The sequence below is a fragment of the Hydra viridissima genome, unplaced genomic scaffold (assembly GCF_058129835.1).
Source record: "Hydra viridissima isolate aposymbiotic clone 2 unplaced genomic scaffold, HvirCarnegie_v1 scaffold_2, whole genome shotgun sequence".
NCBI lineage: Eukaryota > Metazoa > Cnidaria > Hydrozoa > Anthoathecata > Hydridae > Hydra > Hydra viridissima.
This window is the reverse complement of record NW_028324301.1, coordinates 18,069,191-18,128,877: the sequence shown is the minus strand read 5'-3', so window position 1 is coordinate 18,128,877 and position 59,687 is coordinate 18,069,191. Positions and strand designations below refer to the sequence as shown.

General features: G+C 28.8%; 6 protein-coding genes and 1 long non-coding RNA gene across 14 annotated transcripts; 1 reads left to right on the top strand and 6 right to left on the bottom strand.

Moving 5' to 3' along the window:
- Nucleotides 1-449: 449 nt before the first annotated feature.
- LOC145184938 (cyclin-dependent kinase 1-like) lies at nt 450-9,715 on the bottom strand. 3 transcript variants are annotated; one of them, XM_090079302.1, is made up of 9 exons: nt 9,580-9,654; nt 7,693-7,738; nt 7,376-7,464; nt 4,991-5,150; nt 4,735-4,852; nt 4,472-4,642; nt 4,228-4,391; nt 1,176-1,317; nt 450-909 (listed from the first exon to the last, which is right to left on the bottom strand). In XM_090079302.1, the coding sequence occupies exons 3-9, from the start codon at nt 7,446-7,448 to the stop codon at nt 793-795; spliced, it is 945 nt and encodes a 314-aa protein (XP_089935428.1). In that variant the 5' UTR covers nt 7,449-7,464; nt 7,693-7,738; nt 9,580-9,654; the 3' UTR covers nt 450-792. The 3 variants fall into 3 exon arrangements, with proteins under 3 accessions (XP_089935428.1, XP_089935427.1, XP_089935429.1); XM_090079301.1 differs by lacking the exon at nt 7,693-7,738 and having other exon boundaries at nt 9,580-9,715; XM_090079303.1 differs by lacking the exons at nt 7,693-7,738; nt 9,580-9,654 and adding an exon at nt 9,395-9,418.
- A 6,106-nt stretch (nt 9,716-15,821) lies between these two features.
- LOC149892291 (uncharacterized) lies at nt 15,822-17,344 on the bottom strand. Its single transcript, XM_090080490.1, has 2 exons — nt 16,553-17,344; nt 15,822-16,460 (listed from the first exon to the last, which is right to left on the bottom strand). Exons 1-2 carry the CDS (start codon nt 16,836-16,838, stop codon nt 15,970-15,972), a joined length of 777 nt encoding a protein of 258 aa, XP_089936616.1. The 5' UTR covers nt 16,839-17,344; the 3' UTR covers nt 15,822-15,969.
- A 6,195-nt stretch (nt 17,345-23,539) lies between these two features.
- LOC145184808 (oligosaccharyltransferase complex subunit ostc-like) lies at nt 23,540-24,805 on the bottom strand. Its single transcript, XM_080060579.2, has 4 exons — nt 24,605-24,805; nt 24,351-24,424; nt 23,807-24,024; nt 23,540-23,673 (listed from the first exon to the last, which is right to left on the bottom strand). The coding sequence occupies exons 1-4, from the start codon at nt 24,741-24,743 to the stop codon at nt 23,649-23,651; spliced, it is 456 nt and encodes a 151-aa protein (XP_079916705.2). The 5' UTR covers nt 24,744-24,805; the 3' UTR covers nt 23,540-23,648.
- A 2,469-nt stretch (nt 24,806-27,274) lies between these two features.
- On the bottom strand, nt 27,275-32,570 carry LOC145193682 (uncharacterized). 6 transcript variants are annotated; one of them, XM_080071174.2, is made up of 6 exons: nt 32,426-32,558; nt 29,519-29,639; nt 29,028-29,104; nt 28,777-28,823; nt 28,383-28,609; nt 27,275-28,165 (listed from the first exon to the last, which is right to left on the bottom strand). In XM_080071174.2, exons 3-6 carry the CDS (start codon nt 29,084-29,086, stop codon nt 27,407-27,409), a joined length of 1,092 nt encoding a protein of 363 aa, XP_079927300.2. In that variant the 5' UTR covers nt 29,087-29,104; nt 29,519-29,639; nt 32,426-32,558; the 3' UTR covers nt 27,275-27,406. The 6 variants fall into 6 exon arrangements, with proteins under 6 accessions (XP_079927300.2, XP_089934657.1, XP_079927293.2 ...); XM_090078531.1 differs by lacking the exon at nt 32,426-32,558 and adding an exon at nt 30,961-31,283; XM_080071167.2 differs by lacking the exon at nt 29,519-29,639 and having other exon boundaries at nt 32,426-32,570.
- A 1,473-nt stretch (nt 32,571-34,043) lies between these two features.
- LOC145190671 (piRNA biogenesis protein EXD1-like) lies at nt 34,044-50,207 on the bottom strand. Its single transcript, XM_090078529.1, has 12 exons — nt 50,030-50,207; nt 49,659-49,733; nt 49,391-49,424; nt 47,176-47,369; nt 46,990-47,084; nt 46,474-46,659; nt 42,936-43,016; nt 42,763-42,809; nt 40,659-40,746; nt 39,883-39,945; nt 37,007-37,129; nt 34,044-35,142 (listed from the first exon to the last, which is right to left on the bottom strand). The coding sequence occupies exons 1-12, from the start codon at nt 50,139-50,141 to the stop codon at nt 34,147-34,149; spliced, it is 2,094 nt and encodes a 697-aa protein (XP_089934655.1). The 5' UTR covers nt 50,142-50,207; the 3' UTR covers nt 34,044-34,146.
- Nucleotides 50,208-54,352: 4,145 nt separating this feature from the next.
- On the top strand, nt 54,353-59,339 carry LOC149892290 (uncharacterized). The gene is made up of 4 exons (XR_016450177.1): nt 54,353-54,531; nt 54,683-54,774; nt 54,915-55,023; nt 58,968-59,339. It is a non-coding gene; the product is annotated as an uncharacterized LOC149892290 (long non-coding RNA).
- LOC145189921 (uncharacterized) lies at nt 55,716-57,914 on the bottom strand. Its single transcript, XM_090079991.1, has one exon. It carries the CDS (start codon nt 56,958-56,960, stop codon nt 55,779-55,781), a length of 1,182 nt encoding a protein of 393 aa, XP_089936117.1. The 5' UTR covers nt 56,961-57,914; the 3' UTR covers nt 55,716-55,778.
- Nucleotides 59,340-59,687: the final 348 nt, after the last annotated feature.

The window sequence follows — 59,687 nt, the reverse complement described above, 5'->3', positions numbered from 1 at the left end:
CCCTTTTAATATAAAGCGATTATAAGCATAAGGTATTTGAGGTATCGCAATTTTATTTCTGGAATCTTATTGCTTCGTACATATAAAATAATAAATAATTGTGACTGATGAAGAGGTTTTTTTTTTTTTTTTTTGTTACTATTTGTTAAAGACAACACTGATGCTTAAGAAATTTATCCATGATATAAAAGACAACACTGATGCTTAAGAAATTTATCCATGATTATAAAAGACAACACTGATGCTTAAGAAATTTATCCATGATTATAAAATGACAGCTAAGTTCTACTTACGTTATTTTACGCATAAGTTAAAATTTTTGTGTTAAAAAAATCAACTTACAATATCAAAGGAAGAGAGAAAGAGAGAGAGAGAAAAAGAGAGAGAAGAGAAAGAAGCAGTTTATATCAAAAATACATTCATAATACGAATATAATACAAAAGAAACAAAAACTTTAAACGATTTTCTTCAATTTTTTTAACAACTAAATTTTTGTTAAAAAAATATACCAGTATTCGTATACATATCAGGTTCGTATATTCACAGGGCATGAGCTTTAATTAAAATAATATTGTTAGTTCAACCAAAAAGATATTATTCGAATTTACAAAATATTGCTCTTGCATCAAATATGATCCATCTATTAAAATATAGTTATTGTAAAATACAAAGCAAAATCTCAAAAATTGATTGAGTAAAATACATATATAAAGAAAAACCCGAATTTCTTCGCTTGCCTTTCTTCACTGAATACCAAAACGAAAAAAAAATTAATAATAATAATAATAATATTACAGTATTTCTTCAGGGGGTTGAGGTAGCGTTGTTGGATCGAAATCAAAAAAATACGGGTGCTTCATAGCTTTCCGAGCTGATATCCGATCAGCAGGATTATATATTAGAAATTTCTAAAAATAAGGAGTTAGGAAAAATACGCAAGTAGCTTAGATATATCGGTCAAAGCTATTTTGATGATATTTGGAAGTAAAATAAACTTTAAACTCATTTTTCCCAAAACTGCAAAATTTAAATGATGTACTTTTTCCACCGAGCCCTTTAATTTATTGAAGCATTTTAATCCATAACAGGCACAAATTTGATAATTATCTACTCAGATAACAAACGTAGGTGTAATTCCAAACAATAACATAAAATCTAGAGAAATAAATAATACCTTAAGAAGATCAATACCAGCTGGTTCTAAGCCTGGCAACATTTTTTGTAAATCTTTTGCTTTCCACTTAGGAAATGCAGATTTATACTCTGGTAATTCCTCAACTCCTTCCCATGTTTCATTATCTGGTGTACCAAGTACTCTAAACATTTTAATCTAAGATTAGTTCCATAGGAGAGTGACATCTTTAATAAGAAATATTCTGTAGCATACAAAATGAAAATGCACCATATACACTAATTTAAATTTAAAAGCAAGAGCAATGTGAAACAGTTATCAAATAGGTTTACATATGAATATAAATAATTATTTTATTTACAAGTCCATTGAATAAAACTCTACAACAACGTTCATTAGCCTTTCTCCCTAGATAGCATCTGTCAACAGGTCAATTTTAAATTGATTTTAAATTTGATAAACTCATGTTAGATCTGCTAATTATTAACACTAAGACCAAATCCATTGTCTCAATAGAGTTGAGACAGTATTCAATATGTTCTAATGTAACATGAACCATAAGAGTATCGATGAGGTCAGTAACTTTAAACAGGGTTCTGAGTTTATGAATGTTTAGGTGTCAAGTGAAACTTACCTAGTTGTAATACAATATTCCACAACTCATTCTTTTTAAAGCTGAAAGTTCTGTGATGAGACAGTAAGGGCAAGGATAAGACGATATTGTTGTCTAAATACTATTAACTATTGGTATTTGTCTGCATATAACTTAGCTTCTGCAATAATACATAATTAGTTCATAATATCCACTTGGGAAATGTCATTTATTAAATATCTTATAAACAAACAAGTATATAACTGATTATAACTTTTATGATGCTATTTTTAGTTTATGCTTGACAAAATTTTTTTTGTGACTAAGTAAAAATGTATAAATGAAAATAATTTTATCCTAAATAGTTAAACAATTTCCTTTATAATAGGGTGAGAAACATAAGTGTCATTTGAATTTTGTTGATTAAAGATTGTAGAACAAACCAATTCATTTTTACTAATACTACAAATATTATATTGGCAATTTAAAAATTAAGCAACTTTATTATCTTTTTCTATTAAAATCTAGATGTACAGGTTTAAATTGCTATAGTTGCATAAATTAAAATTACTTTGATTAACTTTTCCCAGAAATATTGTTATTTTGAGATATGAGAAATATTTTTTCTCCAGTTGATTTTTAAAATTTTTAGTCCAAATTTTAACTTAACAGACCTAAAACATAGTAGCAGCCAACTAGTATCCATTAAAATGGCTATCCAGACCATATATTTTTATATTTTTCATCAGACCTTTTTACCCTTAAAAATGTCAGTTAAAATGTCATAATAAGTATGCTTTCTGTAATCTTAGATCATTAATGCTTCACATAATAAAGCATTAACAATTTAACATTATGTGTTTATATTATTTTGAATGTAATAGCCAATTTAAATAACCCAATTTTTGATGTTGCTTCAAATGCCAAGAATTAACATAATTTTTAAAAAAATTACTAAACAAACATTTAAAACAAAAAAAAAAAAAAAAAAAAAAAAAAAAAAATTCAGCACCTTTTAATGAAGCATTAAAATTGAACATACAAATTAACCAGCATCAAAACATGAATGCAGAGCTCAACTCTTTGAGTTCTAAGCCATGTGGAATGCCACTACGGTAACATTTAATTACAAAAATGGATTTGTTTTTGCATTATTTTGCATACTAAATTTTTTAGTATGCAAGGTTATGTAAGAATTTGAAGATCTTATATTCAAATAAACATCTTTCTTTATTTTATAAAATTAATAGGATAATTATTAGGCTGATGTGGTGTCCTTATAAGAAATAACTAATATCATTAATCATGCAACAATCTGACTTGAAATATGACACAGCATATCAGAAACTGGTGCAACTTTTAAGTGAAATTCTCCTTCTCTATTTCCTCAGCATCTACAATACATAACCAGAAGATTATCTTACAGATCAATCTGGTGTAGCCATTATTATTGTTAAAAAGTTATCATCTTACAGATCAATCTGGTGTAACCATTATTATTGTTAAAAAGTTATCATCTTACAGATCAATCTGGTGTAGCCATTATTATTGTTAAAAAGTTATCATCTTACAGATCAATCTGGTGTAACCATTATTATTGTTAAAAAGTTATCATCTTACAGATCAATCTGGTGTAACCATTATTATTGTTAAAAAGTTATCATCTTACAGATCAATCTGGTGTAACCATTATTATTGTTAAAAAGTTTTTCATTTGATCATGTTCTTGATTTTTGATCATGTGCTTGCAATTCTAATGTGGATATTCTTTATGGTATTAAATGTACTTTATGGTATTAAAATATTACTTTTATACTTTAATACCTTAAAGTACCTATAATCCACTTTAAAGATGCAAGCAACCACAATTAGACTTAGACTGTAAGTTAAAAAGTATATAAATAACTTGTTTATACTACGTATCATGAGAAATGTGGCAGTATTAAGGAAAAGGTGTGTATTTTTATATTTGAACAGTTATTCTATGTTAAAATGTTCAGTGTTGCCTTTGATTTACTGATAGTAAATGTGTTGCCTTTATTGGCCCACTAATATTTGTACATAAGACAAATGAAATTTGAACTGCTTCTCAAGGCTGTCTCATGGCCACCAGGAGCCTTAGGGTAGAATAAGTAGGGGGCCCTCTATTTTTTTCTAAATTTTTCAAAATGAAATAAAGCAATTAGCAAATTTATGTGACATTTTTAGACTTCTTTTTTTTAATTAATAATTTAAAATTTAATATAAAAATAAATATCAAGAATATCAGATTCAATCAACATTAAGGAAAGACAGTTCAATCTTTCTTGTAACATGGTAGAGTGAAGCTTATTTTTGATAAGCCTTAGTTTTGAAATTGCTTCATTCACTCTACCATGAAAAACATTTTGCAGACCTAAGCTGCAGCCTACCTTGCCCATGTGTTTAATACTATTGACTTTACTAAAATATTTAGTAACTTAAACAATCTACATGACCACCAATAAATACTAAGAAACTTACTGAAAAATCTTAAATATTTCGTCAATTTCTGAGTCTCCCTGAAAAATTGGTTTTTTGTTTACCATCTCAGCAAATATACAACCTATGCTCCATGTATCAATACCACATGAATATCTTTTCCCACCAAGTAACACCTCAGGACATCTGTACCAAAGTGTTACAACCTTTTATAAGAAAAACATTAAAATTGAATTTTGATTACAATTTAAAATTAAAGAACAGAATAAATTTAGGAATTACTTACCTCATGTGTATAAGCTCTTATTGGAATACCAAAGGCCCTGCCCAAACCAAAATCAGCTAATTTAATTAATCCTTTAGAATCAATCAGAAGATTCTGCGGTTTCAAATCACGATGAATAATACGACGAGCATGACAAAAATCAATACCATTGCATATTTGATAGGTATAACTCTAAAAAAGAAAAAAAAAAAGTTGTCTTTTTTTTCTATCAAAATTTGAAATCAGTTACTTGGAAGAACTTTAACAATCTAACTAATTTTTACTTTGATAAGGGCTCTGTCCATGGAATTTTCAACAGTGTCAATATATTTTTTCAAGTCCATTAATAAAAATTCAAAAACAAGATATAGTTTCCCACTTTGATGCAAAACATCTAACAACCTATAAAAGAACTTTGTTTAAATTTTTTCTTGTGATAAAAAAAAACCAACAAGAAAACTTATGTCATTTAAAAAGTCTTTAATAAAGTAAAAAATTTTTATAATTGCTATAATTATAGTTTAAAAGTTGGCAGCTTACTGTACAATAAACGGATGAAATCTAAGCTCCTTTAGTATAGAAATTTCTCGAACAGCTGTTGAAGGACAACCCTCATCATCACATTCCAAGCGAATTTTTTTTAAGGCTACTAACTCACCAGTAATACGATTTTTTGCTTTGTAAACAACTCCATATGTACCTATTTAAAGAACAGTATTGTATAGCCAATTTTAAACATTAAGCAAAACTATAAATATTTTAATTTTACCTTACCACAACAAACAAAGAACAAAAGAGTAAAATTTTCATAGATGAAATAGAAATGCAAAAACATTTTTTAATTGAAAATCACATTAAAAAAAATCAGAATTCTATATCTGCCAATCAGAATTCTATATTTCTTAAATCTATATAATAGAGTAGACATGTCTTTTTGTGACACCCTGTAATAACCATTAGAATGTTTGCACAAAAACATGGACACGCTTATTTTTGGACAATTTTATGTGGACATTAACGAGGGCAAAATCAATGAATTCTTTAAAAATTCAATTGCTTGAAAATGTGAAAAAAAACTAAGAATATTGTTTATCAAGAAGTCTTTGAATAAAATTTACGGCTTATTTATTCATATGAAGTATTCATACACACACTCATAGGCAATAAATTGGAAGTAAATGTTTAGAATATTTAAAACTATTTTTCTAATGGTAAATAGAATATAAAACGCCATCATAATTAAATTTATATCGATTTTGTTTTCAAAATATCAAAAACTGAGGTGTAATATGTAATACAAAAGCATGAAATATTAACTCTGTCTATATAAAGTCTAAAAAATATAAAGACTTGTTCAACTGACCGTTTGCTAAACTTTTCTAAGAAGGATTTCTTGAAGTTAGAAATTTGAATGTGATGATTGATGACCACTTGAACAGTTGTACCAACTGAGATGTTAAAAGACATATAGAGAGAATCAAATTCATTAATGCTCTCAAGTTCTTCAAAATCATTATGCAAATTAATTCCTAAACCTGACTCTTAGAGTTTATTAAATGCATGCAACACAGTAAATTTAAAGTTAAATCTTTCCATTGGTTCTGATAACTTCCTATAATAAATTGAGACTTTTGGTAAAACATTAACACATGTTTCAATTTCTAATTTTGGTAGTCATTCATTTGTAATCCTTCTTGAATCATTTTCTATCAATTTTTAAGATTCTATTGGTAATTTATAGAAGTGAGTGCAATTCAAGAGGCAGTAACATGCATTAAAATTGTCAACAACATTAGCTAGAGGTAAACTCATAATTTTGGAAAACTTTTACTTGAGACTTGGCATTTTCCCTTTTTGCATCTTGATAGTTCTGAGCTTAAGCTTTAACTTTTTTAAACATTCTTGACAAGTACTTCTCTAATTATCTAAGATTTAAATGTTGTTATTTACGACAAAAGCACCAAGCACATGAAAAGCTTGAACTATGTGACTGCAAACCACTCATGTTAAAATATCTAAGATACAATGATTAAGTGAATCATAAAGGTCAATCAATTTGAAGTATATTGAATATTGCTTTAATGTTCTTATAGGTCAAATAATCTATGGCAATATGCTATAATATGGCAATAGCTATAAGCAAAATTTTCTGTACCTATGAAATTAAATATGCTTTATGTAGTAATTTTTTAGTTTCTTTTTCTCATGTTTAGCATCTTTAAATGATGTAAAGCATACCTTGAATAATCAACCTTCATCATCTTACAGATTGTTAACATTAACAGCATTGATCAATTTTGTACCCATTTCTGATAAAATCTAGTACATTATTTTAACACATAATATTTCTTTCAGATTTATTCTTTAATTTATCTTTACAGATTTTTGAGATTTGGGACAAATGAAGTCATATAGGAAATTGAAGCAATTTTTTGAGATTTAGACAAATCATTCTCCAAGGAAGGTATCATAATGTTAGAAAAGTGTTGGAATGAATGTATCACTTTTTTAACTATATTGATAAACAAAAAAAAAAAAAAAAAAAAAAAAAAAAAATCTTAGTAGGTAGTCTTTAGAATTTTTGACAGATGTTATACTTACTCCTCAAAATTAATAATTTCATGTGCAAGTAGCACATTGCAATTTCAATTATTTACAACATTTACATTAAATACTTAAATTTTTCTTAATTCAGATATGCAGGTTAATTACGATTTTGTTAATTTTTACATATTCAGCAAAAAGAAAGTAAATTCAGTAAATCGTTAATTTATTTGTAGCATTTACATGGGACATAAAGATTCCACTAAGATAATCTTTGTCTAGAACCTTTTTAATTTTAACTGCAAAACTATATTTCAACAAAGTATGAACTATAAACAGGATATAACAAAATTATCATAAACTAAAGTAAATTTTTCTTACCTTCCCCAATTTTTTCTAATTTTTGAAAAGCTTCTAATTTTTGATCAGGAAAACTTGAAGAGATGGCAGACATTTTCCTACTTAGTTATCTAAAAATACAAATAAATAAAATTTTGTTGTTTAAGGCTCAAGCAGTTGCAATCTATAAATAAAAAAAACTTTACAGAAACTGTATTTGGTCTTGTTAAGAGAAAACCTGCACGGAGTGGTTTTTCTTTTGCCAAATATACTATCATTAATTTTAACCAGTACTATAGCATTTAATTTGGAAGACTAAAAATCAATTTTAAACTAAATCTCAATGTAAAATTAATTACCTGGATGCCATATACACTGGCATATAAGTTGAGCTCCTATTTTTAACTGAAAAGAGTAGTTTAATATTTTATAACCAAAGTTGAGATGTACATTACAGATTAACATTTTAATCTTCTTATGTTCTTTTCTTAAACAAAATTTTTTTATGCATTTTAAAGGGCTTAATGTCTCAACTTATACACTAGTATGTATAGTATAACTATAAATTAAAAGTGAAAACAAAAATTCAAACAAAACAAAGTCAAATTTTAATTGAAAGTGATTGTGAAATAAAAATCTGTAATATCCTGTATATAAAATTACTACAAATATGACAAACATTTTGTGATTATAATAGGAAATTAACCTACAAATGTGACCAGACATTATCTTAGAAGAATTTATTTTGAATTATTTTATCTTGGAATAGATTTTCTTGAAAAATTTATCCTTGTTCCTCTTGCGTATGCCAAGATGCCTTTTAGTAAGTTATGACTTATAAATCTGGACTAAATGTCCCCAGCCCCACCCTCCTCAAATCTGATAGATTTACCTTAAAATACCCAAGTCTTTTTGGGTTCATGAGAAAGAGCTCCATCCTGTTGGAACATAATCTGGGTAGAACTGATTCATAATTTAACATGCTTATTGGATGTTTATATACATCTATGTTGATTTTTATACCAGAATTGATATAGACAGGTGGTAATTTTCTTAAGTTTAAATGTCATCCCAAAAGATGGGTACTATCTTATAGCTTAACCTATACCTATCAGCTCAGGGATATTCTTAGGCCTCTTGAATCTTATGTAGCAATTAGTCCTACTATTAGAAGGAGAGTAGAATAATTAACAGGCCTTTCTTCATAAGAGAAAAGTTACTTATTGTCTCAGTGATAGGGTGTCTTTTAAAAATGTCTATGAATAGAAATTTTTAAAATCTAACCCTAGATTTGGCTTTTTTCACTGCATTTAGATTATGCTTATTTATTAACAGTCTTTGGGCATCTTCCTTATGGAGTAAACTACATTGTACTGGATTTAGCATTTGACACCCTTGAAAATTCTTCACTGTTCCTCCAGTCTCAGGCTTTGCTTCAATATCACATAATGTAGTCAAGCTATCACATCATAAACAGTCTTTTTAGCCATCTCAAATTTATATATAATTAGTTAGGCAACATGCCAATTATTACTTAAACACTGTGTAAGGGGCATTACCTAAAATGTTTTTTATATCTATAGTTTTTTGTCTAAAAACCCAAAAGTTTTTTAGACAATTTAGTGTAATCTGGTTTATTAAGTTAATAGGGATTTATTATTCAGATTAACTTAGAAAAAATAGGCTCCTCGACTAAGTCAAAGCACACAATAGTGCATAATATAATAAAGTTGTGAAATGAATAGAATCCAAAAATCAATGTAATTAAGCATCAATATACAAACACATTTTTCAATAGTTGGAGAAATAGAGACGGAGGTATACTATTCACAACATACTAATTTGGATGAATACATATTTGTTGAACACTGAAATGTGCAACTCCCATTCTAGACTTATGAAGGTGGCTTACCAACTGCTTCTGAATCTGTGAATGAAAGAAACAAAAAAAAAACAAAAAAAACAACATGAACTATAGTTAGCAAAATTGCCTCTGATACAAATGTTTTTTGAAATTCCTTGATTATTAAAAAATGTTACGAAGGTAAAGCATGTGGGTACCTATAACTCATGAGCATATTTTAACTGATTCCCTGTCAGGTATTTATGTAATTTCCATTTACTAAATAAGAACAGACTACGATCTCACTAACTAGATTGTCATTAAAATAAATATTTGATTAAATAGAAAAGATAAAAAGTTTAATTGTAAATAAATCAGTCATGAAAAGAAGACATAAATTTACCAGATGATTGAGTCTACCTTTGGTGTTTTACCCCGGCACCATATGTAATGTAGATATTATTTTCGTATTTATAGGTAAAATTTAGAGTTCACCGCTTTTTGCAAATTTAGCCAATCGTTTTAGGATGTTTACAAGTCTAACCAATCATTGATTTGAAGCTTTAAAAAGTTTTTTTTTTAACTCGTTTACCCCCAAAATCAAAAAATTTAAACCGATGGTTTGACGTCATGTACAAACAGCAAATATTGTCTATGTGATAACAAGAATATTGTGAACAGGACAACTCTGTACATTTAACCATTACAGGTAATTCTACCTTAAAATATAGGTGTATCTAAAAATGTTAATAAATAAATTTTAGTTCTTGTGTCATCAAATTATAAGGAAAAAGGTTTATATTATACACTGAAAGCTAATTGTATAATAATTTTTTTTTTTTAAATTTTAAGTCGATTTTCACATTAAACTTAAAATTCACCTTTAAAGTGAAGAATTAAGTTATGAAAACTATATATGGCAATGATGAATAATAGGAAGGGCTTCAGTTTCATTTAAAAAAATCTATTGCTGTGTAGATTATGAGCAGAAACACCAGACCTGCATTTTAAGGTGTAAATTGAGTTTTAGATATTTTCTACACATTTAAAAACATCAATGACAAGTGTAAATTAACAAATAGCATTGAAAACTCAAAACTTCATGAGAAACGGAAAATATAACAACAATATATAATAACTACAAGTAAATTCAATTAATAAATATCCAAAAAAATGTTTTTTAAGTTGGCCCATCAGCATCCTACAATTAATTTAACCCCATGCAACACTTTGATCTAAATATTTAACTCAATCTCAACAATTTGTATTACAAAAAGGTTTAGATTAGATTGACTGATTTTACTCAAATTGCAGTGTTAAATCGTCATTAAATACACGTTTAGTATATATTACACCATACCAGAACGTCATTTATTTTAACATGAAGGTTTTTTCGTGCTTATTGCTCTTACTGTGTTAGGAGTTTACTATAGAAACGATGATTTTTTAATTTTTTATCAGCATGCATAAGTTACTTTAAAGTGTTTAAGATAATGTATACAGATTTTTTTTTTTCACCTTGTAGACATCTGTTTTTTTTTTTTTTTTGCATACAATACTATTAAATTCTCCTCATCCTTCGTCAAAATTGAAAGATGGCTTTTGTTTTCCCCAATTTTAGCACCATCTAAGTTACAATTTATAATTCTAGGTTAGCATTACATCCACCTTGTTTGACCTATTTGTAGCAAATTGGCTAATTTACGATGATAATATTATGATGCTTTTATGGCATCAAGTAGCTTTTCTAATGTTAGTAATTATAATTTCTAATTAATAGAAAGAAATACATAATAATAACGTTTCAATACTACCTTGTGTCAATATAATAAATGTAATATATCGTAATAAGAATAATTTATATTCAAGCTTTTACTGTGATCTATAGCTTTATGCATTAATTAACTAACGTGAAAATTAAGCATTGAATTTTTTTTTGGGATGTTACGGAAATAAATATTTGAATTATATCATACTAATATCGTTGGTATAACTTTGGTAACAAATTAAAACTCCAGCGGTCACCATACTCCCTCTCTGTCTTTTTATTTTGTCATGAAGACAGACGCATATTGTTAGTACTTCAAAAGCGCCTAATATCTTTAAGCCAGTGCTTGTGATGTAAGCTTTGAGCTCAGCTATTGTGTATTGATTTATGACTTTAGTCGTTAAAAACAGTATTCTTTTTTAGTTAATTAAGTAGATAATACATATTATCCTAAAGTTTTCTCAACATGTAGAGTCGTATGGTTTTGTGCAATGCTTAAATGGTATCTCCTTTCTTGCTCTTCTCATACTAATAATACGAAATGTAAAAAATCTGTGACGACTCACGTTTACATAGTTTTTAAAGAGAGAGGAATACTTCGAATATCATTTTCAAGATATCAATATATTTTATAATCAATCCATTAGTATACTCTGTTATAATAGAAATCAAAATCTATAAATTTTTGGCATTTGCCCAAATGTGTTATGTGGTCCTTACGCTTCTAATAATTATATACATCGATACATGAAAGTCAAAAGGCCCCATGTGACGTTTTTACAATTTTTCAGGAGAGTAAAAAAACTCTGTCTCTCTGTTAGTCAAGTATTTTAACTTTCTGTTTCATTATTATCTTTTTCATCACTTTCGTTTAGGATATCATCGTCAGGAATAATTCCAGACAGATTGGTTTCTAGCCTTCTAATGGTTGATTGAATTAAAGCTTTGTATTTTTCAAAAAATTCCTGTAGAATTCCTGTAGTACTTATTTTTCACTATAAATTTTTTAAACCATTACACTTCGGTGTGAACCTTTTCGAAGGTTCATTGTAAACATTTCTGATATCCTTTACTGGTGAAATCGAACAATGTAAGGATCTTAATGTCTTTTGATTAATTTGTTGGAATGGTGTCCATAAATCATCATCATAATTGAATTTATATTTAATAAGTTTATCTTTATTGAACTTAATGAGTTTTCTTTTGGCTGTTGGATTTTGATAAGGGTTCCTTCTCTGTGGCATCAACTCATCTTAAATTATCTTTGAATTTTTGAAATTGAGGTAGATCACTCTGAAGGAACCTAAACAATTAAATTCTTGACACTTTTTTCAATTACTGCATGCATGCTGCCAACTAGGAGAATTGAGTGACCCTTCTAAACTTGTACATAACTGAAGACGATAAAACCTTGTTCCTTGTACGAAAAGCAATCTGCTCCTGTGTTTTGGAAAATGCACCATAAATTACTTGTAAGATTTGAGCTCGGATTTGTATATAAAAGAATGCTTTACGCTTTTTGCCATTCATTAAAAACCTGATATGCTGACAATATTTTGACCTGATTTGGCTACAATCCACTACTCCAAGAAGTTTCTTGAATGGTATGAACAAAATGGCGTCGAATTAGTACCGAAGGAAGTAAATCCTCCAAATTGTTCTAAGTAATGAATTATTGAAATGTGTTGGTCAATTATAAAAGGAATCCTATTGAAAAGCAAGAAGTTAGCTTTAGATGAAGAAGATTTTAAGAAAAAGTGGATAGCAAACTTAAAGTAAGATCCAGGAGATGATGTCAAGTACTCGCAAAAATATTTGGTTTTAATGTAAGCGTTTTATGTAAAATGTAAAAAATAATTAAAATAAATAATTTAGTTTCCTCCTGCAAAAAAATTAGAAAAATTTGTTAAGTAGTTTCCAATTAATTAACGATTAAAGGGTACTGAACTTCATTGTGTTCAACTGATACTTATTAGTGTTATTAATTGATATTAACCAATCAAACAAACAACTTGATATTTATTAGCGCCCCGCTTTCCTTGAGTTTTATTTCAGATGTAGCAGCTTCCATCTCCAGTTCCAGACTGATGTACCTTAAAATTGTTAGCTGCAACTTTTCGTAAATAAAAAAGAAGCATACTTTCACCATGTGGTGTGTTAAGTAAATTAAAGCTAGCACAGATGTTTTTGTCACGTTAATTTGAATTTTTTGATTGTTCTGAGCTCAGAATAATCAAAAAATTCAAATTGAGAATGAGTTATGAAATCCATTCCATAGAATGGATTTCATAACTCGAGAAGCTTTCTTTTAAGTGTTGCTCTTATTCTTCGACTATGTGCGTGGGTACTTCAGTTGTTCGTGACACCTTTTCACAGAGGAGACATCTTTTTTAGGAATGTTAATACCAATGTTGTAATTTTTGATGACACAACATTACATTGTTGTTGTGACACAACGTTACATTGTTGGTCTGTATCGATTGGGCTCAAAACTTTCCGGTCGGATATAATTAGCAATAACTTGAGAAAAACTTTGGAGACACATTGAGAAGATGTAAGGAGATTCAAACTATCGAAAGAAAAAGAGACGGTGGAAGGAAGAAAGGTTTTGTTGACAAAAACAAAGTGAATTCGATCATCCGATCATCAATTACAAGAAATCCATGTCAATCCCAAAGAGATCTCGCCAAAAATTTCGAATGCAGTCGTTTCCATGTCAGAAAAGTACTCAAGAACAAGGGTTTAAAGACTTACACCAAGAAAGAAAATCCGAAGCGATCAATTGATGAAGAATCAAAAGCAATTTGCCGCGCAAGGCAGCTCGTCAAACTTTTCAACCGAAAAAATTTATGCATTATTGAGTACGACGAAACGTACTGCAAGAAGAATTTCTCACTGTTGTTAGACCATTAATATTATTATCAGTCAAAAGGTGTCTATGTCGGCAACAAATTTAAGTATATTAAGACAGAAAAGTTTGCTCCAAAGATCCTCATGTGGCAAGTGGTTTGCCCTTGTGGACTTAAGAGTGCTCCATTCGTCACTTGAAAGATTTTGACTTCCGATTTGTACATCACTGAATGTCTTCAGAAACGTCTTTTGCCATTTATTAACAAACACAACGAGGGAGTTATTTTTTGGCTGGATTTAACAATGATCCACTACTCCAAGAAGAAAAAGGAGTGGTACAATCAAAATTGCATCGAAATTGCCCCGAAAGATGCGAATCCTCCGAACTACCCTGAGCAGCGCGTAATCGAGAGTTACTGGGCACTCGTAAAAGGAATCTTGTTGAAAAACAACAAATCAGCAAAAGATGACGAAGAATTTAAGTAAAAATGGATAACAGCATTGAATAAGGTTACTGAAACCAAGATCCAGGGCCACGATGACACCTACTCTCAAAAAAACTCGATTACTTTCTCAGCGTCATTTGAAATCTGTACAAAATGATTAAAAACTTTAAATGATACAATAAATTTCAATGTAAAAAAAATTTGGAATTGATTTAAGTATTTCTCGAGTTATTGCCATTTACATCCGACAGGAAAGTTTTGACCCCAGTCGATATTTTGAGTAATTCAAAATTGCTTCAGTAATTTGTATACAAAGTTGCTTCAGTGATCTTTATCAACTTCAGATATTTCTTCGAAGTCTGAGCTGATTTTGGATTCATTATTGAAACTCGCAAACTCATCATCTGATTTTGCAAATAGTTCTTCCATTTCTTTAGGTGTCAATGTTTTTAATTTGTTTACTTTATATGAAGACATCTTGACGTTAATTTTAAGTTAACTAGCAAAATTAAATAAAATTCAAAATTGGTATAAAAATATTGATAATGTTTTACAGTATTCTGTCCAAAAATTGAAGTCTAACTAATTCAAAAAAACAACAATTAGTAGCATAAAAAACAGACCGGATAGAGAAAGTGCAAGTGTATCCCTTAACGAGTAATTTTTACAGAAGTAATATTTCCAAACAGAAACTAATTTCATGCATAGCAACATGAGATTTTTCCAAGTAATTAGGACACTTACGTATAATTATTTACTTTAAGATGACACAGCAACAGCAAGGCCACATGTATTTGCAACCACCAGGTTAATTGTATATTAAACCATTGCATCAGACTTGATTTTGTTAATGTGTTTTGGCTTGTTATTGGCATGCTTTTACAAAATATCATATCTCTGTTCTAAAAATTTTTGCATGTTGGTCTAATTATCAGAAACAACGAAGGCGTTTTTAATTATCAATATAATAAACCATAGATTTGATTTCCAAGTATTGCGCAAAACTTTGCTGTGACATTGGGCTTTCTTACGTATGTCATAGTCTATTCACATAGGGCTTTTTGAATTCTTCTTTTAAAACACCTTAAACTTTAGATATGAAGACTCATGTCTTTAAAAAATTGTAGACTAACAATACGAATAAGTTTACTAAAAAAAACGTTTTCACCAAAAATGTTACTTAGGGCCCAATGCCTTTCAGGTATCGACATTGTCAGAAGTGTCAAAGCCGCAATTGCCTGTGATATTACATATAACTAAGGACCATAAAATAGAATTACAAATCTTTTTTGCTGTTTATAACATAGTTCTTGTATTTCAACTTGGAGAGAGATTTTTAAAAACTCTTTGATTCACCAATATTAGAGTTAGTTAAGAAACTTTAATAAAGAAAAAATTATATCTGTTCCCAAGGAAAGCTACTGAGGGATAATGAGGATGAATTTTTAGTGTGACAGACTATGAGTGTTTTTTATATGTAAAAAAAAAACAAAACAGAACAAAGAAGCACAAATAAAGACATAATCAGGAATTTAAATTTATAAAAACTTTGCAAAAGAAAACAATCAAAAACACTGAATATAGATTTCCAAAATATATTTCCTGAAACCATATTTCCAATCATAAAAAACTAAACAAATTTTCTTTTTTTGAAGAAGAAGAAAAAAGGAATATATACATATATAATTACAATAGAAAAATTCAAAAGAAAGAAATCCCTAAAGCAGCTTCATTCTTCCATCTTGATTTCAAGATTTAATGGAGCTTGAGGAAGAGCACGAGGAGCTTCAATAGATAACTTTGAATCTTTGGTATAACAAGAGCTCAGCTGAGATGGATTGACATCATCAGGTAGGACAATATTTCTTGTAAATTGCTTTTGGTGTAAACTTGAACCATGCTCACTTTGGTTTTCAGTTTTTGTTTCACCGTGAATTATTAAATCTCTACCCTTAACTTGAATTGAAATCTCTTCTGGTTTAAAACCTTGTACATCTAAGGTGTATTTAAAAGTATCCTTACTTGATTCTCCATCAGAACCTGAGTTTAAAGGAAGCTTTTTAGGAGCTTCAATATGCAAAACACCATCTTGACTGATGTTTGAAGTAAGGGCTGTTGGATCTATATCGTTTGGAATTGTATACTTTCGATGAAACTCACTTGACTCAAAACCATTCTCGTTTTCATTACGATGTTTACCGCTGACCTCAAGTACATGGCCTAAAAATGTAAAAAATTTTTTAGCAAATGTAAAGTCTTTAAAGGTGCATTTTTTTAGATTGTTCCTGTAAAAACTTAAGATCAAATTATACCTTCAACTTTTAGAGAAACCTCTTCTGGTTTATAGTGTTTAACGTCAAGATTAATAACAAAACCATCTGGTTTAGCAGCAGTGTTCCCTTTCAGACGAGATATATATGAGAGAGGCTCAAGCACGTCTTTATATAATCGATCCAATTCTCTACTAATCCCTCGAGTATTTGAACTATCATTGAACAGAGGATAATACCTCATTGGAGGAAATGTGACCTCCAGCATGTTGTTAAAGAACGGATCTCTTGGTACTAATTCGTGAACAGGTATGTGCCACAATGACATTCTCTTTCGCTAGCAGGCTTGAATTATCAATTTGTCGCAACGTACAAGTAGAGAAAACAACTTCTACCAAAATCCTTGGCAAGACAGACTCTAATCGAGCAGAATTTTTGATTAAACTTTATTACTGCAACATTGGATAACATTGGTACTTATATTAAATTTTTGTAAAAAAAAAAGAACTTTCTGTTGTTTACAAAAAAATTCTCGAGATTTCCTAAACTTTCTAAAGTTCACTCTCCTTCGTTGTTCTCCAACAACCTATAATTACGTATAAACAATGTAACAAATAACTTTCTTCGGCTCTTTTCAACAACGTTCTTCGAGATTTCTGTAAATTTCACTCTACTTCCTAATTTTCTTAAAGAAGTTAAAAAACTTAGCAACCACAATTCAGCTGTAGAATGTCAAAACACAGTATCTGTATTTTTCATAATTTGATATGAAAATGATTTTGTAAAGTACGTTGGGCCGCCAACTTCACTTCATACTTATCACTTGAAACTTCATAATATTGACGTTGTACAGCTGAATTTACTCCGTAAGGTTATCAGACGGACCTTATGTAGAATATACACTAAATTTCTGCTTCTCTTTAATGGAAGTAAAATGTATGGATATGTAATACTTCGTTAAAATTTTAATAGACATCGTCCTATTAACAGTTCAATACCTCCACCAGCACCAATACCAGTAAGGCGTAAAATAACTAGTCCAAAGATAACAACCCATTAAGTCAGTTGAAGTGTTCAGATATTCAATAAGCGTATACACAATATTTAGGATAAAATTAGTACTGCATTAGGTTAGGACATTAGGAAATGGTAGGTAAGTATTAGTAGTATATATTGATAAAGGTTGAACGCCAGAAATGTCCTCAAATGGTGATTGATTTCTTTCAACCATCATTTTTAAATAATTTCACTAATGTGTTTAAACTCACCTATGTAAAACTTTAGATTATAGCTCACTAGTTCACATACGTAAAATCATTTTAAGGTGTAATTGCTCCTTTAAAACTAAGCATTATTTAAGCAATTCTAAATACTGACTGTGAAGAGAAATATATGTACATGTAAAATTCAACTTTTATTAGTGTGGAAAGTCACATAAATCTTTACTGGCTATCCATGAGTTAAATAAATTTGGATAACCAACCCAACTAAAGACTATTGGCTTTTCTCAAGATCTTTGCATTTCTTCAAAAAATGATCCAGTTATGTCTTCACCATTATAATCTTTAATCTTATATGTTACTGGAGTTGTATTTTGCAATACATATACTGTGTAAATTTCTTCACTTCATCTATTGGTGTAGCTCTTTTCGAAGGAATTTTTCTTGTTTATTCTTAATCACAATCAAAGATAGAAAGGTAATAACATATCCTATTTATTTTATAAAATTTTTATAAGTATTCTATAAGTCGTCTTGAATAAAACTTCAAAAAGGTTGAAAGAGGTAGATTTCAAATATGGGTTATCAATTTTACATATCTGGATACAAGCTTGTTAAAAAGAAGAGGTGAATGCGTAAAAATACAATATTTCACAATCAAACGAGTTTAATATTCTGAAAGAACTTAATCCAGACTTGGCTAACAAGGCTAATATACCAAAGTCTGATGAAGATGGTACAAGTAATGACGGAAGTACATTTAGAAGATTTTTCATAAAATATTTAGCTGATTCAAGAAGACTGGAGATTGATGAGTAACAGATCAAACAGTTTTGCCGTATTGTTCTGCAAAGAGGAGATTTATGCTAATATGTTACAAAAATATTGAAATAATGCTACAAAGATTTAAAGTCTATAAACTACTTTTTACAGTCTATAAGCTACTATTTCTTACTCAAATTGAGTAAAAAAACCGACGGTGACCCTCTAAGAAGGAGCCTAATTAAAAATTACTGTTTTGATAGCGAACAGAAGATTTTGTAATGATTCATGGGAGAGACTTTTATTGATTTATTTTTAGCTAAAACATGGACACTGGTATGCTAATTAACATATAAAAGTAAGCTTTTTTAATTATATTTGTCAATCATCATCCATGTTTTGAAAACGTAGTTACGAAAAAATCTGAATAGATAAAGAATAAGAAATCTCTAATTGTATTTTTAAAATCCTGTGAGTTTACAATATTTATCAACATAAAGCAGCCTGAATTAACAATCTCCGTATTCTACGCACTTTAACATGTTTATTTTTGAAACCGAAATACTTTAGTCACATTCTGTCACTTGCTTTTACAAAAGGTTACTTGGTTACGGACAAAGACGTGAAGCACAAAAAATAAATTTATCAATTAAAAATTATTTAGAAATATATTTACTACATTTTAATTTTACCTCAGCATCTATGACAACATCAAATTGACTCCTAAACACAGAACAATTGGTCTAGATGTAGTTCATGAGAACTTTTTTTCCACGCCTTTTTAACAGTAGCGTTTTGGCAGTCAACACCACTTTACTGAAGACCAGATGCATTTCGCTTTTTAAACTTAAATAAAAATGAGAGTATTTCAAAGCCACCTGAAGAAACCTGTCTAATAACATCACAGATGTTGGAAGTTTGGAAACATGAAATCTTAGTGTAGAAATTACTTCACGGTTTTTTAAGCATCTTGACAATTTTATAGGGCGCGATGTCATTCATTGGGAGGTCTTTTGCCATAAATCCTGGTGTTTTCTTTATTTTGTCTCAGGCAAATGGCGCATAACTTAAAGCCATTTCTGACTTCCTAAAATTCATGATGTACTATAAAATTCAATATCAAGAAGTCTCTTTGATAGAATGGTTGACGAATTGTTGGAATACATTTCTGACCGTATAATTGAATCACTGTGATTGTGCCAAAATAACTTCCGTTCATACTTAATATTTGAATGGAATATTTTATATCTATATATAATATTTATTTTTAATCGATACAGAAATAGTAATTTATAAATTAACAAAAACAGCAAATTTATTTCTTGAGTAATTCCTCGGTTTAGAAAGAGAATTCATTATCTTTCATGGTGTAGCTGGATCTTCACATTAGGCTGATGAAGAAGTCCCATGAACAGCCTTTGACCTTAATTGACCAACCTGTAGTTTGTAAAAGATTTAGTGCATTTATAGAAAATGGTCAATAACGATGTTTTCGTGCGTAGTTTGTTATTATTTAACCAAAATTTTATAAAAAATGCCATAATGTGCAAACGAGAACTAAAAATTAGCTAATTTTTAGTTCTCGTTTCTATCAAAGAGACTTCTTGATATTGAATTTTGTGGTACATCATGAGTTTTAGGAAGTTAGAAATGGCTTTAAGTTATGCACCATTTGCCTGAGACAAAATAAAGAAAACACTAGGGTTTATGGCAAAACAATTCGGTTTTTGCATCACGACACTCGTGCTCACACATCGATGAGCACCCACGCTCACACATCGTCGCTTGTTCGTGATTAATCAACCAAAAACAATATCACAATCATACCTTAGTCACCGTATTCACCAATCTTGGCAACTTTCTCATGTTACTGTAACTTTTTCCTGTTCCCAAACCTGAAATGGGATTTCGCGACGATTGTGAAGATCAAGATCACATCGCTGGAAGAGCTGAATGCCGAAAAACGCATATCAAAAGTGCTTCGAGGAAAAATATATTGATGAACAAATTTTTCAAGAAATTTAAAAAGTCATTCTTTTTTTTGGAATATACTTCATACAATACTCAAGGACTAAAACCAAATCAAAATTGGGTAACTTACCCAAAACTTACTTACTTACCCAAAGAGATGGTGCTAAGAAACAGGCTGACACTCAATTTCCTTTTCTTTTACATTCATACTAAAAGTTTTAGTTTTATACTGTAATGATGACATTTTCCAAAATACGAGTTAGAAATATTTAACACTGATCTTTGTGGCAACGCAGGATAAATTCAAGAAATGACTAGCGCTTGTTAATGATGAATTCACTGTCTCTTGAAAACATGGATTAAAATTTTTCAGCTTTGAGAATGTAAATTTAAGAATTTCATCTTTGATATCTTAGAAAAAGATTGACTCAACATAAATGAGAATATGTATAAAATATCTGCTAAAATGCAATAAAAATCTTTATCAAAATTTAAAATTGTTCTTAGGCTCCCAAATATTCACAGCACCCTCCCAACACTTTGCGCTTACTATTTTTTAACTATTAGTTATAAAGTAGCAAGCTATATAATTATTATAATAATTATATTAATTATTATAACTAACTATTATAATTATTATAACTATTATAATTTTTATAACTATTAGTTATAAAATAGTAAGCTGAAAGTTTTGGAAGGGTGCTGAAAAAGCATAACTTTCTTTTGTTAATTTCTAAAGTAATTTTTTATAGTTAAATTCTAGAATCCTATCTATTTTTCAAATTATCTCCTAAAACGTTTGGATTTGCCATCAGGCAACCGATTTCGTGTCGATTCTGTTTTGGCTTAAGTATCTAAAAATAAATGTATTCGGGATTTAATTGACTTTACATAAATCGAAAAAGATTCGACTTAACCGGTTATTTGATTAAAGTCAGGTATTTAATTAACCGACTTGAACCCGATTAAACTTGAGTGAAGTTGTATCTTGTTTGGGGTATTCACAGTTTCTTTCTTTTTTCTTTTTTTTTCTTTTCGTTCTTCTTTTCACTAAGCTACCATAAAAGGTTGTATAATAATCTGAGCATACCAAAGGAAACTAAGAATTATAAATTAAAGCATTATTGCAATATATCTTTAATGCACTTTAATTTAGGTTTACACATAGGTAAAAATTTTCTCCTTTTATTTAGGTTTACGCATAGGTAAAAATCACATAATCACAGTGTTTAAATCCCTATTCAAACACTGTGATTGTGATTTTTACCTAAGGGGCCTGTCACTTTACAAAACAAGGGGTTGAATGCTAAAGTGTTTTGTAATAGAAAATTTTTTTATTCATTTTTGTAAATACTGCAGCTTTCAACCCCTTGTTTTATAAAACCACAGACGCCTATCTTTAAGTCTTTCATATCCTATATTTAATCAATCGTAAGCTTGCTCTAATGTAAACTAACCATTTTAACAAAAGTTTCTATTTCAAGTTTCTTTTAATGGATTTTTAAATATTTTAAAGTTAAACAATGCTTCTCACCCAATGCTTACTTTTGGAAAAATGTCAAAATTATTATTGAAAAACTTAATATTCACTGAAACTTTTAAAAGTTATGTAACTCTACGTTTTTCGAAGACAAATCGTTTTGTTTACAAAAATAGGCATCTGTGGTTTGAAAAAAAATTCACGTACCTTTGGACTACACTTTGCACAATCATTCTTTGGTTAAAATTTTGATTAATTACACAAAATTTAGAATCTGCAGCAGATTTTTATGCGTGAGAAATTTTGCGTAACTTACTCAAAATTTTGCGTAATTTTGTTTATAAGATTGCAGTTTACGGAAATTTTTTTTGCGTAGAAAAATTTTTTTGTTTTTTTTGGCGTAAAATACGCATTTTTAACTTTATTGGACTGGGCCAAGAGTAGCGAAGCCACTTTTAATCACTTCAATTCGCTTTTCATATGCAAGAAGTTTTTTTATAGTTTATAGTCAAACGTACAAAACAGAAAATTATAAATTTTCGTCATTAAACGAGAAACAGCGAATAGCAAAAACAAGAAATGTGAATGAACTTTATATCTAAGTTGTTTTAGTTTATCTTTTTAAACAAAACAAAAAAACAAAAAAAAAAAAACGAAAAATATCAATTTATTTAGACTCTATCCACAACAACTCAAATAAATTCAAAATAAACTACTAATAATTAAAAGTTAGTGAATTTATTAATACCTTGAACATTCCAACATGCAACTATATTTTCATCATCAATCATCTCAAACTCATTAGAGTAATTCCATTTCAACTCAATATGGCTATTAAAATTTTTTTTTTTTGATTTTGTACATTTTAACAATACTTCTTTGATTTTGAAAATTGGAAAAGTTGAAGAACTACAGGAAAAAGTTTTCCTGGAGAAGTTTGGACATCTATTTTAACTTTTTCTTTTAAGTACCTTTAACAGATACTATGATTAAAAATATTACGAAGTGATCTCCATGTTAGGAAATATCTGATTTTTAATAATAGCACTTTTTAAAAGATCCATTTGTAACTGAAATAAGAATCAAGAGTTAACATGGAAGTATTAATTTAACTAAACCACAACATAATCATATTAAGATTTACATTTTATTTTCAGGTAAACAGAAATTAAATCTGCCAAAATGTTATAAAACTTAAAATAAGTTCATTTAGTACTTTATTGGCTTAAATATTTAAACTTATAGTTCTTATCAAATATAAATACTGCACGCAAATTTTACTGGTTGGTGTGCATTGTACCTCATTTGGATCATAAAGTTAACAAAAAGATTTTCTTTGTTTGCCAATTCTCAAAAAAAAAGTGAACAGACTCTAAAAACTATATGGATAACCATGCATAAATTTCAGAAAATTTACTAAATCAATCTGAACATTCTAATTAATGTCCAGTAATCACTGTTTAGAAATGAGAGCAATAATGAAAAAAAAAAACAAAACAAAAAAAAACAAAACAAAAAACAATATGACTACATAGCTGCAGTTTATTTATATACAGCAATTTGGGGACAAAGAGCAAATAGAATAGATTTGAAAACTTCTGTAAGGACAAGAACTTTATTTGTCAAAAAGAATTAATTTAAATATAAAATAACTGTTACAAATTGAATTCTTGTTTTGATTACATGTAAGATACCAACAAACCATTTAGCTAGATGAAGTTAAGTACCCTCTAAAAGATAAATTTAATGCAACTACAATCATCTTCAAAAAGAAACTAATGGATTCTAAATAATAAAGAGATCTAAAATCTGAGGATGTAAGCAAGCAAAAAAAAACAAAAAACAATCAAATCTTAAACTTACGGTAATTTCATTCTCATGAACAATCTGCACATAAAGAAAGGAACAACAACGCACAAAAATCCAAAGAATAGAAGTAAAAATCTATTTAACTTTGGTAAAGCAGGACCATTTGCTTTATCCAAAATAACATATCCTAACCCTCCAGCAGTAAATAAGAAACTAGCAGCTAATCCTTCCATAATATATTGTCCATTTACTCTGTATGGCATAAAGGCAACCTTAGAGTTAAAATAATTTTAATGTTAAATTCACGCTTATATATTACTCAAACCATGAATATATAGAAAACATAGCAAGGTAGTAAAATTAAAAAACTTAGTTACCCAAAATCTTAAGATTAAGCTAGGATAGCACTGCTAAATTTGATTTTTTTCAGTAGGTAATTTAACATTCTTTATGTAAATAGAGTTTAACTTACTTTGTAGTAAACTCAATATATTTAGAAATTATATTTAGAAATTAAATACTAATAAATAAATAAAAAAAAGTAGCAATAATAGTAAAAAAAAAAGGTAAACTTAGAAATCTCTACAAATAAACTTACAGGTTTGCTGTTCCCATGCTCATCTGTTGTTGATCCAATACTGGGCGGTTCATTAATAACATCATATATAATACCTTACAGAACAAAATAAAACCAGCTTATGAATTATTAAAATTTTTAGATAGTTAGCTGCCTATATGTGGCACAGGTAATTTTACATAGTTCAATAATTATGCATTTAGGTATAACTAAAATTTACAAAGTTCAATAGTTATGTACTCAGGTATAACTTACTTATTAGAAAATGTTCTTACCTCCTGTTACCATAAAATAAGATAGTAAGACTAAAGAAAAAACAACCATTGCAGATGGGGCCTTTAACCATGATGGTTTCTTTAGTTTAAGGTTTGGTACCTCTAAAAATTCAAATGGAACACTAAAAAAGGCCTCCATGACTGTAAAGATGGTAGATATACGACGTGTCTGAATAAATCAAAATCAACAACAAATTTTACACGGAATGCGCGCATCATTACGGTATCCTATCAGTAAGCTGATAGTAAAACCGGTCGGCAGGAATTTTGAGTCTGGGTTCTGCATATCTGTTGATTCTTGCAAATTTATGATTTAAAAAAAAATAAGTTTTTTTCCTGAAATAATTTGCTTATGTAGCAACGCAATAAAATTACTTAATTTTAAGATAATTTTACATTTTTGTAACTTATTGTACATAATAAAACAAAATTTTGTTATCATCAATTTTAATAAGTTTTATTTAAAAAACTACTTAAAACAAAAAAAGGCTATTAAAAAAAAAAAGTTTAGAAATGTGTATTTTTCTTATTTCTTCTGTGAAACATAAACATTCTTGTTTTTACCGATCATCAAAACGATGTTTTTTGAATCTCTAACTCAGTCCGCTTAGACCATGAGCGCCATTGGTAATATTCTATGTCCCATAAACAAAGTATTTAGTAAAACCGCCTTGCATTTCTAAAACAATGATTTGTTTTTCTTATAACTTTTATTTGGGTTTACTAATTCAAAAAAGTGTTAACAATAAACTAAAACTTATTTCTTTTTTTCTTTTTTTATGTTAAGTTTTGAAAGGTATGTTTAAGCGCTGACAAATGTGGACTCTTTAAAGCATTCTACATAACGGAACACAGCAAATCCTGTGGTATGTAATTTTTGTTATGAATTTTCTTTTAAACTGATCTAAAGTTGTTGCCATGTTCATGTATACGTTAGACTTCACATAGCCTTACTGAAAAATGTACGGAGCTCTTAAATCTGATGATTCGACAGGCTGATTAAAATCATCCCAAAATAAATCAGAAATGTGATCCACATTTCTGATTTATTCTGGGATGTCCTTGAAAGAGTGTTTGGAGATACATCTATCTTTTTTTTTTGTTGGGAGCCCTGTCAACAGTAAATAACTTCTTATCAGAAAATTATTTTTTTCCTTTTTAAAAATGATCAAATCATCTTTTGAGCCTAAAGACCTTTAAAAAAAACTGCTGATCAAATGCCAAATGCTTATAATTTTGCCCCTAATGTTGGATCATATATATATATATATATATATATATATATATATATATATATATATATATATATATATATATATATATATATATATATATATATATATATATATATATATATATATATATGATCCAACATTGGTTTGATTATTAAACATATTCAAGTATTCATGGGTCGTTTCTCACAGATTCTGCCTTTTAGAGTATTTTATTTTTTTACTTTTTCCTTAGAGTATTTTATTATTTAAATATTTATTTATCTAAAATGAATGAAAATTCAAGGAGAAACACCAAAATCAATTTGTATTATTACAATGAAACTAAGTGCAACGATTGTTTATTGGAAATTTTCAAGTGCCATTTACAAACTTTTGACAATCATAAACCTATTTTTTTAAAAACTCTTCAGGTCGAATGTTTTATGATTGTTTTCTAAACCAGCTGCTTCATAAGATGAAGCTGATCAAGTTGTTTTGTAAGTCATATGCTGAAAAAACAAGAAACTAGGTTGTATTGCGTTTATTGTAATATCTAGTTCAAAAATCAGAGCAGTTTAACAGTATCACCGGACATCTATCTATATAGAATGTTATAGAGACATGGCCAATGTGAATCAAAAGTCTCCTGCAGAAAATTAACTGAATGAAGGAATTTCTGCAGGCTTCACATTCAAAACCAGAGCTATGTGACATTATCAATATGACATGTGACATTTTTCTAAAGTTTACTGAATTGTCTGACCATCCAAAGCAACCCTAACAGCTCCTCTGCCTCTCTTCAGAGCAAAAATTAAAGATTTATATAAGCTGAAAGGTTTTGTGAGTGAGTGAAACGAAAAGGTCTTTGAACAATTGTCTCAAGACAACATCAATCAGAACCAGAGCAAAACTCAGACTGCTACACAGAAAAAGCAGAATTTCTGGGGAATCTTAAAGAAGATGATGAAAAAACATGATTGCAAAATTTTAGTAAGCATACATTTTTTTGAAATTATGCATAAAAACTCCCTTAAATGTTCATAACAATCTTTTAAGTGAAATTTTTGTGTATCGTTAAATAATTAACATTAGTAAATTTATAAATTAATATGCATAAAAAAGATGCTATCCAGTCCCCCTCCCCCCCATTCTTTCCTCTTGTTCCGCCCGCCTCCCTTTTTTTTCCGAACTAGATTCATACCCTAACTTTTTGTTATTCGTTACATTTTTAAATGAAATATTCCTTGATAAACTCAATGCATAATGAAGGTCTACAGGATTTAATAATGTAAAACTCATTTAAAAGCTAATTAAGAATTTAAAAAGAAAGTTCAAACACGTAACCAGATTGAATTTAATTGACTGATTCTTTTTGTGTTTAGCCTTCCGACGGAAATACTACCAATATGTAAAAAACCTTATAAAAAGTAAAGCCAGATCACAAATCAAAATATTATCCTGTTTTTGTGTGCGTGTATTTAAACTATTTTGAACAGAAGTATAAAAGTTGTTTTAGAATAAAGTAAAGAGAACAACTTTGTCTAAAACTGAACTATATATTTGTTGTATGTAGAAAACAAGATGCCGTTCAATGCTCAAAGACGTCATCAAAGGATGTTTGTTTTTCGAAGTCAAATTTATCCTCATAATCGTAGTTTTGGTTAGAACCCATAAAAGGATCTTTCTTACAATTAAATCTTAATTCAAAGTGTGATTCAAGCTCTTCTGGTTTAGCTTGCTCATTGCAGATTTCCTTTTTAATTTCCGTGTTAAATAGTGGTTCATTTTTTATCTCTTCTACAAGATAAAATGCAGAAATAGACTCATTCGCTCTAGACACTAAGAAGTCGCTAGCTTTGTACAGGAAAGAAATACTTGAGATTTGTTGCATTTCATCGGCTAGCTTTGAAACATTTTGTTTTACTCCGTCTTGTAAAATTGATCCTTTTTTTGGCATATCTAACAGAACAGCTGTAAGTTGCTGGTCTAACAAATCTCTATGAATAACGTTTGATTTTGGAGGAGAGGTATTGGGGAAACGAGTGCGATTTTTTATAGTGTTAGTAAATTCTGTATCTCCTATAACACTTGTTGACTTTTGAAGTTGAATGGAAGTCCCCATAGGCAAAACACTCGCTTCGTTATTGTTGACAATTTCTCTTTTTTTGTTATCTCTTGATGATACACTTAACGGTATGGACGATCTACATTCGCAAATAGCATATTTACATTCTTCATTTCTATCTTGGTCTTCTTGATTGATTTCGCTGATGTTTACGAACTGTGAAATATATTTTCTTGTTCTCCATGACAAAATAAACCTGTATGAGTATCTCCGACCACAAACCTAAAAGTTATAATTAACAATTTATGAAATTTTTCTTCAACTTTGAGAGACGCATAAACAAAGTATTAACAACAACAACGCAAGTTACAACGTTGAAGTTCAACAATTTCCTCCCCTGATTTGAATATTAGATAACGAGGCGTAAAAAAATTTTTTTTCTAATCTTTAAAGAAAATTTGTCCAGGGATTTATTATAAAACTATTTAAAAAAAACAACCTTTTCAATAATATTTTTTCCGTAGTAGTAACGCATAGCTCGACCAAACTTCTCGTAAGTCATATCTGATTTATTTTTCACTGAGCCCCACAAATTAGCCACCCCAATCGTATCGTTGATGCAAAATTCTAACGGATAGTCTTTATTCCAGTTCATATATCGTGAGGTTGTGTCCCGATTTAGAAGATGCAACAAAAATTTCCAAAGAGGAACTCTTCTGCGGTGTTCTAAAGTTTCAAAAAAATGATTTAAAACATGGAATGATATTTAAATACTCAAAAATATTTCTAAAATAAAAACTCAAAAATATTTGTATGTAAATTTCTTTCATTAAAAAATAATCCATTGATTGCAGTTTTTTGAGACCATTTATCAAAGTAAAGACTGTACTTACGCTTGCGTCCTTCATTTGTAATTGAAAAGTTTTCATATTCTTCGACACTAAGATAAATAGTAAAATAAAAAATAGGCAGTAAAATAGAATTAAAACGTAAATTAGATTAAACAAACGTCATACTGATAAGATTTTTTTCAATATCGTCATGTTTTTCTTGTTTAAACTTGTTGTTTTTAAAACTTTAAAACTTCGTTTACGCTCATCAAGACACTTGTTATAAACCATTATTAAATACACATTGTACAAACCTTTCTCCCAAAACATCTTCTAGTATTTGCCTTCTTAGTTGAGAATACCGGGCTTTCATTTTAGCATCAAGTTTTTCCTTAAAAATAGATAAAGTTTGTTTGATGCATTAATTTTTGGCAATAAAATATTAAGTCGTTATAATGATAATTGAAGCTAAATGACTTCCTGAATCCCCCACGTTTTAAAGTATCGTGATTTAGTAGAATTGTAAATAAGTATTTTACCGAGACAAATATGTAAACTTAGTGTCTTACAGCATTCTGTGACATTAAAACTTCCAACGTTAAGTAATAATGCATGCGTTGAAACTCGTGTTTTTAGAGCTTCATTACAAATAATAATTTAGAGGTCAAAACGTAATTTTATAACGATTACATGTCAAAGCATGCATTCAAATTTTAATGCCGTTGAATACCGCAAAGCACTATGGTAAATCTTTTAACTGTGGTAAAAATAAATCAAAAAATAACGCCAAAAAAACTATTTTTACCACGTTAATGGATAAGAACAAATCCTGTTTCCTTGTCACTCTCTACGGTGAACATTATCCCGGCTAGATCGTCCCTTTTGCTCCTTGTTATGAGATGTCATCACTGTATTGACAAAAGTCACTAAATAACACAACTCATTATTGAGAGTTTTAAAGTTGTTTTAATGGAATAACAAATTTTAAAAAGTTATTTTAATATGAAAATTTTTTAACAAAGTTTTGGTTTACAATTCAAATTTAACACGAACGACAAACGACTTTAATTTTCGTCATATTTTTTTTTTCAAGGTGTTAAAATAAACTGTTTTTTACACAAAACTGAAGTTAGTGACTTTCGTCTGTACAATGACGATATATGCAAAGTTTAAACGTTTGTAAGCATTTAACAGTTGCGTAACCTTTCACCTCAGATTTTAAATATTGTGCTGATTTCAATAACAAAATTTTTTTCTACTCCACTTTAAAGTCGAAAGTTAATCCAACTGAAGTTTTAAGTGATTATAATGGTAAGTATCATCGTCAACAATTTCATTTACGATTTGTTTAGAAGCATTATTGATATTATTGCCATCTTTAAACTGATGTCATTTTTACGATTTTAAAAAATCGTAACACCCTACTATGTTTTGTATAACGTAGCACCAGGTTATTATAAACCTATTAGGACATTACCGATACTCCCTCCCTCTACAAACTAGGGTGGGGTGGCAATGGGGTTGACGAGGGCATGAGGATGGGCGTGGGCTAGAGGGTAGCCAGAGAATATGGTTATGCATTGTGCAAATGGAAAGGAGGCGATTGCCAATCTCCTCTTCCATTGGAATTTTAGTGAGAATTTTTTTTTTCATAGCTATATATAACCATAACTTACCGTTATTTTTAATTTATTAAGAGAGATTGAACTAATACGAAAAATGAAGTTGTGGGAACTTTTTAAATATTTTTGTTTGGTTGCCAAAAGCAGTAATGATCGGGCAGCAATTTGCTATTTGTTCTAAAGCGGTGAAGCGACCTTTGACCAGGAATAGTGGAGGCTTTTGAAAAACATTTAACTTAGGTCGTTTAAAATCCCTACTTTTTTCTATTGTTATTTACAAAACATAAGACCTGGTTTCAATTTATCTACAAAATTTAAGCATCGAGTAACTTTATTGGCTTAGAAAAATATTAAGCATTATTTTTCTTTTAACTGCTCCGCCTTAGGTACCACATATAGATTCTCCATTGGTTGTTTCAAAAAATTACCATTAATGTTAAAATCATGTTTAGTAAAAAAAAGTATTTTTTTTAGTTTTTGTATTGATGAGCTGCTCTGTTAAAGAAATTGAAAAGTCATAAATTACGCGATAGAAACTCCTTAAGATAGTAGTATAGTGATGAAAACATACAAAAAACATGTATCTTGAAAAATATCTTCAGATAAGACACAAAATCATGCGTACCTTAGTTCGAAACCATTCTTTAAATTACCACAGGAAGCAATCTACATTATCTCTTACACCAATAGCTTTATAGTTCGTCTTGCATATTAAATTGATAATTTTCAACATCATGGTCATTCTATTTTTTTGTTAACCTTCTACATTGATTATCTAGGAGTAAGTTGCGATTGATAATATCACTTAGAAAACACTTTACCTACGTTGGGGCTTTTTATTGCTCATACTTTGAGTGATAGAAAATCTCCGCGATTTTGTTAATGCGCATAACTTTTCAACCGTAAGTAATTGGGCCCTAAATTTTTACCATTGATCTTTTCCGCGATTTTGTTAATGCGCATAACTTTTCAACCGTAAGTAATTGGGCCCTAAATTTTTACCATTGATCTTTTCCACATTTTTTGCAATACATGTAAAAATATTGAAATCAAAGATATGTAGTTTTCAGCAAAAGTAGAAGTTGAAGCTGGAAATTATTGTTATTATTGAGCGAGAAAAGATTTGAGTGAAAAAAACCTAATCATTGTCTTTTCGGTCTCAAAGATTATGTTTTAAAAACTGTTTATTTGAAAAAAAAACAAAATGTCTTAGAGCTAGTAAGTAACCGAACGAAAAAGAACCACAAGACATCAACGAAGTGATAAATTTGTGCCAAATACTTTAGAAGAAAGTTTGACCAATTCATTAGAACTGTTTATTAGGTTTGACCAGCTCATTAGAACATTAGAAAGTACTTTAAAAAGTTTGACCAGTTCATTAGAACTGTTTATGTATACTAACGCGAGTAAATAATAAATTTCTGCACTAAAAACCAGTAATTTAAGTTTGATTAAGAAAATTTTGTAGGTTACCCACGAAAATTTCCTTATCCTAACTTAAATTACTGGAAATGTAAAAAAAAATTAATGGTATTTACAAGAACATCTATAATAAAAGAGAAAAAACCGTAAATTTTTTGATTGAAATGTGTTACTAAACCAGTCAGTAAAATGAAAGTCAACTTATAGATTTGGCTATTTGTTATAAATTATTTGTTGCTTTGTCATAAATATTTCATGATTATCAAGTATGAAGATTTTTTGTTCAACATAAGCATCAAAATTCACAACTTCATACCGGTGAAGTGAATGCCGAGTTATAGTTTAACTTAAAAACTAATTTTTTTTTGTCCCAGTTTTAATTAATTCCTTGTAAAGTGGATATATATTTGAATTGTAAGTTTGAATTATATATATATATATATATATATATATATATATATATATATATATATATATATATATATATATATATATATATATATATATGTATATATATATATATATATTAATGAAAAGCTATAATGAACTAGGGACACTCGCATTTTCTTCTTAAAAAAGAAACATTAAAAAAACAAATAACACAAAATAATTTTTCGTTCATCTTGGTTTTCGTTGAAAATTTGAAACAAGAGAATTTTTTCACTTACTTTCATTCGTTTTCATTACATAGTATGGAAGTTTTCATTACATAGTATGGAAGTTTGCAACTAATTTACAATTCAAATCTGTTCTTTAAGAAGTAAATCAGAAACAAAAAATAATAATAAAAAAAACATTTTAACATCTGTTTTTTCTTGTAGACTTTCATTATTATAGTGATATTCAGATTTGACCAGCTGTAAAAATGTATTGAAGAGCTTATCTTAGTTTGAAGACGTAGTAACTAAATTTTTTTTTACATCAGCATATTTCAGATAAAAAAAAAATGTTAGTATTTCTTTTTTTTTTTTTTTTTTTTGCGTTCCTTCTAAAGATTCGCAATTAAATTCAGCTTAAGCTCTCATAACTTAAATTCATATCAATAATGAATAGAGTTATTTCTCAAGAGATTTCTTAAAAAATATTGCCATTTTACCTTTAGAACGCACTAAATAAAGACCATATTTGTTTTCTAAAGTTTGGGCAATTATTTGAAAACAAACTGTTTAAGAAAATGTTTTGCGATAACAATTTGAAAAAAATTTCTTCGCATAACTTTTAAACAACACTAAAATAAAAACAGCGACAAAAAAATGACGTCTATGACGACCTTCAAAAAAAATCGTTCTCAGAAAATTTCTTAAGCTTAAATTTTGGCATTCTGAAACCTAGATTAACTGCAATTGTTAATCTTTTTTTTTTTTCGCTTTTAAAATGTGTTACAAGACAATCAGTAAAAAAACCGTTTGTTTGGCAAAATCTTGCAAATAATAATAATAATAATAATAATAATAATAATAATAATAATAATAGTAATAATAATAAAAATAATAATAATAATAATAATAATAATAATAATAATAATAATAATAATAATAATAACAACAACAACAATAATAAATTTTATAGTTTGTTGATGAGTAGCCTTTTCAGAAAGAAACACAAAAACTCTCATGCCGATTATATTAAAGTAGTTTCTTCAGTTTGTAAAATGTTTTTGGTTAAGAGAAAAACAAATGTTTGGTATGAAAGATTATTAGTTCAGTTTACTGGTCGAGTAAATATTTATAAATATTTAAACAGCTTTGGGTAATTATTTGCAAGATATGTAATTTAACTAAAAGTTTTCCCGACGACAATATTTTCCGGAATTTTGGAAGAAAAATATAAAAATTAGGAATATTTTTCGATTTGCAAGGTTTTCGATTCAAATTTTTTTTGATTCGCAAGGTTTTCAATTCGCAAAGTTTTCGGTGAAATAATTTTCATCTCAATATGCAAATTACTGCGGATAAAAATTGGTATTGAGGGGGAAACAATTGCTTTATGACCAAATGGAAGTTCTCAACATATAAAATCAATTTTTAGAAATACTCTCGTGCAGGGTTTTAAAGATTTTAAAGGTTGCACCAATGAGTTTAGCTGTGACAGACAGTGAAAAAAATTAACCGTTAAAAGACAAAATAGTCAGTCCATACCCCCTCCCCGCTACTGACTCTAAAAACCATAAAAATACAAAACTCTCTTATGTTTAAAATACTGAAAAACAAGAAACACAAAAAAGTGATTTTTTCCTGTTTACGTGTTTTATAAAATTAATTGTAAACATTGGATGAAACTTCGAACTTCGAATATCAATTATATCTTTATACCATTAATCTAAACTTTACAAAGCAAAAAAACCCCAACCTTTTGAAGTGAGTCTTTAGTATAATTCGAAGTAGATAAATTAAGTAGACTTTGTTTTTTTAAGCACACTGACACTTTGAGATAGAAGAGGCAAATTAGCAACCATAGGTATAACATGAGGTGTCTCTAATATTTCTTCATCAGAAGGAAAGTCAAATGCTTCTTTTTCGCCAAATGCCCGCTGCGTAATCCCCACAGGGTTTTTTTCAAAAAATTCTGACATTAAATTTAAATATCGACCGCGCCCATAAGATTTCTGTACAATCGAAGTCTTCACTTCTTCGTTACTAAATGGAGGTGTAGTATTGTTTCTCAACTCCATGTTTTTAAAATCCGAAACAAACTTGTCTGCCGGCAGTTTTGTAGAGCCTGTAATATTAGGTTTTTGAGCCATAATTTCGATATGATTATTTCTACTTTCACCAGCTTGAAATAAATTACACGACGTGAGTTTTTCTGAATCTGATATTTTATTACTAAGGTGTGTTTCATTTAAAGGTTTATCAAGATTAGAAGAAACAAAATACACCCCATCGTCAGAGCCTGAAGATGTTGACATTACATAATCATCGTGGAATGTTTTTGGATTTCCTCGCCAATTTTTGGACTTCGCAGATGGAAAAACTGATGACCAATCATTAGAACTTCCGTCACTAGAAGCTTCACAATTATCTTTTTTCGAGGTTCCCAAACTAACTGATGAGTTGAATGCAATGTTTGATTCATGTCGGTTATAAACATCTCTAACACCATTGAGGGTTTCGATTTTTTCCGAGCTATTTCCTTCATCTTTCTTCTTTAGAATTGGTTTCGAGCAATCAATCAAAGGTACACTTTTGCTATCCAGGCATTCAACAATAGAGCCATGCTTTTCATGGTATTTTTTATGAAAATTTACACCGGCATCCCAATCGCTTCTTGATTTATCGGTAAACATTTTTTCGTAGTGCTGTTTTCCATTCTTAAAACGGTTGGCACGATTCTGTTTTAAGTTAGAAATACGAGAAAATTCGCGAGGTAATTGTTTAGAATTTATCTAGTATGGAAAACATTAAAACTCTCAATTACAACTTAACACCAAAACATAATAACACATAAAACTTAATAAAAAAAAAGTATATACTCTATGTAAAAATATACACACATGTATGTATGTATATGTATATACAGTTAGAGAAATAAGTATCCGAACAAAACATTTTATTATGGAAAATAAACTTTGTCAGGTTATTTCAGAAAAAAATAACTTTAATAAAAAAAAAAAAGAAAAGATTATTCTGAAGGAAAATTTTATTACGAATTCAATATGCAAAAAAAAAACATATCAATAATATTTAATTGATAAAAAATTAAGATACATTTAAACTATGCAATTTTTTAGCATTAAGTAAGTATCCGAACAAAATTTTAAAGATTAAGGCTTCTCCGAGTTGGACCGCCTTTAGCTTTTATGACTTCTGCAAGTCGACATGGCATCAATTCAACTAATTTCTTTGTCGTATCTGAGTCGATATCAGCCCAATCTTCTTGGAGCATGATCTTTAGCTCTTCTTTTCTTTTTAGACATCATGTGCCACATTTTTTATCCAGAATAGCCCAGAGATGTTCAATAGGATTGAGATCTGGACTTTGCGCTGGCCATTCAAGTAACTCAATTTGTTTTTGGATAAAAAAACTCTCACTTTCTTTGACGTATGATTAGGGTCATTGTCTTGTTGGAATATAAAACGTTTTCCTAATCGCAGTTTTTTAGTTGAAGCCGGAAGATTTTTATTGAGAATGTTAACATAAACCTAAGAGTCCATAATTCCATCAATAAACTCCAGTTTTCCTGTTCCGTTCCAAGCCATCGATCCCCATACCATAACACTGCCTCAACTAAATTTTACTGTGCCTCGAATACAACTGAGTGTGAATGCTTCACCTTTTTTGTCTCCATCTTTTTGAGCTCCATCGGATTTCACAAGAGAAAATTTTGACTCGTCCGTCCACAAATCTTTCCTCCAGAATGATACCGGCAAATTTACAATTTTTTTAGCAAATGCAAGTCTTCGTTTTCGATGGATTTTTGAAAGGAATGGTTTCTTGCGTGGAACTCTTGCTTTGAATCCACTTTCTTCAATCGATTTCGAATAGTACATAGGCTCACTTGTAACCCAAAATCTTTCTCAAGGAGGCTTGACACTTTTGGTGCTGATAAAAAGCGGTTTTTTTTGCACCATCTTAACAATTTGTCGATCTATTCTTGATGTTGTTTTACGCTTAGCTCCGTATAATATGTTGGATATGTGCAAAATCTTGGCTGATTTTGCACATATCCAACATATTATACTTTTTAATCAGATCGCTGATGGTTCCTAAGGCCATTCCAGTCGCTTTATTTATCGACCTAAATGTTTTCCCTTGCTTGAACAAGTCAATAACCAAATTGCGCTGAGCTTGGGACCATTCCTTGATTTTAACTCCCATACTTGATGATATCAATGGTAAATCAAATGAATTTAAAAAAAATATCAGTCAATTATTAAAAATTACTCGCTGTAAAACAACAATATTTCTAAAACTATTGATTTAAAACTTTTTTTAATAATCAATTTTAAAACTTCGTTTACAAAACAACATGTTCGGATAATTATTTTTCGTTGAAGTTTTAACACTCCTTTGGGAGTCGTTAAATTTTAGCGACGCAACTTAATTTCTGTTGATTAATTTTTTGCTATATAAAATAGTGATTAAATTTGCTTTTAGAATAATTTTATAAAAGTATTTATCAAAAATAAACTTTGTCAGGTTTTTCTGAAATAACCTGACAAAATTTATTTTTCACAATAACATGTTTTGTTCGGATACTAACTTCTCTGATGTACGTATGTATGTAAACATAGACACGCAAAAATTACCAGTTTTATTTGATTATCGGTCATATTTCGTCCAACTTCCAGATATATATCAACACCACATAAGTATTCCGCTAGTAACTTTTCCATCATGACGGAACGAAGCTCTCGCAAATACATACATGCCTGAATAAGTGAAAGTTTTCTGGAAAAATATATCAAAACCACCAAGAACTTCAAAAGACTTGTAGTTCTTGTAGGTTATAACATATTTTACATGTTCAAAAATTCTTATGAATTAACCAATATTTTTTATTACAAAATAATAACATAAGAAAGGGTGTTATTTCCATGAAAATGTAATTTCCATCGCACCGTATGACATCTTTATAATATTCTTTCAAACGTTTTAGTTCCACTTCAAATGGATCAGCTGGTAGTGATCTGAACCATTGCAGAACGACTTCACAATGATCAGAAACGCTATTTTTTGCGGAAAAATAGAACAAAATTAAATTGTTGAAAGTTCAGTTCCAGACCAAATTCCACAAACTTAAGGGTATGTTTTTCATTTTTAAAAATATGAAGGACAGTAAACTAGCTGATTTTTTCTGCAATCAAAACTAGCTGAATTTTGCTGTAAATCAATGCTTAATTAAGTTCACTGAATCAAAGGACGTAACCTGGTAAAAAGAATATTTTAATTTCTCTTAAACAATTTTAAGTAAAGATCAAATTATTTGGACAAAACTCTTTTAAACAAACTTGTAAGTTTATTTTGATTACTTTAGATACCTGTGGAATGGCTTTTCATTTAAGAAAGCAAAATAAAGACCTCCTAACAGGCACTTAAAAAATGTACCACAAAAACAAACACTTTCTAATTCCCAACACTCTGAAATTGTTTGAAAAAGTTCTAAAGAACTCAAATATTTTTGATTCAAAAAATTGATTTTTCATCGTACCACTTTTCAAAAAAAAAGATTCAACCATTTCGGACCGTTTTTCTGCATTTTTTGTTCCTTGAAACTTTGAACCTCGACACATTTGGCAACTATGCATAACATTAAGGATTTGAGCAGGAGTCTGAAAGTAGATTTTCAACCTAAAAATTGCTCTTGATGCCAGTAAAAAGTTGTCAAATTTTGGTTGCCTTTTAAAACTAGTAAAACTGTATTTATGATCTTTTCTTTGAAATTTTTATCCTGGAAGTCTTCGGCATTTTCAGTCTACCACTTGTTCTTATGTTGATCAAAAATTTAACTAAACCGACCTTTAAGACCTAATCTGATCCTAACTTTATTTTTTAGAGTAGCAAGATGGCTGACTCAAACTCGCAAAATGAGAATCACCTTCAAGGCTTTGAATACATGGAAGTGTGTTTAGTAATGAAGGACAGTAAGTTTGTTTTCACAGACATGAAACACCAGCAACTAGTCCGTCAGTAGTAAATTTTCACCAAGCTGAACTCGGTTGAAGAAATTGCAGATAAAACCGAGGCTTTAAGTGAACTTGCTGAAAAAATTAAGTCATTTTTAGCCCATGCAACCAAGAGATACAAAGAGTGCTGTAATCTAGATCAACTCTTTGCTTGCAAGACATGTTCAAAGTTCTTGGACCATGTTTTCTCCTTCCCCCAGTGATTCATTAGAGCTTCAACCAGCTTGTAGAGGACTCTCCTGTCAAAGTTGCATCTCCAAAGCATCCAAAAGTGGACCAAAAATTTACCAGTGCAAATAAATCAGTAAAATGAGGCAGGAGCAACAATACTTGTGACTTCAGAATATTTTTCACAGACTGATGGACATTAGTGATCCTGACATTTAGGACACAAGTTTGAGTTAGACTGTTAGGTAGAAAGCAAGAAAGTCACTTTCACTTCAACTTTTAGCTTTGCTAAAAGCTCCCCAAGAATCTTTGTGTCTCAGACTCGGACACAAACTTGGATTCAGACTTAGATTTGGACACTAAAACCAAAAATTCTTTAGATTGATTCGACAGTAGACTGTCATTCTGGATCATTCTGTTCTACATTTTGGGAGTTTTTCTTCATTTTCAGCTTGTGGTCAGATAATTTTTTTGCATAACACTTTTTGAAGTTTCTGTAAAACGTGTAACAAAGTCAATGCATATAAAGTTTTACTATTTTATCGTTACAAAATTACAAAATTGATAATAAAATTTGTTCTGTGTTAAACTACTTTTTTATTGTGAGATGCCTTTTTATTGGTACTTAATTTTTTATTGTTTTTTCTTTTAAGATGTGGCTATAGCATAGGCTAATAAATATTCAACATTTAAAAATTCTAATGTTTAAATCTAGGCTAGTGGTTTTTGGTTTTAAATTGAGCTCTGATGTAATTATTGTAAAAAAGTTCAAAGGTACTTCATAGTAGTAAGTTAGGTTAAATTCAAACTTTACTGTACCCCAAAAATCAAATTCATGCATTTTTAGTAAGATTAATACTTGAAAAACATTATTTCACAAAATATTTCAATGCTTTTTTAAAACTATAAGTGAATTTTTTTTTCCAAAAAAAATTTAATTGCTTTGTCAAAACTGAAACACCCACCTGTTTTATGATTATACATGTGTAAAAGAAATTAAAGAGGCAGCCCTGCAGTGGTTCAGGTTTGTATGACTGTTGAAAAAAGATGTCATAAGGGGAAATAACATAAATGGAAATAACACACTTCCTTATACTAATACTACATAAAAAATATTTGCAAATTCCTAAGATTTTTTGAACATGCCAAATATTTTATTAATCATATGGATGGATGAAAATTATCATATGGATAAAAGAAAGTGGTTGACTTAAACAACAATTACTTTGGTGATTGACATGATTGTATTTGTATTATGTATTTAATAAATATTCTTTAAGACTGTGAAAACCTTTTTCCATACTGAATATAAAGCCACAAATAAAAATTACCTCTGCACAAACAGAAAGGATGTCTTTCTGAAATGGTCGTTGTTTCCAAATATTTTTTGATTTCTAAACAGCAGTGTTAACATTTTTAACAATGAATACTACAAAATATGAATGAAAACTGGGTTTTGATAAAAAAAAAATAGAATTTTTGAAAACCTTTGATAAAACAACTTAGATAATAACTCTAAAAAAGTTTTCATAAAACTTTATGTTCAAAAACAAAATGTTTTTATGTTAGGCCTGAATAAAGCACATTTGAACAACTTTCTTACATTGTTTTAAAGCCTAGTATATAAAAATATAACAGTTTTATTTCACATACAAAACTATTTATTCATATCTAATATACCTTAACCCTTTCGTACCGGAATTTATTTAGGCGATTTAAAAAGCGCAATAATATGCGACGTAAACACTTAAATAGATGGGTTTCCTTACAAAATAAGTAAAACAAAGTATAAATCATTGGAAAGCAGGGAAAATTTAGAATCCAAAAAATTAATTAAGAAAGTAAAAAACTTTATATATATATTGTTATTTATGTATAAATAAATAACAAAAATATAAATATAAAATATCCGAGGCGCACATATGTGCGCCTTCGGCATGAAAGGGTTAATCTATATTTAATGTAAAAGCACTCTCTAATTAAAAAATTGTAAAGGGTTAATCTATATTTAATGTAAAAGCACTCTCTATTAAAAAATTGTAAAGTATTTCAGTTTTTTGTTCAACTGTGTACCTGTCTCCACAACACAGAAGCAAATTATTATTACCTTTATTATATTTAACCTCTCAATTTCAAACATACATGGCTGAACACCAAGGTAAGTTTCCACACACTCAGCAAGCGATGCCACCTCACTAAATTATATCTTTACTTAAAAGGAGACTGAAAATGTATTTCAAAAATAAAATTCAAACAAAAAAATTAAAAATAAAAATACAAATAAATACTAAGAGTTGGCATCTAGAGCATCACAAAGTCACAATAAATTGACACAGAGGTCAATATATATAAACCAAATAACAAATATATACACACATTAGATAATAAGTATACATCACATTATATATAAAGTGTATATACACCAGATAATAGCTATTGACAAAGACCTAAAAGTTTTTAATACTTGTTCTGATTGACAATCATTCAGATACTTGATTTTTGTTGATAATAAAGTTTCTCTAGGTTTGGTGACTTCTGATATTCTAAAGTCACCAAAACCAGAGATGTTTTGGATCTTACTCTACAATACAAAAGAGTTTGATTGTTGTGCATTAAATGCAACTAAGGTTCTTGTGTATTGTGCAACAAGAATTGTCTGAAGCCAAGGGAGAACTAAAAAAGATATTAGGATGAACCACAAACATCATTACCAATAGACTGTTGCTCTGTCTGGTTTGAGTTAATAAAGAAAATAGCTGATATCTTATTCAATGCAACTCCTCACCAAAGCAAAAATTTGAAGTAGAAAACATGTAATGCAGTTTCAAAATATTTGTAACTACTAAAAAAGGCTATACTGGAGAAGTTCAAAACTTAACTAGGTCTTATTGTTGATGTACTTAGATCTGGAAGTTCAGAATGCTTTCTAAATAAGCACAGGAGGCTTATAAAGACTTCTAAAAATCTCTTTACCAGTAAAACTTTCATAAATTGTTACACAAACTATCAGATTGTTTTGTATACTACAGAATGTAGACTCTATTGGACTCATAAGTTTGTGATAACTAAGGAGTTACTAACAGTACAAGGAGTCTGCACACATGATGCCACAGTAAATATAAAGTGGCTGTTGTCATTTTAAAAATAACTAACAGTTTGGTGCAGACCATCAGAAGAACACAGCTTTGATGAGATTATATGGCAATGTCAGCTGTCAAAGTTCTTAACAGATTGAGTTAAATTTCAGAATCAATCAAAGCTCTTTGCCCAATAAAGTCATTTTTAACTAAAATTTTGATTAAAAAAACATCCATTTAAATTTTATTCTTAAACATATACTTTAATTCTAATTTTAGAAAGAACTTTAGAATTTTAGAAGACTTAAGAAAGAAATGGCGAAAAGTTCCCAGATGATCTTATAGCTTCTTCTACAATTTCAACAATTATGAAAGAAGTCCTGTTGTTTTACCTGGATATAAAATGATTTTTGATCAGCTGATTGATATGAACCCAACAAACATTTAGTTATATGAACCCAACAAACATTTAGTTATATGAACCCAACAAACATTTAGTTATATGAACCCAACATACATTTAGTTATATGAATCCAACAAACATTTAGATCAACAAAAATAAGTCAACATAGATGAGACAGTGGTTCTTGTTTATTCACATTAAAGTAAGTAAAGGAAAGGGTAGAAGTTGTTAGGCTCTGGTAACCATTTATCCTCTAATTTAGCTGTAAAGCTAAACTTATCAAGCGAATCTTCTTCAGCTACAACATTCTTCTTATAGAATAAAAATAAATTTTATGAAGATTAAGAAGAATCAGCTCTAATAGTCAAAGTAAAGTAGTAAAGGTCAAAGGTCACATCCATCTCAAAACAAAACCCCAAATGTAAGGTTTATAAAAAATCATTACCCTTGGAACCAAGCTGCTTTATTTATTATTCTACAATCGGGCTTTAAAATTTAGTTGAAAAAATTTCAAAAAAAAAATGTTCTTGAACAAATATCTGAGAATATTCTTTAAATAATTTCACATTTAAACAGCACATTTCTCACATGATTGTGCATAGTAAAATACTTTTTGTATTTGCATAAAACTGAACAACTTTATCCAGTTTTATGCAGTTGCTGCAAGCATATTATTAATTCCTATTTTCACAGCAAATGTTGGTCATTGTAAAACAAATAGAAAGACTTACATTGGAAACTCTCCCAGCGTTTGTTTCTTAACAAATGCATCAGCAACCTGTTACATAAAATGTGTTACAAAACATTTAAATCAAGTAACAAAACATTTAAAACCAAGCAGAAGTAGATTACAATTTTAAAAACTAGCATTAAAAAAAAAATACAAAAAAACATAAAAAATTACCTGAGTATCAAATACATTTCTGGGAGATATACCATATATATGATAAAGACAGTCACTTGTCATGCGTACATCATGAACAACCTGAAAATAAATATCAACTCTAACTACAATTAATAACAATATAACAATTACATTAAATAGAATTGTTAATATTCATCAACTTTTTTCAAACCCTTACAGAATATTTACAAAAGGTATACAAGAACATATGGTCATTCATCAATAACTACATGAAAAAAATGTTTGATGATCAAAAAGGTTTCCATTAATGCCCAGTAATATTTACAGTACAAAGTAGTGCATAGTATTTGCAACAAATTTTTAAAGTTAATAAAAAATCTTTACTTTTGTTTAAATGAGTATTAAAATTAAAGTAGAATTTTTCAGAATTCTTTCAAAAATATTTTAGGATTTTTTTTAAATTAGAGTCAATTCAAAATACCATAAAACGAGAACCAATAAAATGATGAATTAATTTAAAAAAAAACTTTTTTTTACAAATTTTTAAAGAGAAAAATAAAATAAAACAGTATAAAACTATGATAAACCAAAATAGACGCAACAATAAAAAGTAGACTGAAGATTTACATTTGTCCACTCAAACTGGCACAAAGGTTTACACTTATTTCATTTTCTTCCATCCATGCTTTGTCCATGCTAGTTGTATATGTAGGAGTCCATCTTGTTGAACTTGCCACTATTCATTTTGAGCAATCAGCATGTCATTACTTCAAAATTATTTATTATTAAAAATAAATTGCAGCCACCATTTCATGGCCCTCTCTTTACACTTCTTGAATCTATTAAACTCTGTTAGTAGTTTCTTGGGATATTCAGATGCTGGATGACACCTGTCTTTTTACAAGATTTCAGTGATTTTCTAATGCAATTTTTATTAAATGTCTTTTTATTAATTCTCTAGTGCTAAAACTCCATTCTTACCTCGTTTTATTTTGAAGCCAATTCATTGCTTTTTATCATTCAAATCTTCTCAAAACCTCATTATATATTTTAAGTATGATCTATCAGTATAGACAACTTAAAAAACTTTTCATAGAAAATAAAGAACATTACACTAACTGATAAAGAAATTAGTGAACAACCAAAATCAAAACTTTAGCTGAAACCAAAATTTCAGTTCAGCAAAACTGTAACCAATACCCTGAAATTATACCCAATGAACTAAAACTGAAGTGAAACTGAAATTTGAAATAGACCAAAACTTGAAAAAGAATGCTAAAAATCTGTAAATGATTTATGGTCACCAAATTAATGCCAGAAAAAAATGAAATTACTATTTTTCATACATTTAAATGATCAGTATGTAACACAACCTAATAAAAAATAAAACATATTTGGACATTTTAACATTTGTATTAATAATTAAAAGATTTTTTCTGCAGAAGAAAATATTTCTCACGCTTTCTAGCTAAAATCTGCTTTTTATCACTGAAAGAATGTCTCCACCAGTTAATAACAACTTCTGAAGATATTAGTGTTGGTGTAATGAATCTCTTTGCTATTTTTGTCAAGCCAAAATTTTTTTTAATCTTGTTTTCTCTTCATAATGAAATTCATAATAAAGACTTGTTTTTTGAGTTTTCTAGATTTAAAATTTCCTTTTCTAACTTGGAAGTTGGATGACTGTGCAATGACAATTTGCATCATTAAAGAAAATTCAGTGTTCTCAACAAAAGTAGTTATCAACACAGGGTTTTTATGTTTGCTTTAATACAAACTGTTTAGTTCCAAAAAGACTTATTTTTTAGCCACATGAAAGGCTTCTTGAGATCTAAAGAAGTGCTTTTAAACCTGGATCAAGAAGTATTGCAGGTTCCAACTCTTTACAGAGATTTTAATGCCACTTGAAGAAAGGTGAGCAGTGTTGTATTAATTACAGATTTTAAGTACAGCGTTCTTTCAAACATGTAATAAGTTGAATTCCAGCATGTTGAAACAGCATTTTTTAAGCCTGAGCCTGTTTTATGTGAATTTCTTATTGTTTGTAGAGCTCAGAAAAAAAGAAGTTTAAATGAGAACCAAGAGTGCAAAGCTTTTGACATATTTTTATGAAGCTTATAACACTCCAGAGTGATTCAAACACCCAGCAGATATGTAAGTACACTCTGGTTCTTTGAAATCTGCTTTTATATTTGCCATATTGTCTTTTAAGCAGCCTGTAGTCTTGTCTTTTAGCTTGACTCTTGTGTACCATTGTCAAATCTCTGAAAAATGTTTTAAGCAGAATGTCTTTCATCAAACTTAGAACATGAAAGACAGAACTAAATCTACTTCCATTTATCTGAAATGGAGTGCACTCTCCATTGTGCCCAAGTACCAATCATGTAAGAATGACCAAGCATCAAGACAGATGTGAACTGTTTTAGCATTTTTTTGTTAAGCATATTTTTAATTGCAAGCTCAATTTTTTCATAGGCTGGATTGAGCATGCTGCGGTAGTATTTTTCACTTCCAATGTCAAACTTTTGAATAAAAACTGCATGTTGGCATAAAAATCCTGGATTATTTATGACTGACTAAAGCTGTAAGTAGAGGACAATCATTTCAAACATAAACATATGAAACTTCAGACCTTTTTCTGAGATTGAATTCATTTTTGAGCTATTGTCAAACCAGTCAGAAATTGAGGATTGTAACATTTCAGCCCTTTGCTACTTTGATCTGATGTCAAATAAGGGTATTGTTCTTTATTTACTTGTAAAAAACTTAAGTTGATCTGAAGTTGGCACATTTTAGGGCATTTTAGGACATTTTAGGACATTTTAGGATGGTAGTTGTGCATAAAGCTTTTTTTGTTACATGATATTTTTTAGTAAGCTGTGGGTGCCAAGTTCTTTAGTGAAATGAAAATCCAACCCGCAAGATTTCACATTACAGTAAGTTGTGCATTTGGAATCACTGTCACATTAAAAAGTATCCACAATTAGCTTCCTTCCTATTATTTTTGTAAAATTCAGCACTGAACGATTTTTGTTGAAATTACTGATTTTGGTTGTTCATTAAATATACTTAAAGAATGATTTAAGAATAATAATTTGTTATTATTCACAACTCTCAACTACTTTAAATGTATTTCAATTATAACTACTACAATTGTTATAATTAAAAACTGATTATGTCTCCAAAAATTAATAAAGCAAGATAATTAGAAAATTATCATGATCCCACACTAAATTAAAAACAAGGTATCTAAATTAAAAAAAAAAAAAAAGAAAACTTGTGCCTATTTTACTTTTTAATGAATTTTCAGGTATGTATTTAAATGTACTTGCTAAAACCCTAAGTACAGAAAATGAGCAAAACTTCAACATCATCAATTATAGAGAAGTGTTCTCCTCATTAATATGATAAAGACAAGAAGTTTTAAACTTCTTGTCTTTATCATATTAATGAGGAAAAAAAAAGGGGAATAAAAAAAAATATATGGACTTATTTTTTTGTGACCACTTAAAAAATTAAAAAACTTATCTATAATAAAACTGGTGTTAAATTCTGGTTACTTAAAAAATCCATTTACCTTCAAGATATTAGCATCTTCAATTAAATCTTTAAAAGCACAAGGAAAACTTCCAAATGATTCCAAATCAAGCAAATAAACCATTCCTCTACTGGCCACTGTTAGCAAAGAAATTTGTCCAAATCGATTAACAGCTTGACCTTCTGCAATAAGTGACAAAACTTTTTGTTTTTTCAAACTTTCAACCTAAATTTACAGTAAAATTTATGTAATAAAATATTTTCAAGCAAAAAAACTTAGTAAGTTTATTACTACAAACATTTATTACAATATTTTAAATCTAAGACAATCAATCTGCTATGTTTTTAACATGTTTTTATTTTAATTGATCTTTTTTACTTAAAAATTTATGAGTTGTTTTTAATTCACTGAAAAATCATTTTTTTCTTTGGAATTTCATTTTTAAATATTTTGCATTGTTGTCATGCCCATTGCAAATTATGGCATTAAAAAAAGCTTCTACATATTTTTGTTTACAAGAAAAAAGGTTAATCTACTAATTAACCTTTAACTTACTGCTTTATCAAACTCATTATTTAAAGAATCAAGGAGTACTGCTAATGGTGGCTCATTAAGTTTGGGTCTTTGTGTCCTATCATAACCACTAAGATCTAAATATAAACAACAAATCACTTTTTTCAAAAATCTCTTTAAAAAAAGTCAAAAAGATTAACATTCAAATAATAAAGAAAAAAAACATACAGGCTGATGGATTGATATGATCAAGCTGAGTAAGAGAAGATCCAGTATCACTGGGGTCAAGCAAATTGTCTTTTTTTATGGAGTCATCAGTCTTTTTCTGATTTTTGCTTGGAAAACTTTTTCCAAACTTTTTTTCATGACTCCCCTTATTATACAACTTTTCTGTTTTTGAGTCACCTTTTACAGGTTTTTGCCTAAAAAGAACTTTATGGTATTTACATATTCATATAAAAATGTTAAAAGTTTATAATTTTCATATAGTTAATATAGTTAGTATAAGAACTAATACTTTTCGAAGTACCTTCATTAAAAAAACTGAATTTGTTCAACCTACTACTCTACTGACCTACTACTCCACTGACCTATAAACAGATATTTTGTTAAACTAATAAAAGCTCTTTCATAAGCAAAACTAAAATCATTTTATGATATTTTTATTTTAAACATGTTTCAAATAAAAAATCAAAAATTAACCTTGAAATTTTCATGTTGCTACATGAAAATTTCAAGATTAATTTTGCATTATAGTTAACAAATTGAAAAGTGACTTTATAAGTAATAGACTAAATAACACCTGATCTTAAAATTTCATTTTAAGCATCCAGTAATTTTTTATTAAATTGCAATTAAATTTTAAAATCAAGTTGGTTTAGCTAACAATTAAGTACAAATTTATATTTGATGAAATATTTTATTTTTCATTAAGCTGGCAGCTTTAAGTTTAACAATTGAAATATTATTGTAAAAAACTTAGTACATAATCAAGGTTGTAGTTAGATAATCCAGCATAATTTATAAGATGTTGAACCATTGGATTTTTAAGTAAGAAAAAGCAAAAACAAGTAAAAAACTTTAATAAACAGCCTGCAATTAATAATTTACAGCACAGTAGTACAACTTCAACCCTAATATAACTTTCTCTCTTAAGTATAAAAATCTAACCATTATGATGTTTTTAAAGACGACTTCAGCAACTGAATTATTGCAGGACTTTAATTTACAACTTTTATTATATAAAAAAAGGTATTCTGCTGAATCAATTCTAACATTAATGATTATTTAAACAGTTTGCCTTTTCTATGTTCAACCAATTAATTCCCACTTTACTTAGTGGTAAAATATCAACTGATATCAGCAACACACAGTTAAATTAACAAACTATTTTTTAATAAATATTGAAATAATTAATCAAAAGCTAAAAACTAAGAGAATAACCCCACTTAATAATAGATTTTTATTTTTTATTTATGTAACCTCATTTTTTAATCAAATCTAGTCATTTGTCAGCAAATCAGAAAATATTTTCAAATTTAGTAGGAGTAAATTTACATTATATCTAGTGTGAATTCATTTTTATATATAGTATTTTTTAGCAAGACTTAGTAAGACAAGACTGAGTGACACTAGACCATTTTGGTCTTGTCTTAAAAAGGCATGAATCAAACAAGTCCAACTTTGAAAAATCTAATGAAATAATGTGCTTAAGAAATAACAAGATTTTTTTAAATCAATTTTTTACTAGTATTGTAATTAAGGAACATTACCACAATCTATATAAACCACATCTATATAAAGATTTAAAAACATCATCACATCTATATAAAGATTTCTTTTGGAGATGTGCATGCTATTTTTTAAAAGCTGTTGTTAAAGCAACAGCTTTTAAACAATAGCATGCACATCTCCAAAAGAAATCTTTATATAATCTTAATATCTCACCATTTTAATACAAATAGATTAGCTTGTTAACAAAAAACAGGGAACTATAAACATTTAAGCCTCATTACATTTAATTATAGTCTTGAAATATCTTATAAAGTCTTGTTTATCTTGAAACTATTGACAAATTACAAAAACACTAAGGCCTTGATACGTATCGAAACATTTCAAAACCAAATCAAGCTTGTCATGGTATTGGGTTTGAAATAGATTTATTTTGAGACGCATACTCTTAATGTTCAACATAAAAGTGTGTCTCATCAACAAATTAAACCATAGGAAATTATAAATCACTGAAATTTAATACTTTAATGATTTTTTTTACTTCTAATGGTTTTGGTATTGATATTTTCAGCACAACCAAATGCCAATAACATGATTGTCTTTTGAACAAATGACTTGCATTATTTAGTCATTTTTTTGTTTATTAATGTTCAATATTTAATTAACTACAAAATCAGTTTTTTATAAAAACAACATAAAGTTACAAACACACCTTTCAGTTCCTTCTTGTACAGGACTCTGAAGAACTTTAACACAATAAAGAAAGAGCTTAAAATGTATTGTATTTAATAGTTATAAAAATAAAGGAAAGATAAAATTATATATTTATAGTAATTGGCACTATTATAACAGCCATATTCAAATCTTTTCAGAACTTAAAAGGAGGGCTGTTTTCCCAAAAGGAGAACAATGGTCATCTCAAAAATATATTATGTTATAAAGCAAAATGCACAAAAGGAAATATTCAAATACTTGTATACTTTCTAAATTGGCTATTTGATCACCAAACATATGCACTTCTCTTTCCTGAACTTCTCCAGTCTGGCAATTTTTCACTAAAAACAGTAAAGCGTTAGAGTAAATGGGAAAGCTCTTTTGAAATTCTATACATAATATGTCAAACTAAACTTTTTCACTAGAGAATATATATCTTGATAAGTATGTTAAAATTTGACATTCTAGTTTTAAAACTAAAAAAAGTATTAAATAGATAAGTAAATTAGTTAAATTATTTTGTTAAAACAGTTATGGTTAAGAAACAATATAACTTGTGCTTCAAATTAAAGACTTAAGAATTTCCTTTTCAAAAACTTATTAGCTGCAATTTTAATGTAAAACTAAAAATGAAAACCTTTTTTTAATACAACTTTTTTCTCATCAACCACAATATTTTGAACTATTCCTTGGTAAACTTCACCGTTAGTTGTAGTGATTTTTAGTAATGATCCCACATGTTTATCCATTTTTATTTTTTTACATAGACATTAAGTTAAATATGATTCTGTTAAAAACGAAAAAAGATGTTAGTTTTTACGACAGTTCTCATATTAATTTTTTATTCCTAATAAATCATATTTAAATGCGTATTTCTTTTTAAATACTAACACAAAATGAGTAACACAGCCACAACAAAAAAATAATAAACTAGTAAGAAAACCAAGGCTTATAAATTTAAATCCTAAACATATGGACTTTAAAAGCGAAGTACAGCATATTTTATTTTACAAAAAATAACTTCATTGTTTATACGGAAGTTACGGCCGGGATAAATTTCTTGGAAAGAAATTTAGTTTTATTTAAGCATTAAAAAATTACATTCGCTTAGATGGGATTCATGAAAAATGAACAAAAACAAACAAGGGAAGCGAGTATTTAAACCGCAGCGCACTTTTTTTAAATTTTTAAAAATTTTTTAAAATGTTTAAAACTTAAAACGATTTCTTTAGAATTTTTGAGCAACCAAGCGTTAATTATTCGAGATGCAATACTGTCGGCGCAGGTGCACTTTCGCAACACCACCTTCTAAACCCCCTTAATTTTTAATTTTATTGAAAGATATTCGTTTAAAATGAGGAAAATAAGTATCCATTATGTATTTATCCCGAGGCAAAGTAGTCTGATTTAAAAAAACAAACAAAAATAATAATGAAAATAATAATAATAATAATGATAATAATAATAAATTTTTACAAAATAAATTTTAGTAAATAATTCTCATCACATTGTTTAAGCTGTTTCCTGGCTGGAGTCATCTGTTCGCTCTCGCTCTCTGTTGCTAAGAAATAAGAGAGGTGCTTAGTGTAGCAATTGCTCCTTTACTGGAGCCTTCATCATCTGTCTCTAGCTCTGAATTCGTTACCTTTTTCATTTCAAAAAATAAATTTTATTATCAATATCTCAATATATTCCACAGTACAATTAGAAAGAGATGGTCGTAAGGTCGTAAATTACGAACCGAATAAAGATTTTGGGAGATTTTTAATTTTCCTCGTTTACGATTAGGCTGACGCAACTTCGTTTAATCGCGAACGTAAATCACACCTCTAGAATTAATAGTAACAAAGCTAACATTTATTTGAAAGACAAAAAAAATCATTTAGTACTTTTTTCAATTTAAAAAGGCACAATTCAATGATGATGTCATGACAAAATATTTCGGGAACGTTACCAGGTGCTAAGAACAGTCCGTTGATCATTTGGAAGGTTCACTTGTTCACTAACTGATAAAACTAACTCCACGGTTTGTTAAACAACGGTGATCAATTAATGATATCGATTTTGCATTATTTACATACTTTGAAGAATTTAATGTTTACATTTAAACCGGTGATTGGTTCCCTGTTTTTTTTTCAAGCAAAGTCATTAAAATTATTTTGAGAGTTTTTATAGCGATGTGCACGCTAACATTTAAAAGCTGTTGCTCTGATGACTTTTGTAAATTAGAAATTTTGGTATTCTCATGATAGGAAATAAAACGCAATTTTGTTGAAATCTCTTCTGATCACACAGTACAAGGCTAAACTTTCGAGCTTATCTTAGATGTCTGGCATATGTTTCACTGAAAATACAACTATTCTTGTTGAAAATCAAGAAGAGTCTTTTTATTTCTTAACTAATTTTTGGTTTTATAAAGACAAGACCGACATGGGCTTGAGTCACTCAATCTTGTCTTGCTAAATCTTACTAAAAAAATGCTATAAAAATACGTTTTGATTCAAGACGCAGACCCCTAGTCGCAACTAAATTGGTGCAGAATATTTCATTTAGAATTCTATGCTACAATACTAAAGCTGTTTTTTTACATAATACATAGAGATTATAGTAGAGTTAACTATGATATTTATGCCCACCATTTTTAGAATCTTTAATAGGAGCCGTATATTGCAAATAGCGTAATTATGCCAGATTTGAGCAATTACGCTGAGTTTCGGAATAATTATTAACATGCGCTCCAAATTTCTATCGGAACGACCCCCTGGTTTTCCTAATATATAATTAATTTTTTTTCTTATAACAATAAGACATGTAAAAATTTTTAAAAACACCCCCCCCCCCCAACATACATACACACATACATACATACATACATACATACATACATACATACATACATACATACATACATACATACATACATACATACATACATACATACATACATGCATACATACATACATACATACATACATACATACATACATACATACATACATACATACATACATACATACATACATACATACATACATACATACATACATACATACATACATACATACATACATACATACATACATACATACATACATACATACATACATACATACATACATACATACATACATACATACATACATACATACATACATACATACATACATACATACATACATACATACATACATACATACATACATACATACATACATACATACATACATACATACACAAGACAGGTTTTGAAAGTACAAGGAAAAGTTGCAAAATCCAAATGTTTTTCATCAATTATTTGTCTTTAGTCAACCTTGAAGTTTTAATTGGTCTAAATAAAACCTACACAAATATACTTGAATTCCGTTTAACTTTTTTTTTTTTTTTCATTATATGATAACTACATTATATTGTGTTTAAAATACAAGGTGCTGAATTAAAAATGCCAATTTTTAATCCTTGTTTCTCATAGGACAACCAAAAATAAATATCAAGCACTCTTCAAAATGCAATACACTGTGACCATTTTCTATAGGCGCATGTGGATAATGTCTTAAAAATGTACTTAACTTTATTTTTATAGAGCATTGCAATAAATTATAAATAAAATATCAAAAAGTAATGAAAATTATCAAAAATTAATATCAAATTTGAAAATAGGTCAATCATAAATGAATTAAATTCAAAAGATAGCTGACTATTTTCTATAGACGCAGTTCACATTTTTTAACAAAACTATCCAAAATATATGTTTTTGTCACATTTTTAGTACTCGATTGGACCTCCTTTGCGCTCAATTACTTGATAAATTCGTTTTGGCATACTTCCCACCAAGTTTTCCAGCACTTTTGGCTCCATATCCTCCCAGCATTCTGATACCGCTTCTTTTAGCTCTGCCACAGAGTTATATTGCTTCTGGTCAGCATAGATACGTCTTACAATGATTCCCCAGATGTTTTCAACAGGATTCAAATCTGGACTGCGAGCAGGCTACCACATTTGCTCGATTTTTTTAGCTTCAAACCAAGCTTTAGTCTCGTTACTTGTGTGAATGCTGGCGTTATCTTGTTGAAAAACAAACTTTTTGCGTCGATATTTGTTTTGAAATGGAATCAAACATAATTTTAGCACATCAATGTATTCAGAACTTTTCATTTTGCAAGATGTAAATGCTAAATTTAACTTTCCTGTTGCACAAAACCCAAGCCAAACCATCAAAGATCCACCACCAAAATTCCTTGTCGAAAAATATTTGGGTTCTCTCCTCAAATCACGCCAGTAGCCACTAAAACCAATTGCCCATCAAGATTAAACTTTTTCTCGTCCGAAAAAATCACCTGGTATTGAAAACAAAAATATTCAGCTATTTAGACATCTCACGTATTTATGAGAATTTAATCTAAAATTTCTTACTTGTTCCCAATCGCGTGCTATGTTTTCGCGGGCGAATTCCATCCGTTTCTGTTTGTGAACAGGCTTCAAATTTGGTGCTTTATTCATTTTTGATCTTACAATGTGTGGGCTGTCTTTGAGAACTTTCCTAATCGTCTCCTTGCAAACATTTAAACCCAAATCTGACTTAATTGTTTTCAAACTTTTTGATGAATTTGATGCGAGTCGAACAATCCTGCGTTTTTCACGGTCTGAAACCTTAGATTTCTTTGGTTTCCTCTTGATTGTTGCATAATCTGTTGGATTTTTCAAGAAATTACGGATAACGTGATCTGATCTCTTCAATCTTCTAGCAATTTCTCGATTTGGAACTTTTTCTCGATGACAAGCCAATATTTGACCTTTTTCAATATTGGTAAGGACCTTTCCTTTCGGCATTTGGTTAAGTTCAACTTACTACAGAATATAAGAAATTTGCGACAAAACTCGTAAAAACTTTAGTGCGTCTATAGAAAATTGCCACGTGAATATTAAAAATTTAATTATTTTAATACAATCAAGATAGTTAATAATTAAACGCATAATGGATCATTGTTTTCTTACATATACTTATTCAAAAGTACCATTAGAACAATTTTATTACCACTGTAACACTGTAAATCCGCTAAATTTTACATGCCTCTATAGAAAATGGTCGCAGTGTATATGGGAATGAGATCATGATATTAAGCAGATTGTTTCATTTCAAAAGTAAGAAAAGATAATATTAAATACTAATTAATCTTTTTTTTTTTTTTTTTTTTTACCAATAACTGATTACTTAAAATAATTGTGTTAATCTCACAATAAGGTTTTGCTAAATTTCATTCTTTCATCCAGCTTTTCCATTGTTAATTTTTAGAAAATGCTTTGGAAAACTTTTGGAAGTTGACCAAGGCTTATATATGTAAGGCTATGTAAAGCTAATTGTGGATCAGAGTGATGACAGAGCCAGTAAACCTAATTTTAATGTAGTTTAAAAGACAACATTTCACTGTGTTTTGTTTTAGAAAGAAAATATTTTACTACCTTATGTTTATCTATAAATTTTTATTTCCGAAACTCAAGTAAGTTATTATCTCCTGATTTGTTAGAGTCAAAGATTAAAATGTAGCCTATGGTTGGAGTAATGAAGAGTGAAAAAATAAAAAACATCAGTATAAACATACACCAGGGTCGACTTTTAGCTTTTCTGTATTATAGGTGAGTGACAAATACCCCTTAAAAAGTCAAAAGACTTTTAAGGAGTATTTTACTACGTTTTTCCTATTTCTACCGCGCAAATTTCGAACTTCGCAAAAAAAAAAAAAAATAAAATAATTAGGTAAAGTTGAAGAGGTTTCGAACATTTAAATTCGAACCTAATAACAGTTGGTTGGTGAACCGATTAAGGCATTTCTAAGAAGTATTCTCAAAACTTTGGAACCTCAAGTTCATAAAGAACATACATTTTAAATAGGTAAACATAGACATTTATATTTAATAAAAATAAAGTACTATTTTTATTAAATATAAATGTTTATATTTACCTGTATATTTTTATCTATTATCGGCTGTTTCAATAAAAACAATATCGGTCTTTTGAAAACGGTATAATTAACGTTAAATTCTTAATGCGATCAATCCGTCACACGCGTTTAAACAAAAATAACACGAAAAAAAAACGAAATCTCAGACTGGCATTAAATCACCCGAGTACGCGCAATGACTTAATCACAGTAACCATGAAAATCAATCAACATAATTACATTTAAGATTTTATAAGATTCCACATCAACTTAGATAATTTTTTAATACACTCTATATTTATTATTTCAGAACTAATGAGAGAATTAAAAATTCTGAGAGAATTGAAAGTTTTCTCCTTAGTTCTTAAAAAAAACCAACACACCAAATTAAAATTTTTTGATCATAGTATTTTCTATAAAAACTTGTTTTAAAATACTATCAAAGATATCCTATAATGAGGATGCCCAATCATCTTTTGAAAACTTTTCAAAATAATTTTTAAACCAGAAAATTTGTTTTTCTTTTTGTTGAACTGATAAATAAGGATTTTGCTGCAAACCAGTAATAACTAGCTCCATAAATTTTTGAACAGGAGCTTCTTTTGGAAATTCATCGAGCAAATGATCTAAAAAGACATGTTGATCAAAGGTAGTTTCATCCTCAACACCCATATCTTGTTCATTGTCTATAGGAAAGTTCCATTGTTGGTCAATATTCAGCATGGCAGCTTCAAATGCATTTTGTGGCAAACGTTCAGGAAGCAGATTCATCATTTCTTCTTTATTCTGCTTTTCAAATAAGGAAAAAGAATGATCTTTCTTTGTTTTTTCTGATGAAAACTGCATATTAGAAAACAGTGTAGTACTCTCACCCGATGTAAAGGAAACAGTGCGTTGGGACTGATTCTTTGTTAATTGAGAAACTTCTTCTAATTGGTAAACTGTTTCTTTTTCTATGAATGTATGCTTTGTATTAATCATCTTCATAAGCTCTTGAAATTTCTTTTCAGGATCTACTTTTTCAACATTAATTTCGTCCATCATTGCATTTAATAGCTGTGAAATATGTCGTTCATTACCTTGCTGTTTTAATTCTTCTTGCAATTTCTCAATCTCCAATGGTGTTAATGATGCCTTATACATTTTCTTTGTAAGTTTTTCATTTAATTCAGCTACTGAACCTGCCATGAGTTTGGCTTCCTCATCAAGATTTAAGCTCTGTGATTGAGTAACTGAAACATGTACTTTAACAGTAGGTTTTTTAAAATTCATTTTATCATCTTTTGAATCAAACCAAAACTTTTCACCTTGAATGGACTGATTGGTTTTATCAATTGTATTTTTTTTATCTGTGTTGAACTTGTTTTCAGTTTTTGCATTATCTGTCACTTTTTGAGGTTTGAATGAATTATCTGTCACTTTTTGAGGTTTCGCTTTTTGTAAAAAATTCTCCAATTCATTTTCCTTTGTAGTATTTGACAATTCATTTAATAAATTTTCTAACACACTTTTCTTTGAACCATCATTAATTTTCTTTTTTCTCAAGTCAGTATAAGAAATAGAGAAACAAACTTTCTGGTGTTGCATCCATTGATAGAGTTTTGGTTCTTTAAAAATTTGATATCGCAACATTTGCAACAATTTCCACCAAAAGTAAAAACTAAACAAGAAACAAACAAGAAATTGATAAACATATAGAATGTAATAAACATGTAAATTACAATCTATTAATACTCATCTGGGCACCATCAGAAGGTCTAGATGGGTTGGAGGAACAAAATAAAGTGCTTTCCTAATCATATTTTGCATTAAATCAAAAACAAACTCACAGTGATCAAATCTGTAAAACATAATTACCAACTTATTATTGCAGTTTTACTGGGCATTTATCACTTAAAAACAATTAAATTCAACTTAGGTGAATTTAAACAAAAGTTTAAAAGCATCAACAATTTTGTAAGTTAACCGAAAATAAACTTTGTGTGTACAAATTTGTTTATTTGCATGTTCACTACAGAACATGCAAAATAGCAATAATAGTAACTACCTCTTACAGGTTTTGTCATCATGGGTTGTTTTTTGGCAGAACTTACCAAACAGGACCTTTTTAGAGTAAAAAAAAAAGTTATGATAGGGTAACAGTTGTTAGAGGATGATAATTTACTTAAGACAGCATAGTTTACAAGACTTAAAAAAATGGTATACTTATGGACTTTCAAATCTAATTAGCTAGCTTTTAAAATTGCTTTAAAAATTAGTAATGGATAAAGTTAACTTTTTATAATTTGTTTTTCTTCTAATATTTTTTAACATAAAAAGCTATCTTTATACTTCCTTGGTAAAAAAACTATATCTAATTTTCACATCGAAGTATTTGTTGCAAATTGAGTTTAAAATTTAACCAAAAAATTTTATTTATTGAAAAAATTCTCAAAACAGAGCAGAAATAAAGTGACTACATACTTCCTGATTTTGAATGAATTTTACAAAGTATTTAGTGCTTAACTTTATCAAAATTAAATAGCTTTTGATCAAGCTTTGTTGCAAACATTAATCAGATACATATAACATTTAATCAATTCATTTTTTATGATGTGTGTGTATATATATATATATATATATATATATATATATATATATATATATATATATATATATATATATATATATATATATATATATGGTACATATGTATAAGCTATAAGCTAATATACGCATTGTACTATAGTACAAACAGTCTAGCACAATAGTTATCTTGCTTTCCTTTGTTATAATTGAAGACTAAAAGGTAACAATAGCAAATATCCAATTTTATTGTTTGGGTCCTATTGACCATCTAGTGGCACTGAGCTATTAGATTTGACAATGCATTTGCTTTTATAAATGGAAAGCTTTCAAATGCAATAGTTTTTTTTTTCAAATAAAGAACACAATACAGTTTTATTTTTAAACAAAAAAAAACAAAAACAAAAAAAAACACTCTTTTGCAAATGCAGAAAAATGTTTTCCCATTTGGTCTTCAATTATTAAGTGAGATTTTTCACAAGTGATATGGTTCCGACTATAAAGGAACAACATAATTTTTATCCTATTTTTTTTTACTTCCGCCGACAGATATTGAAGAGGGGCAGGGTAGAACGAAGACTAGGGGCCTGTTTATATGGAAAGCGGGCTGGCTCGGCAAACGAGCCAGCCCGCTTTCCATATAAACAGGCCCTAGGAGTGTCAAAAAAAAAAAAAAAATAATAAAGGCGCAATTTTGTAAAAACAGTTTAAAAAAAAATCAAGTTACTTTCTCTGTTTTTATTCGTATTTTCAGCGAATCTGAGTCTAAATTTTATAAAGTAATTTAATTTTGATAGAAAATTTCTTTCAGAATTTCTCTAAACTGTCTCTAGGGTGATTTAAGGCATATCTGCTTTTAACGTGTGCCCCATTACACCGCTAAACATTTCATTAAGTATGTTAAGTGTTTCTACTTAACATTTTTATAGAATAAACAATACTACATAAAGTTATTAAAAATTGAAATACTAATTGTTTAGGACGTTATGGGGTATGAAAAGTTTTGTTATATTTGATAAAAGAGAAAAACTTTAGATGTAAAAAATTAACTTTTTATGCTTGACTTTTTTTTAGCAATATTCAGTCTTTAATAAATGATAACCGTACAACCAGTGATTTATGGTACGATGAGAATATCCGACGTTTTACATAAACATCCGGCGTCATCCACCAACATAGAAGGGCACAATAATATCGAACAGTCGTTGACGTCAATTGTGGTATAATAAATATTGATAAGATGAAGATTAGAGTTTTCTGTCGGGTTTTATCGTAATAACCATACTACTATTTTAACAATTTACCTCATGAAGATAAAGTAAATCGGTAACAATTTATCTAGTAAACAAGGATAATAATTATGAAAAAAGCGTCTTTTTGCAATGTATAATAATGTTTATAATATATTATCAAAATTTGTTTTAGTGATTTGACAGTAAAAACAAATGTAAAGCCATTAATAAGAATAATTCTTTTTTAACAACACTTTTAAAGGCTTTTTCTTTTTCTTTAATGTTTTCTTTTGCAACGTTTTTTCATTATGTATATAGGCTGATGGTTGCCAGAACTCTGATATAAAACTTTAAGTACCAACAAAGTTGTTATCCTTTCCTGTAATTAAATATACATAAACATATATATATATATATATATATATATATATATATATATATATATATATATATATATATATATATATATATATATATATATATATATATATATATTGATAGGGGAGATCAGGGCTAGCTGTTTACAGGGGTAAGTTGATGTACTGCGTTTAACGTTGGATAT

Bases quoted from the DNA above. Each gene is read 5' to 3' on its own strand.
- LOC145184938 (XM_090079301.1), bottom strand. From the start codon at position 7,448: ATGTCTGCCATCTCTTCAAGTTTTCCTGATCAAAAATTAGAAGCTTTT. The intron at 5,151-7,375 runs GTAAGAAAAATT...TTCTTTAAATAG, and splicing joins ATTAGAAAAAATTGGGGAAG to GTACATATGGAGTTGTTTAC. The intron at 4,392-4,471 runs GTAAGTAATTCC...TTCTTATAAAAG, and splicing joins TAAGAGCTTATACACATGAG to GTTGTAACACTTTGGTACAG.
- LOC149892291 (XM_090080490.1), bottom strand. From the start codon at position 16,838: ATGTCATTGTGGCACATACCTGTTCACGAATTAGTACCAAGAGATCCG. The intron at 16,461-16,552 runs GTATAATTTGAT...TTACATTTTTAG, and splicing joins GGTTTCTCTAAAAGTTGAAG to GCCATGTACTTGAGGTCAGC.
- LOC145184808 (XM_080060579.2), bottom strand. From the start codon at position 24,743: ATGGAGGCCTTTTTTAGTGTTCCATTTGAATTTTTAGAGGTACCAAAC. The intron at 24,425-24,604 runs GTAAGAACATTT...TTGTTCTGTAAG, and splicing joins TTATTTTATGGTAACAGGAG to GTATTATATATGATGTTATT. The intron at 24,025-24,350 runs GTAAGTTTATTT...TTTAACTCTAAG, and splicing joins AGCATGGGAACAGCAAACCT to GTTGCCTTTATGCCATACAG.
- LOC145193682 (XM_090078530.1), bottom strand. From the start codon at position 29,327: ATGCATTATTACTTAACGTTGGAAGTTTTAATGTCACAGAATGCT. The intron at 29,105-29,282 runs GTAAGACACTAA...TCTATTTTTAAG, and splicing joins TTTTAATGTCACAGAATGCT to GAAAAACTTGATGCTAAAAT. The intron at 28,166-28,382 runs GTTGTTTTTTTT...TATAACTTTTAG, and splicing joins GAAAAAATATTATTGAAAAG to GTTTGTGGTCGGAGATACTC.
- LOC145190671 (XM_090078529.1), bottom strand. From the start codon at position 50,141: ATGGATAAACATGTGGGATCATTACTAAAAATCACTACAACTAACGGT. The intron at 47,085-47,175 runs GTATGTTTTTTT...GTTTATATTTAG, and splicing joins TCATATCAATCCATCAGCCT to ATCTTAGTGGTTATGATAGG. The intron at 42,810-42,935 runs GTAATTTTTTAT...TTTATGTAACAG, and splicing joins GAAATGTATTTGATACTCAG to GTTGCTGATGCATTTGTTAA.
- LOC145189921 (XM_090079991.1), bottom strand. From the start codon at position 56,960: ATGTTGCGATATCAAATTTTTAAAGAACCAAAACTCTATCAATGGATG.